Here is a 66,923-nt window from a genome sequence, read left to right as displayed (position 1 = left end):
ACGTCCTTAGTCCTTTTGGATAGCTGAGGCAGAAAGGGCTCTTGAACTCATCAATTTGAGACTGTCTTGGGCTATATATAGTGAGGCCCTGTCTCAAAATCTAAAGCACAACAATAAAGGTATTGCTTTATGGGGCTGGCGTGTAGCTCAGTAATAGGGACTTGCCTAGCAAGCACAAAGCATTGGGTGCCACACCCACTACCACAAGAAAAAGAAGAGGGAAAAAATAAAATCTGGCTGTGCGTGGTGGCTCACACCTTTAGTCCCAGCACTAGGGAGGAAGAGATAAGAGGATTGTCGTGAGTTCGAGGCCAGCCTGAGACTACAGTGTGTTCTAGGTAGCCTGAGCTTGAGTGAGACCCTATCTCCAAATACAAAAAACAAACAAAAACCTGGGAACTTGAAAGGCTCCTGTCCAACTTTATGGCTTTTGAAAGATTTAACAATTTGATGAGCTGAGTACTTCTGTCACAAAAGGAGAGCTGGCAGGGGGGCTGGTGAGATTGCTCACTAGTCAAGGGTGCATGTATGAAAAGCCTGCTAGCCTGAGTTCAATTCTCCAGCTACCCAGGTAAAACCTATGGATATTCGTTTGTAGCTGGCTGCTGGGGCGACAGACCCGCAGCAGCTGAGAGAGAGGTTGAGGAAGGGTAACCCAGTAAGCGCGCATGTGCGCGCGCGCACACACACGTGCATGCGTGCATGCATGCAAATAAATAGAAATTTTTAAAGCTGGCAGGCAATGTGAGGACAGTGGCAGGAAGTCAAATCTGAGACCCAGAAGCATGTATATTGGCCATTCCACCTGCAGCCCTAGTTCCCTAACTTCCTGTTTTCATCTGGGATTTCATTAGCATTATTTTCCTCAATCAGAAAACATGGAAGCCATGAAATTTTTTTTAGAGGGAAGGAGATGTTCTCAAAAGATATTTCTGGGCCAGGTGTGGTGGCACACACCTTTAATCCCAACATTCAGGAGGCAGAGGTAGGATTGCTGTGAGTTTGAGGCCACCCTGAGACTACAGAGTGAATTCCAGGTCAGTCTGGGCTAGAGTGAGACCTTACCTCGAAAAACAAAAAAACAAAAGATATTTTTGGACATGGTGGCACATGCCTTTAACCCCAGCACTTGGGAGGCAGAGGTAGGAGGAGTGCCGTGATGTAAGTTCAAGGTCAACGTGAGACTACATAGTAAATTCCAGGTTAGCTTGGGCTACAGTGAGACACTACTTTGGAGGGGAAAATAAAAGTGATGGATATTCCTGGACAAGAACTATCACCAGATGCTGTGTGCCAACTGGTGATCAGAGCTTCCGGCAGGCCCAGTCCCAACTTCCTCAGCCAGGCTTAGAAGCCAAAAGATTTGCCTCCTACACAGCAGTGATGAGGGATCCACCCCGGAGATGTAATTTCAGGGCTGGTCCAGGGAAGGGCCTGAGGCAGGGGACCTTAAATGAGATGGTTGTTAAGCTGTCTGAATGTGGAGTTCTGTCCCCCAGCAACACTCACATGGACACACTATGGTTTTCATCTCTCCCTAGAGTCTTGTGTACTGGGAAAACCCAGCTCCAGATAATTGAAAACAAAATGTTCCTGGGTTATTTATAAGTGAAACCGGGACCCTGTTGTATATGTCCACTTGATTTTGCCCAAGGAGTTCAGAGACTAGAAGAAGGGCTCTCCCTCCCTCCTAGCTCCTCCCTGCTTCCCTCTTTCCCTGATGAGGCTCAAGGGGCAAGGAATCAGTTTCCCGATTCCCTGTGTCCTGGATGACTTCCTTATCATGTAGTGCCCCAGATTGTGAAGCTGTCCCAATTTCCTTGGTGGTTTTTGAATGGGACATTTTCTGTGGTGGGAAAGTTTTGGAACCTGTAGAAGGAACCATTTCACTTTGGGTTTCTCTGCTGTTTCACTTTCTGCCAATCTTCTCGGTCCAGCGTGGAGGGACAGGATTTCAATAGTTTCCTTCTATCTCAGAAGCCATGCCCATCCCCCACTGCCAGTGAGATCAGGCACTGCCCTATGTTGCCTTGCTTCAAAGTGTTCTGTTCTGTCGCCTATTGGCCTAGGAGGGTATCTATAGTGTCCCTAAAGACAACTTAAAAAACAAAAGAAAAAAAGAAAAAGGGAGGTTTTTTTTTTTCTCCAAATATGGCAGAAGAACTGGGCTGGGAGTAGCCGGAAGCACTTAGGTCTCTCTGGGCCAAGCAGTTGTTCACTCTTCCACAGAAAAACTGCACACACGCACAAGCTTCGGTTCCCTCAGTCCTGAGCAGATTTGGCAGCAGATCAGTTCTGCCAAAACAAGGTCAACAACTAAGAGGTTCTGTTCCAATGCATGTTGGGGTCTCTAGAGCTGGCAGGGATCCTACTTGCTCTCAAATACCAAAGAGAAAAAGAATCTGAGGCCCCAGGGTGTCCAGTGACTTTCCTGAAGAAGCTCAGACTGAATAAGAAGGGGGCTTTTGGAATCTCAACACTGGCCTCTTTTCACACTGATCATCCCACCTGCAAGGTCAGGCAGGAGGCAGAGCAGAGAACAGATTCAGAGCCTTTTGGCAAGAAACAGGCTGGAGGAGACTCTGCCCTAAAGCTCACCAGCCGTCTGCACTCTGGGAGGCAGAGGTAGGAGGATCAAGGACAACCCGAGACTATGTAGTGAATGTCAGGTCAGCCTGGGCTAAAGCAAGACCCTATCAAAAAAGCAAGAACAAAAAATTGGGCTGGAGAGATGGTTTAGCAGTTAAGCACTTGCCTGTGAAGCCTAAGAACCCCAGTTCGATGCTCGATTCCCCAGTACCAATGTAAGCCAGATGCACAAGGTGGCACATGCATTTGGAGTACGTTTGCAGTGGCTGGAGGCCCTGATGGGCCCATTCTCTCTTCCTCTCTCTCTCTGCCTCTTTCTCTCTCTGTCACTCTCAAATAAATAAAAACTTTTAAAAAAATTAAAGAAAACCAGTTGTTCCCAGGCCCATCTTCCTGAAAGCACAAATGACGTGTAGGGATGTTTCTGTTGTGAGCATACTGCAAGGGAGCCCTGCTCATATCCTTGGGCAGGGAGGGGGCCATCTTGTGGATGCAAGAACAAGTCTCTGACCTGCTCCATCCACCTCTCCCCTACCGTGGCCTCTGTCCTGTCTCTCCCATGCCTGGGGACTACTCTAAGTCTCCTTGTGGGCCTCACATACTGAGGTCCAGAGAGTAATAGTGTCCCCATCTGCATGTCACAGAAAGCACCAGGGCTAAGAACCCAGCTCATCTTCACTAAGCACAGATCTTCCGACCGTGGCCCAGCCTCTCACACCCACACCTCCCAAGGGGCCAGACTTTGCATGCAAACTACCCTCCAAGCCTTCTACTGACCATCCGCATCTCCTTATAGGTGGTTGATGAGTGGGCCATGTGGCTGACTCAATCCTCCTGCTAGCTGACAGTCTCTCTCATTGCCCTGAAACCTTCCCCTGACTGCATCTTCTTTGTCCTACCCTAACAGTCTGGAAGCCAGAGCCTTGTACCGAGGCCATGAGTGCCAAGCTCTGTATGCAGTGGGACCCCTCCCAAAATTTGGGTCAGGCCTTTGTCACCTGTTTATCCACTTGCTTTCCTGCCCCTCAGTTCCAGAAACACCTCTCTTGACCTTTGGTCATTATGCCAGGTAGGGTCTTTTTCAAGGTAGGGTCTCGCTCTAAGCTAGGCTGACCTGGAATTCACTATGTAGTCTCTCAGGGTGGCCTCAAACTCATGGCGATCATCATCCTATCTTTGCTCAGCCCAGGCAGAATTGTAAGGTGTCCCTCCTGAGGCTCACACCTCACATAGCCCTGGGGCCAAGCATATGTGTTACATGTTGTCCCTGCCTGCAGGCTGATGTTGCCAAGCTTGCATAAAAACCTCTTCTCTTTGTTTTGAGACAAAGTCTCACTCTGTAGCTTTGGCTAACCTTGAACTCAAGATCTTCCTACCTCTGCCTCTGGAATACTAGGATTACCAGTGTGTGCCACCAAACCCAACTGTTTTTGTATTTATCTTGAATTTTGGTTTTCGAGAGAGGGTCTCTAGCCCAGGCTGACCTTGAACTAACTCTGCAGTCCCAGGCTGGCCTCTAATTCACTGTGATCCTCCTACTTGTGCCTCCTAGTGCTGGGATTAAAGGTGTGCACCACCACGTCTAGCTCTGCCTACTTTTTTATTTTTAATTTTTTGTGTGGAGGTGGTGTGTGTGTGTGTGTGGTTAGCATGTGTATGGACACATGAATGTGTGTGTATGTACATGTGAAGGCCAGAGGTTAACATCTGGCATCTTCCTCTATCACTCCCCATCCCATTTATTTTTAATTTTTTGCTTGTTTTTTCTTTGAGGGTTTCACTCTAGTTCAGACTGACCTGGAATTCACTGTTTTGTCTCAGGGTGGCCTCGAACTCACAGCGATCCTCCTACCTCTGCCTCCCGAGTGCTGGGATTAAAGACGTACGCCACCATGCCCAGCTTTCCCCATCCTACTTATTGAGACAGGGTCTCTCACTGGATCCAAAGCTAACCAGTTTTGGCTGGTCTAGCTGGCCACTGAACCCAGGGGTTCTGTCTGTCTCCAGCTCCGGAGCGCTGGTATTACAAACATGCACCATCATATGTGGCATTTATGGAGATCTGAGCTCAAGTTGCTGAGCTTTTACCCACTGGGCCATCGCCCCAGCTTCTTTTCTTTTCTTTTTTTTTCCTAGATAGGGTATCACTCCAGCCCAAGCTGACCTTGAGCTCACTTTGTTTGTAGCCTAGGATGGCCTTGAAGTCATGGCGATCCTCATACCACAGCCTCCAAAGTGCTGAGATTAAAAATGTGCACCACCACAGCCAGCCATTGTGGGCTTTTTCCTTTTCACTTTATAACAGGGTCTCACTAAATTGTCCAGGATAACCCTGAACTCACCCAGCCTGATCACCAGCCTGAGCCTATATAGTGAATTCCAGGTCAGCCTAGGCTACAGTGAGACCCTACCTTGAAAAACAGGACCCATGTTTTACTCTACAGATTCTACATAAGCCAGATGCACAAGGTTACACATTTGCACAAAGCACATGCATTGGTAGTTCAATTAAAGTGGCTGGAGGCCCTGGTGGACTAATTCTCTTTCTCTCCTCTCTCTTCTCACTCTCCTTTAAAAGACATAGAGAAAGAGCCAGGCGTGGTGGCGCACATCTTTAATCCCAACAAATTCAGGAGGCAAAGGTAGGAGGATCGCCATGAGTTTGAGGCCACCCTGAGACTACATAGTGAATCCAGGTCAGCCTGGACTACAGTGAGACCCTACCTGGCAAAAGAGAGAGAATGGTTCCAGATTAAATAATAGAAGAGACATGACAAAAGAATGTGAGCTTGGTTTCCAGGGACCAGGACAGCCAGTGACTTTTGGAAGTGGACAGCATTGCATCAGTGTGGCAGACCTAAATTTAGTAACTTTTGTGGTTGTGTAAGAGTATAATTTTTCTTAAGAGATACATGTTGAAATCTTTAAGGGTGAAGGGTCATGAACTACATGTTAGTCTCCAGTGGTTCAGAAAACACATATGAAGACTGATCAGTATGACAGGAAAAGAAAGTGGACTCCCAGCTGGGGGTGGTGGCTCACACCTTTAATCCCAGCACTTGGGAGGTAGGGGTAGGAGGATCGTTGTGAGTTCAAGGCCATGGTGAGACTACATAGTGAATTCCAGGTCAGCCTGGGCTAGAGTGAGACCCTACCTCAAAAAACTAAAAAAAAAAAAAAAAAAAAAAAAAAAAAAGGACTCCTCAGCACTAGCTAAGAGCACCTCTATCACATCCGCCTGAGCCCAGGGGACATTACAGAGGAATTGGCAGGTTAAGCATGAGTGCTTCTCTCAGAACCTCCTCAGGGAGAGGGTGGTAGATATTGAGGAGACACAAAACTCATCAAAGCAGAAAACAGGCTGTTGAGAGAGCCCAACACTCAAGGAGACTTATAACATGCCCTCCACTCAGAGAACATTGCACAAAAGGGGGCAGAAAATATATGAGCCACAAGGTGCCTTCTACAGAGACTGGTGTATTCATAATCCCACGGTGATTACCAGTAAGCCCTCTAAGGAGGGCCCTCAGTGGAATAGGGGCTAGAGAGAGGGGATGTAAGAGTATAACCTGATGGGAATATGACCAATATGCACTATGTTCATTGAAAAAAAGAAAGGAGCTGGGCATGGTGGCACTTGCCTTTAATCCCAGCACTCAGGAGGCAGAGGTAGGAGGACTGCCATGAGTTCAAGGCTACCCTGAGACTACATAGTGAATTCCAGGTCAGCCTGGGCTAGAATAAGACCCTACCTCGAAAAATCAAAGAAACAAACAAACAAAAAAAAGACAAAAAAAAAAGAAAAGAAAAGAAAAGAAAATCATGAGAGAGCAAGAGACAATGGAAACAAATGTCATGGCAAAAAAAAAGTACTGAAAAATCCAATTAAAGGGCTTGTTGGTGTTTACTGTACTTTTCTTGCAACATTACATAAGCTTTCACAATTGCCAAAAAGAAAAACAAAGTGGCCTGTACCCCCCTTCTGGCATCAGGTGGCTTGGTCTGATGTCTTACCTGCTAAGGTGGCTGGCTCGCAGAGCATCCAGGCATTACACAGCAGCACTCCTCATAACCCCAAAGGGGTGGCGAAAGCCCATTTATAGTAAAAAGGAAAATAAGTGTATTCATAAAATACATCAGCAGGGGGCTGGAGAGAGAACCATTAAAGTCACTCGTTTGCAAACTCTCATAGTCCAGGTTTGATTCCTGAGCACCCACATAGAGCCGAGGCAGAGAGAGGTCGCGGATCACTGTATGAGGCCAGCCTGGGTCTACAGAGTGAATTACAAGTTGGCCTGGGCTAGAGTGAGACCCTACCTTGAAAAACAAAACAAAAAACCTGTGCCTAACCTCAACAAAGTATACATGAATATGGTTTTGGGCTGTGTAGTTCTCTTTTCCTCCCTCTTTCCTTCCTTGATGTCCGTCCTCCTGCCTCAGCAGCCCAAGCGCTAAAATCACGAACATGCACCAACAATGGAAGGGTTTTCTTTTTCTTTCTAGATGCATAGCTGTTACACAAGAACTCAGCATATTAATTTACAGTGGTAAGCGTCCCCCTAGGTTTTGGGAGAGGAGAGACTCTTGGCCTATCACTACCACCAGCTGGTCTGCCTGAAGTGAGGCCAAGGGGGGGCCCTGGGAAGTTGCTGAGCTGGTCCTGGGAAGCAGCAGGGTCCCCGCCCCTCTCCAGGGGCTCTGGCTCCGAAAGTGAGGTTTAGGGCGCCGCCTGGTGGTAATTTGAGGGATGAAGGTTTGTAGAAGTTGTCTCCTTCAACCTGGTGCCGGGTTCACCTTCCTTCATCTTTGTGTTGCTGCAACACTTCTTCCCGTCTGTCAGGAGTCTGTCTTGGTCGGGGATGCCCAACTCTGACCCTTTCTTCCTCTACTGGCCCCTTTTGTGTGTGTGTGAGACCATGAGCATGAGCTATTCACAGTGCTCTTGTGAAGCCTTGTTAACACCATGGCTTCATGTGTTGGCAGCAACGGTAGGGAAAATGCCTGATGGCATCTACTGAGGGCCTCCTACCTCAAGCACTATGCCAGCCACTCCTCATGCCCATACCCATCCCTGAACATCTCCAGTCACACAAGTGGTCAGGCCTTAGGTGAGTGTTTTATTTATTTATTTATTTATTTATTTATTTATTTATTTATTCATTTATTTATTTATTTATTTGAGAAAGAGAGAGTGAGAATGGGCGTGCCAGGGCCCCCAGCCACTGCAAATGAACTCCAGACACATGCACTACCTTGAGCATCTGGCTTACATGGGTCCTGAGGAATCAAACCTGGGTCCTTTGGCTTTGCAGGCAAGCACCTTAACTGCTAAGTAGTCTCTCCAGCTCAGGTGAGCGTTTTTTATTAAGTACTCCAGTATGAGTCTCCAAGGTTACAACAAATAAAGCCAGTGGCTGCTCCTAGGAATCCACAGGCTGAAAAAGAAATAACCATATGCTGATAACGCAGCATAATGGAGTCACTAATAGGTTACATACCATAGGAGCCAGTGGATAGGACAGGCAGGGAAGTCTTCAGATGGCCAGATAGGTGTCCTGGAGTGAGTAACCTCTGGGAGATTTTGAGGGTATCCGAGGGGCTGGAGAGACCCAGAAAAGGCAAGATGAGCACAGGCCCAGGGCCTGCTGAGAGAAAACCACAGGACAGGGGATGTGAAGGGAGTAGGCCAGAGTGAATCAAGCCAGCTTCTCCTCTTCTCCTGAGTTGAGACATGGTTTCTTAGCTCCCCTGAGCCTTTTGTGAGCTCTGTAGAGGTAGATGGAGGAAACCCAGGCCCGGGACTGCCTGCCACCCCCATCTACCCTTAGGTAGATGCTTAGGGGAGTGGGGAGGGATAATCCCAAGAGGGTCAGAGTGCAGTTTTCCACTGTTGAGCCCAGGCTATATGCAACATCTACTATGCTGGTGGGTGGGGAACCTGGCCCGGGTAGACTTTGCTCACAGCCAAGGATAAAATAAGTGCCAGATAAGGATGGTAGGAGCTGGATCTGAAGGAAGGTATCTGATTTGAGCTTCAGCCAGGATGAATGGATCTGACGCAGGCAGTTCAGTGAGACCAACCCCACTCAGGCATGGAAGGGATGAGGGACAGTATTGGGACCAGAGAAGGGTGCCAAATGTTTGTTGCTTCATGGGAAGGTGTCCTCAGAGGGAAAAGGTCCAGTTTGCCGTGCAACATTGGTAAATGCTCACCTGCTGGGAGCCTGTGTGTTCATCTCCTAGACAGGCTCACCAGTTTCCTTGCCAGGCTGCCAGGGGGATTCTCAGTGATGTGTGAATGCCCGGTACACATGGAGGGCTCACGTGGTATTTATTCCTACATCTATGTTTTCAATAATAATTTTTTAAATATTAAAAAAAATTTAGGGCTGGAGAGATGGCTTAGTGGTTAAGCGCTTGCCTGTGAAGCCTAAGGACCCCGGTTCGAGGCTCGGTTCCCCAGGTCCCACGTTAGCCAGATGCACAAGGGGGCGCACGCATCTGGAGTTCGTTTGCAGAGGCTGGAAGCCCTGGCGCGCCCATTCTCTCTCTCCCTCTCTCTGTCTTTCTCTCTGTGTCTGTCTCTCTCAAATAAATAAATAAATAAAAATTAAAAAAAAATTTTTGTTCATTTTTATTTGAGAGCAACAGAGAAAGAGACAGATAGAAAGAATGGGTGCACCAGGACCTCCAGCCACTGCAAACAAACTCTAGACACGTGCACCCCCTTGTGCATCTGGCTAATGTGGGTCCTGGGGAACCGAGCCTCAAACCGGGGTCCTTAGGCTTCACAGGCAAGCGCTTAACCGCTAAGCCATCTCTCCAGCCCTAAATATTATTTTTATTTATGAGAGAGAGAATGGGCGCTCCGGGGCCTCCAGCCACTGCAAACAAACTCCAGACCCAAGTGCCAACTTGTGCCTTTGGCTTTGCAGACAAACACCTTAACTGCTAAGCCATCTCTCCAGCCCTCAATATTAATTTTTTTTTTTTTAAGCAGCAGAAACCCATATTTTAAACTGAAATTTCCTCAGAACTTCATTGTGTAAGAAAAGGTCCCAGTTGGGTCAGGAAGCCTGGGTGTCCAGGATGTTCTTCAGGGAGATGAGACTGGCAAGAGAGGAGCAAGTTGAGCCAAGTCAACGCACAGCCCTTGACCTTGGTGGCCCCTGCCCCGGCAGTGCGAGATGTAGGCTTGAGATGTGTTTGGCAAACACTCAACGCCACACACCTGGACTCATGGGCTGGGCACAAACTGGAAACGGGGTTTGGCCAGTGCAGTGCGCAGAGCTTACCCTTAGAGTTCAGAGCTTCAGGAAAGCTTTTCCTGCTGAGGCTGCAGCTCAGTAGCACAGCAAGTGCTTCCTGAGTATGCACAAAGCCCTGGGATCCATCCTCAGCACCTCAAAAAAGCAAGAAAGTTCTGGGCCTTTAATCCCAGCACTTGGGAGGCAGAGGTAGGAGGATCGCTGTGAGTTTGGGGCCACCCTGAGACTACATAGTGAATTCTGGGTCAGCCTGGGCTACAGTGAGGCCCTACCTCAGGAAAAAAAGAAAACAAAAACAAAAATAAAACTGGAGACAGAAAACGCTTGGGCAGAACTTGGAGTAGCAATAGTGGCCTAGCGCCAGGTGTGATGGACTAAGTCAGTAATCCACCCCAGCATTTGGAAGGCAGAGGCAAAAGGAGCAGCACAAGTCTGAGACCACCCTGGACTACATAGTAAGCTCCAGAACAGCAAGGATTACAAACGAGAACTTAGCTCATAAAAAGAAAAGCGATGGGCTGGAGAGATGTTTAAGTGCTTGCAAAGCTTGATGGCCCACATTCGATTTCCCCAGTACCCGTGTAAAGCCAGATGTAGAGTGGTGCATGCTTCTGGAGCTCGTTTGTAGTGGCAGGAGGCCCTGGCGCTTCCATACTTTCTCTGTCTCTCCCTCTCTGTAATAAAAAAAAATATTTTTGGGCCAGACGTGGTGGCGCACACCTTTAATCCCAGCACTTGGAAGGCAGAGGCAGGAGGATCACTGTGAGTTCAAGGCCACCCTGAAACTCCATAGTGAATTCCAGGTCAGCTTGTGCTAGAGTGAGACCCTACCTCAAAAAACTCATCCATATATATATATATATATATATATATATATATATATATGTTTAGCATATATATATATTTAGCATATATATGTTTAGCATATATATATATTTAGCATATATATGTTTAGCATATATATATATATATATATATATATATATATATTTTTTTTTTTTTTTTGGCCGGGCGTGGTGGCACACACCTTTAATCCCAGCACTTGGGAGGCAAAGGTAGGAAGACTGTCATAAGTTCAAGGCCAGCCTGAGACCACATGATGAATTCCAGGTCAGCCTGGGCTAGGGTGAGACCCTGCTTTAAGAAAAGAAAAAAGAAAGGTGAGCTTGGCAAGCTAGGAAGGGCATCAGCGTGCAGAGCGCAGCAGCACATCACAGAAGAGGAAGCAGGAAGGTGAGAATGGGGTAGAGGGTAGTTGAGGCCTTGACCTCCTCCAGACACTCCCACCCTGCTCTATTCCTTTAGGTCCTGGTGGCTGGCATTGAGGCGAACATACCTGTGACCTATGGAATTGGCAGCCAGAGGGGAGCAGAGAACACTGGCTGTCAATTCATAGGTCAGAGCCCTGTGCACTCGGTCTTGGCAGCCTGCGGACAATCCACCACCTTTTGCAGTCATGGACCTGGGGATCACGATGCTTGGATGTCTTCGTTGGTGTGCTGGCTGGTCACGGCCTCTCCTCCTCCGTGGGTACTGGCCCTCACCCCAGATAACAGCAGCCCCACTGGAACCAGTGGGCACTTCCACATGGAGTTGCTGTTACAGGGGGTAGGAGCCACCGGGAGGAAGGGACCCTGCATGCTACCATCGCCCTGGGGTAGTTCCAGGCCCACGGTCTTTTTTATTGAGGGTGCTTATCATCCAGGGCCCACACCTGGCGCCCCATGGCACACCAGCCCTCTTCCTGGGCGAAGTCCAGGCTCAACCCCAGAGTCGCCTCATCAAGCTGGGAGTGGCTCCGATTTACAACTCTCTGGCAGCCTTTGCCCACTGTGTCACCCCCCACACCCTCTGTCCCCAAGTTCCTTTGTTTCCTTATTTCTTTCCCGACTACAGCTAGTATAGTTACAAGTTTGCCCACTGCGGCATCTGTCCTCTGACCACCCTCCTCGCTAAAGTCATGGGCAGAGGAACAGTGGAGGGCATCTGGGCATGTTAATCTTCAGGAACCTCTAAATGCCACTTCCTGAGGACAGCTCTGTCCGAGAAGCTGGAAAAAGACAAGAGATGGGGACAGAGAAGGGTGAAAGAGGGAAGGTGAAGCAGGTTGTGAGGAAAAGGTGAGAGGACCAGGTAGACAGTCACTAGGCAAGGGGCAAGGCAGGGCAGGAGGACAGAGAAGTTGGGGGCAGGAGCTCAGAGGTGGCGCACCTGCCTAGGATGCCCGAGCCCTGGATTCAGTCTTCACACTGCAAAAAAAAAAAAAAAAAAAAAAAAAAAAGGTGGAGGGAAGGAAGAGAGGATGCTGGCACCCAACTAACCCTGGTAGTAAGTGCCAGGAACAGGGCAGCAGCCACTATCTGGAACACTGGGTACCTCGGCAGCCTGAGGCAGCAGGGGCCTGGGAGCTGGGTGACCCAGAGGAAGTGGCAAAAGCTCTCTGAAGTGCTGCTGAGTCTTCCCATGCAAGCCAGGGCTTTATGAGGCCATCTGGCCTGGCCCTGTGGGAGGCTCTGCTTCCCCTTTTACCTGGTCTCTCCCTGGGGCTCTGCAGAGGGGAAGGAGCTGCCAAGCTGAGCTGAGCTGGCCCAGGCCACCGTGCTCTCATCCCCTGCACAGACGCTGGCCCAAGAAGCTTTAGTGACAGGTGCCAGGGTCTGCCCTGCCGGAATCCAGCAAGCATTGCAGAAAGAAAAGGAAGCTTCTAAGGTTTGTGCCAAGCCCGCTTTTCTAGTGGTAGTAAAAGGCCACCAGGAGTGGTGCCACATGCCTTTAATCCCAGCACTCAGGAGGCCAAGGTAGGAGGATCGCTGTGAGTTCAAGGCCAGCCCGAGACTACATAATGAATTCCAGGTCAGCCTGGGTAGAGCGAGACCCTACCTCGAAAAACCTAACCAAACCAAACCAAGGCCCAGTGACATGGAAGCAGTTGCCTAAGGTTCCAGAGCAGGACCTTGGGATGCAGTTGAGGTCGGTTGGGAACCCCTGCACAGGAATCTCTTTGCCTGGGAGGGCAGGCCTGTGCCAAAGATGGTGACCAACCATCTCTTGGAGCCCAGTAGCCTTCCCAAAGACCTGGGCAAACCTAGCCTCCTGCTGTGTGGGGTCCTGGCCTAGCAGATGAAGCACTAGTCTGGCTCTATGCTGGGTAGCTCTGGAAGTAGACGTTGGGGTCGCTCACCCCCAGGAAGAAACTGAGGCCCAGAGTAGGAATGGGCTGGGTTGGCCTCCTTGCTTTTTGTTGCTCAGAGAGGCCGAAGGTCTGCAAAAGCAGGAAGCTAGGGCGCACAGGCCTATAAAAACAGCCCCGGAGACTCTTACCTGGTGCTTGGCTGGCCCTCAGGGCACAGGAAGTGGGACAGCCCTGGGTCCATCGCCTTTTGTGCTGATGGCCCAGCCCCTGGCCGTTAATGATTAGCCCACTGCCATCAATACAGATCACAAGCGCAGTTCGAAGGGCAGGAGACCTGGACTGTGCCCAGGCTGGTGGGGTGGGTCCAGGAAGCACCAGGCCAGCCCAGCTTCCTATAGCCCTGGCTTCCCTCAGGCCTCACCCCCTTGACCTCTTACTTGGTTTGTGGCCCCAGTAGACTACAAGCAGCCAGAATTAGAAAGCCCTTGGACAAATCTTTCCTGTTCCCACCAGTGCTCAGCTCTCGGAGGTCGCTGAAGACCTTTGTTAACTTGAGATCAGCAGTGGATCCCAGAAAAGTGAGGGATTTCTGACTGTCATCCCCAGCTTCAGTTTCCCCACAGGTCCACCACTTCCAGGCAGTGCTACTAGAGGGGAAGTGGAGGTGATCCAATGGGCAGCCTCCCTCTTTCTTGTTCACGTGAGACAATCTACATGGGCAGGGGTCACAGGTGTCTTCTGGACCTCATAAAACCTGAGAATCAGACCCCACAGCACCTCCAGGCCTGGGCACCACAGATGCCTTCCGCTAAAGATGGTGGGAAGTAGCCTCCAGAGAGCCCAGGGCTCAGCCTTTCAGAAGTCACAAGTGACAGTCCTGAGCCTGAGGCTCAGTGACCCACGCACAGTTTGGACCATGCATTAGGGCCTGAACTTGTCTGAAGTGATCCAGAGCCCTGTTTTGCTCTGACCCCAAGGTAAGACTGGGACCCCGGTGTTTTATAAGGGGAGTCAAGAACTGGCTTTGCCAGGCAGGTTCCTAGGGCCATTCCTCCCTCTCTGGGAGCCCAAGGCAGCTCCTCCTGACCTCACCCAACTCATGCCACTCAAAAGTAGGGCCAAGGAAAACGCCAGGCATGGTGGCACATGCCTTTAATCCCAACACTCGGGAGGCAGAGGTAGGAGGATCACTGAGTTCGAGGCCACCCTGAGACTACATAGTGAATTCCAGGACAGCCTGAGCCAGGGTGAGACCCTAGCTTGAAAAACAAAAACAAAACAAACAAACAAAAAAAAGTAGGGCCAAGGTCCCCTGGTTTCCCACCAGGAATAGATGTTAAGACCCTATTGCTGAAGACTCCACATACTTGGGCTGCAAGGCCACTGAGAAATCTTGATGGAAATGAGCTGATAACCTCCTGACAGAAAGCTGAAAGAAGCCATTTTGCATGCAACTCAATGGGAAAGAGAGAAATCACCAGTGAAGATTCTCAGCAGTGGACACTGCAAGCCTTATATTTTGCCAGCCAGGTCAAATGAGCCAACTGGTACAATAGTGGCAGGTCTGTCATGGTGGAAACCAACTGCCTTCTAATTGGACTGGAGGCCTGCTCCATGGGAGGGAATACATCCCTGATACTGAAAACCTACAACAGGGGTAGTCATGAGCCCTAGGGGTGCAACATCTGCTGCTGTCTGGTTAGATGTATATACTATGCTCACCGAACTGCCCAGTAAGCACTTCTCTTAATATTCATATCCACATAGTAATGTTACTCTCACTTTTGGTAGAGAAACTTCTCTTTTCAGATGGCAGTGACCCTAGGATGACTCAGAAGGCATCACGGTGCTGGAAAGAAGTGACAGGAGTGCTCAGCACTGCAATATCTCTATCACACCTTCCAAGGCTCAGGGTCCATTGCGAATGAGGTGGCAGAAAGAATATAAGGACCAAAGAAGGGTAGGACTCCTTACAACACACTCCTCCAGACACAAAATGGCCTGGATATCCATGACCTCACAGTGCCTGACACTACCTACACAAGACCATCATAATAGGAAAAAAGATCATGACATCAAAATAAAAGAGAGACTGATTGAGGGAGGGGATATGATGGAGCATGGAGTTTCATATGGGAAAGTGGGGGGGGGGGGCATCACCTTGAGATATTGTTTAAGAGTCATGGTACTTGTTAATAAAAAAATCAATCAAAAAAAAAGGAGGGCCAAGGTGACAGGAACCCAGGAGGATGGCCAGGTGGAGCCCAGAGTGGAGGTAAAGGTGGGTGTGAGCAGATGGCAGGGTGTGGCACCCCCTGGTGACAAGAGGAGGTGCTGCATGCAGAAGTGGGACCTGGTGGGAAGATGTGCAGAGATGGGCCTTACAGGGACACAGGACCTGGGAGAGGGGCTGTGAGTGGGCAAGTTTATTCCACTTCATGCAGACACTGACCCACACACTTGGGAAGCTTAAAAATAATACACTGACCCACAAGGCATCTGTCCCCCACCTCCCCATGAAACACGGAGAGTCACTTGGCTGAGTGGGGTCCGAGGGTCCAGAAGCCTCCATCCTCATCCTTGGACAAGGCAGCAGTAGGGGTCCAGGTGGTGGAGAAGGGCAGTGTCCTTTCTCCCCAGAGGAAAAGTGCACAGACAGGGCTGAGGCCCCAAGGCCGGGAGGCTCCACTCTCACGGCAGATTGGCAGCAGACATGCCAGGCCGGTGTCCTTCATAGTGCCATCCCCTGAAGGACCCGGTGGCCTGGCAATGGGTCGTAGATCTCAGGAAACAGGGGGGCAGGCAGCATCCACTGGGGCTAGCTGGCCACAGTGGGCAGACTGAGAGGGTGGTTGGGCAGCACCCCCTAGAGGGGTGCCCAGTTAGTCCTGGGCCTCCTCTGAGCGCCACTTGAGAGCATGGTCCTTATGGGCATCGGGTAGGATCTGGTTGCGCATGCCTCCAAGCACATTGGATGTGGCCTCTGAGGCGACGATTATGGGCTTCACCACTGTTGGGGGCAACTGTCGGATCACACCTCCGACGGCACCTGTCAGTCCCTTCTGCTCATGGCCCCGTGATGCCACATCACAGATGGTCTGAGCTGTGTCCAGGATGCCCTGTGGAGGCCAGACGTCAGTAAGGGAGCAGAGTGGGATGGCTGGAAGAAGGGCTAGGGTGCTCTCACCTCTCGAACAGCATCATAAGCTTTGGCCATGCCTTCCCGGAGGTCAGCTGGCTGCTGACCTCTGCGCAGCCTCCGAGAAGATCGCTTGTCTTGCAGTGAGCGGGAGATGGGAGCCGCCGGGGACAGAATGTCATACACTGTTTCAGCTGTGGCCTGAAGACACAGGATACTTGGGTGGTGACGGGTAGCCTGGCAGACATACTGACCCCTAGGCTTGCTGGACATCCTAGGGACGAACCCCTCAACCTCCTCATATCCAGCTTTCAGATGTGCTATCCCTGAGCCCCGTTTGGCTTCATCCTCCTCCTCCTCCCCAGGCTCAGGAAACATGCATGCCTACTCCCCCTTACCCCCTTCTTCCTGCTAAGCACATGCCCAGGCACGACCCCATGGTTGAGATTTGCGCAAGACTTATCTCCCTGGTTCCCTAACCACTCTTCACTCAGCCTCCCCACCTAGAGTGGCAGCCCCGTGAAGACCCCAAGGTTGAGCCCACTGCTGCGCTTGGCCTTCTCTCTACTCACCAGCTCCTCTGCACTCTGCCCGCCCACTCCCATCATGTCATCCTTCTTCCCCACCCAGCTGAACATTCCTGGGGCTCTCTGGTGCTGACCCTCCAAGCCTATCCTGAGATGCTTCCTTTCACATCCTGGGCCCTGAGCTCCCAGAATGCACAGTGCTCTCCTCAGGTCTGTAGGCCCCTCCCTACCCATTCAAGAACTTATCCTTTTGGGCTGGAAAGATGCAGCAGTTAAGGCTCCTGCCTGCAGAACCTAAGGACCCGAGTTCAATTCGCCAGCACCCATCTAACTCCAGATGTACAAGGTGGTGCATGCTTCTGGAGTTTGTTTGCAGTGGTTAAAGGAAGGCCCTGGTATGCCTAGTCTCTATCTGCAACTCTCAAATAAATAAATAACTTATCCATTCCCTCACATGGCTTCCCGGAGGACCTCTCAGGGACTAGATACAGCAGGGCTAGTCTCTGCACCTGTTTCTCTATGGACTTATTTCACTCCCCCTTCAGCCAGCCATGAGCATGGAGACACAGGGAGCCAAGGGTCTGGGAGGCACTCCCGCCCCTACCCACGGGAGCCATTGCGCCACCTGGCCTCTCCCCGTCTCAGCACTGACATTAGGCTGTGACAGCCAGCCTGTCAGCTCCCAACAGAGCTGTGAGGACAGAGCTGGTAGTCTGGGGTCTGAGGTTGTCCCCTCCTTGTCTCCCCACCTCCAACTCACCTGGATGGCCTGTACGACCCGGTTGCTCAGTTCCAGGGCAGCAGAGGCTGTGGACGAGCCGAAGGAGGCAGCCCCACGCTGCAGCCCCCGCATGAGGCGCCCATCCTTCCTATACTGCTCAATGGGCAGCCACAGCAGGTCCCGGAACCCTTGGACTGAGGAGACAGGGGTTATCAGAGATGCCTGAAGCTAGCTGGGTGTGGTGGTGCACACCTTTAATCCCAGCACTTGGGAGGCAGAGGTAGGAGGATCACTGTGAGTTCAAGGCCACCCTGAGACTAATTCCAGGTCAGCCTGGAATAGAGTGAAACCCTACCTCAGAAAAAAAAAAAAAAAAAAAAAAGGCTTGAAGCTGCCTCTACCCTCAAACAGGTCTCATGTAGCCCAAACTGGCCTTGAACTCACTGTATTGCTGAGGATGACCTTGAACTTCGGATCCTCCTCCTCTAAGTTGTAAGATGACAGGCTTGTGCCACCACACTCTGCTTTATTTGGTGCTGGGGATAGAACCCAGAGTTGTCATGCATGCTAAGCAAGCATTCTACCGACTGGGCTACATCTCCAGGTCCACACTTATTTCATTTCATTTATTTATTTATTTTTGGTTTTTCAAGGTAGGGTCTCACTCTAGCTCAGGCTGACCTGGAATTCACTATGGAGTCTCAGGGTGGCCTTGAACTCATGGAGATCCTCCTACCTCTGCCTCCTGAGTGCTGGGATTAAATGTGTGCACCACCATGCCCAGCCTCACATTTATTTATTTTTTTTAGAGGTTCTGGCTAAAAGCCCTGGCTAGCCTGGAACTTACTATATATACCAGGCTGGCCTTGAACTTGCAACAATCTTCCTGTCCTTACCTCCCAGTGTTAGGGCCACTATTTTTTTGTTTGTTTGTTTTTTCAAGGCAGGGTCTCACTCTAGCTCAGAGCTCACGATGGCCTTGAACTCACAGCAATCCTCCTACCTCTGTCTCCCAAGGGATGAGATTAAAGGCTTTTTTTTTTTTTGATGGTGTCGTGGGAGCTGCCAGGGACAGAATGTCATACATTTTATCACTCTAACCCAGGTTGACTTGGAACTCACTTGTAGCTCCAGGCTAGCCTGTATCTCTCAGCAATCCCACTACCTCCCAATCATAGTTTCTAGGCTACCCAGAAGGAAGGAGGTTTAAAGACTTCTTAGCATGATGGAGAAAGTATGGTGTCACATGCTCCTGAGGTGGAGGCAAGCTCAACCTGGGCTATATAAGACCTCGACTCAAGAAACAAACAAGGGGCCGGGCATGGTGGCACACGCCTTTAATCCCAGTACTCAAGAGGCAGAGGTAGGATTGCCATGAGTTTGAGGCCACCCTGGGACTACATAGTGAATTCCAGGTCAGCCTGAGCTACAGAGAGACCCTACCTCAAAAAACTAACCAACCAACCAACCAAACAAGCAAACAAACAAACAACAACAAAAACTAGGGGCTGGAGAGATGGCTTAGCGGGAAAGGCACTTGCCTGCAAAGCCAAGGGACCCAGGTTCGACTCCTCAGGACCCATGTAAGGCGCACACATCTGGAGTTCGTTTGCAGTGGCTGGAGGCCCTGGCATGCCCATTCGCTCTCTCTGCCTATTTCTGTATCTCTCTCTTTCTCAAATAAATAAATAGTTAAAAAAAAAAACAAAAAAAACAAGGGCTGGAAAAATGGCTCAGTGGTTAAGGCGCTCGCTTGCTAAGCCTAAGGATCTGAGTTCAATTTCCTAGTAGCCATGTAAAGCCAGATACATGGCGGCGCATGCATCTGGCATTTGTTTGCAGTAGCTAGAGGCCCTGGCATGCCCATTCTCTCCCTCTCTGATTGTTCTCTCTCAAATAAATAAATAAATAAAATATTAAAAAGTAGCTGGGCATGGTAGCACATGGCTTTAAAATGGGAGGTAGAAGCCAGGCGTGGTGGTGCATGACTTTAATCCCAGCACTTGAGAAGCAGAGGTAGGAGGATCACCATGAGTTCAAGGTCTCCCTGAGACTATCAAGTGAATTCCAGGTCAATCTGGGCAAGAGTGAGACCCTACATCAGAAAAACCAGCCAAACAAACAAAAAACCACCACCAACAACATAACCCCCCCAAAATATTCTTAAGAAAGCAAACAAACCAACAAGAAGAGAGGTCTAAAAGCCAGCCACTCACAGAGCTGGACAACTGAGTGCATGGGGCCCACGCCACCGAGCAGCCCAGGCAGCTGGTTCTTGCGGATATCTTGCAGCCACTCATTGAGGGCATAGCCCAGCACCTTGTCCACACCCAGGAGCCTGGAAGGGAGAGGAAGGAAAGGTAAAGTGGGCGAGAGCCACATATTGCTAGCCTAGGGGCCAAAATGACCAAGGACCTCTACCATAATTATTGCGGGCATCCCTTCCTCCCCAGAGTCCCACCCAGCCCTGTGGAGCAATAGTGACTGCTCACTTTACAGAGGATGAGCTGGGGCCTTGAGAGGGGTAACAACTTGGCCAAGGCCACACAGTGAAGAACTGAGCAAAGGGAAGATTTGGAGCCCTGGGGAGGGGTGAAGGGTTGAAGGCTCACCCATGCCGGCAGCAGAGCCGCTTGAGCTTCAGCTCGGAGCAGTTGAGCTGGGCCAGGCCGATGAAGAGGCCAGTGAATGTGCCCTGGTGGGGAGGAGGCGGCATGGAGAGAGGGTATCTGGCTATGCATTGAGAAGTGAGACTGGTGAAACTTGTCACGAGACTCTGTTGAGCAGAGCCGGGACCACGGTCCACACAACCTGCCTGATTCATGAAGCCACTTACCACTTGGTCCATGGTGACATGCTTGCCGTGGTAATCCAGACAGATGGGCACCTCTGATGTGAAGCGGAACTCCCTGGGAAGGAAGCAGAAGAGGAGGAACCTTTGGTCACTCTCCAGGTCTCCTGCAGCCTGACCCAGGAACCTTGTTCCCCAGCCTTACCTGAAGTAGATGGGCTGCTGGTCAGAGGAGCTGTGGCTGCCACCTGGGGCTTCCTGTAGACTGCTTGTTGTCTCTGTGCCTTCAGACTGCCCTTCTTGGGGGTTGCTGGGCTGGCCTTGCATCTCAGGGCAAGCTACGGGAAGACAGGTCACAGACTCAGGATGAGACTGGGGATGGCTGGGTAACTGGCTGTCCTGACAGGCAGGGTCTAGACCCTCCCCTCCCTGGCCCAGCCTCTCACCCTCAGTGGAGGCATCCCCTGAGATCATGGGGTTGATGCCAGCGGCCAGGCTGGTGAAAAAGTCCTTGAGAAAGAAGAGGGCATCCTACAAGAAGAGTTTGGGAAACAGATCAGATCCAGAGGTCTAGAGACAATAGGGTCACAATGGGCTCTGCCCTCACTGCCCACTTACCTGGTCCACGTTGAGCCGCAGAGGCATCAGCGAGACTCGAAGACAGCACTCAGGGCCACCCAGGCTGCTGGTGGGGGCCACATGCAGTGCCTTGATGGTGAGCTGAGGGTGGAGGAAAAGCTCTGGGTGGCTGCTAGGCCTTGGGGGTCCCTGTCCCCAACTGCCACCCAATCAACCCTACTTCTGCCCATGCTATTCCCTCTGCCAAGCCCTGGCTGGGCTCTGCTCTCCCCTTGGGGCACAGACTACCCAGGTGGGTCTGTGGATCCGTGACGCCTGTGCCCTAGCGCACCATGTTGGAATGCGTGCGCCGTGGCAGCCGCTCGCTCGTGTGCAGGTGCAGGAACTTGTTGATCTTGGAGGTGGCCAGGCGGTCACGGATCTCGAGCTCCTGGACGATGAGCACCTGGCGGGACAGAGGCCGCTCCTCCAGCTCCTGGCCAGGGGCCGTGCCCGTGGCTGGCTCTTCTGGGTAGACTTCATGCTGGAAGCTCACCTGCAGGGAAATAAGGCCTGAGCAGAGCCCAAAGGTCGCAGAGGGAATGGAATGGAAAGGTCTAGCTCAGGGCCCTTCCCTCTCCCTCAGCCCCACTCCAAGCAGTGAACATATCTCTGCCTGGCCACATGAAACCTGACCTGCCTAAATCCCTCCTTGCCATTTGTCTGATATAAGGGGCTCAGGCCACCCTGTCCCCAGATACTGTCAAAACCTCCTCTGTACCTCACAGCTGCCATCTAGTCTCAGAATACCTCCTTTTGACCACATCTTCTATCCATCCTCCACACCTGCAAGCACTCCATGCCCTGGCCTAGTGGGGATCTGCCCCCCTCTCCAGACCTGTCTCCACGTACAATCACTGTGCTGCTGACTAAACTGCACTTCAGGCCCAGGCATTCCCAGTCTCAGGCTTCTGCAGCGCCCTCCTGTCCTCTAGAAGCATCATACCACTGCTTGGATGTTGTCTCCTAGGGTTCCACCCCCAACACACACATGCCTCATAGCCTGCTGCTCCCAACAGCTTGCATGCTCTGCCATCTGCCTCCAACTTTCCTCACGAAGCCCAGGACAAGCTGGGCCACTCTCACGAAGTGGGACCTCCCTGTCTACCGAGGCTGAAACCATCTGGAAGACTCTACTTTGTCTCAAACATGATACGGGACTCTTCCTGATGTCCTGTGCTGGCTGATGTGGTCTCTCCTCCAAACTCCCAAGGGTTCCCGCCTTACTCCAGGAAGATCAAGACAGTTTCTGTGCTCCTCAGGACCCTGTACAAGCCGGCCCTATGGGTCCCTGGCCTCACCTCCTCCCACTCTCCCTCACTCAAACTTCAGCCTCTTCAGTGGCCTGGTGGTTCCTGGAGGATTCCAGCTGGGCTCCTGGCCATGCTCCTAGCTTACAGTGTTCACGCTGTTGCCTAGCTCTGCTCCTTTGTGCATTTACTCGTCTTCGTTCAGAAGCCTGTGTTTCAAGAAGGCTCTCTTGCCTTCCCATATCAGTCTTCCCCTTTCCCATCACTGGCCACATTAGGACTACCTCCTTCCGTTTTGCCTAGCTCTTACCACTACACAGGCAAGGTTTGGTCTGCTTTGCTCTTTTCTATGAGCAGCCTCAAAACAACTCCCTAGGCAGGCACTGACAAATGCCAGTGCATGCCACACCACTGTGCCCATGGCCTGTGCTCACCTTGCTGAGCTGGATCTCCATGAGGACATGGTGCTGTCGCCCACTGCCGCCCTGTGTGCGCCAGGAGTTCTGGGGCCTGTTGGGGCCAGAGCTGCGGGAAGGGGAGCTCCTGGGGCCTGTGAAGCCAGCTCTTGTCCTGGGAAGAGACAGAGGACAAGCTAGCTCAGAGGAAATGCCTACCCTCTCCGACCTCAGCATAGGCCTTTCTGCCTGGAGCAAGAGACCTCTGCTAGACTTGGGCCAAGGGAGGAAGGAAAAGTCGAAGCTAGTGAAGAGGGCATGGACTAGAGGCTGCCAGCTAACTAAGCCCTAGGTCCATCAGCTGCCACCCACACTCCCCTCACCTGTGGGAGGGGTGGGGGCCAAAGTCTCGGCCCCCATAGAGGTGCCATATGAGAGAGACTTCCCGCAGCACCACACGGCTGCTGGGCACTGGGAAGTGGGCGGGTGCCCTCAGGAGATCTGTGCTGCCCAGTGGCCGGGAGAAGTGTCCATCCTGTATGACGATGGGGCCTGGATGCAGCTGTGTCACCACGGGCTCCCCATCTCGGGGCTGCAGGAGGGGATAAGCAAAAATGTGTGGTACAGAGGTGGCTTCTGCTCAGCCCTCCAATTCCAATTCCTGTCGTTCTATCTCCCCCATATCTCCCTGCTCTATTTTTGACAAGAAGAAAATGGCCCTCTTAGGCCACCATCCCAAAGCCTATTTCTGATTGGTTTGTCCAGGAAGGGCTCATGCAGCCTTGTCAGCTTGGTGCTCAGTGAGCTTGGACATTCCTATTGACTCTTGCAAGTACACGACTCTTTCTCCATTCTTTTAGGTGTCCCAGTCTCTCTGTGCATGACAACAGGCCTCCTCTTCCTCTGGAAGGTTCCACTGCTTCTTTCAAGCCTGGAAGAGCCAAAGCTGCCACCTGCTGGCTTCTCTCACCAGAGAGTTCTAGAAGGGCTGAGCAACCACCAGAGCACCCAGAACTGCCCAAACAGCTACCTAGGGGGTGAGCAGGGACCAAGCCAGCCCTACCACCACACACCGGGATGCCCAGACCAGGGGCGTCAAGGATGCAGAATTCATCACTGTCCAGGGTGTCTCCATCCCTCTCTTCTTCCCTTTCATTTTCCTTTACTTCAGAGCGGCACCCTAAGTTGTCAGAAGGGGCCCCAGGAGGGGGGGCCGGGGCCTGGGCCCCACTCCGTTCACCTGGAAACAGGTAGACAGAGACAGGCGATGCCTGAGGGAGGAGACCACCTGTGGGAGAGAGGACAATGTCAGACGTCGCTGAGGGAGCTTGCTTAGGGCGGTCCCCAGAGGATACTCTCCCACCTGAGGACTGAGCCAGTTCCCACAGGCTGCGCTCGGTGTCCAGGAGGGCGTCCGTGAGGTCCCGCTGGTTGATGAGGGCTGTCTCCACTGGTGGGCACAAGGGCAGGGAGGCGGGGCTCTCAGAGAGCTGGGGCAAAGAGGGGAGAGAGCGGGAGTGAGTGTCAGGAAAGAGTGGTGGCCCCAACACTCCCCCAGATCCAAGCCCCGAGGGCTATACAAAGCGAGGGGCCTGGCCAAGCTCTGGCAGCCTGCATGGCCAGGCCTCACCTGTACCTTCTGGCCGGCGATCTCCGTGGGGCTGGGGGGCCGGGGTGGGGGGTGCAGATCACCCGCGCTGGTGACGTACTGGAGCAGGTTGGCCAGCAGAGCGCAGGAGTCAGCACAGCTGTGTACATGTACCACGTTGTTGGAGCAGCGCAGCTCAAACAGCGGCTGGCTCTGGGGACAAGCAGCCAGTGGCATCAGCGTAAGCCCCACTGCCCGTTGGGTTCCCACCCTGGGAAGGGCACTGAAGTCCATCTCTGCTATAAGAACAGATCTCTTGACTGGCCAGCCTGGGCAGTACCTCACTGTCTCCGATGGGCAAACAGCCCAGAGAAGTGCATCCACTCAGACCCTGAGAGATCTTGCCTGCCCCTGACCTCAGCCTAGTGATGCAGGACCCGTTATCTCACTGCATAAATGAGGAACGGAGAACTCGGCTGCTTCCCCAGCCCCCACTTCTGCCCTGCCTGCTCCACTGTATCCTCTCAGTGAGCAGAGAGGGACCCTCACGTGGGCTTGCCCCTTCCCAGTAAGGCACTACCCACAGACTACAAGGGCAGGCTCTATGAACCTAGGACGGCTCCCTGGACCCACGGTCATGGCCATACTCACCAGTTTGCCCTCAGTGCTCCCTTTCCAGGTTTTGATCACAAGCTCTAGGAGGTCAACATCCAGGACACAGATGTAGTCTGAAGCAGAAAGCGAAGGAAAGGTTCCTGTTGCTGTCTTTGACCCACCCGCTTCTGCCCACCAGCAGGACCAGGGAAAGAAGGCTGTGTGTGTGTGTGTGTGTGTGCGCGCGCGCACGCGCGCACTGAACAGGACAGCAGGTGGGTGACACCTAGCTGTGGCAGGGGCTTGTTCCCTCGGGAGTGCAGGCAGCCCAATCCAGACCCTGCCCACCTCGCCGCACATCCAGGGTCTCCGTCTCACACTTGTCGGACAGGTACAGGGCAGAGTCGTCAAGGATGAACCTGGTGGGGAACAGGGCTGAGAGGGGCCCGGGAGCCACTGCAGGTGGCAGCTCAGTGGCAGCTGAGCAAGAAGGGGACTCCTAGAGAGCAGGGGGGCCCGAGCTCCCCAGAAGCTGCTGTGATGAGGCCTCTTTGGCCTCAATGGTGAGCAGAGTGGGTCTGGGCTCCCTCGTGGCAGGGCAACGGACATTTACTCAGGGCCAGCACTTAAAGATACTCAAAAAACTTCCAACACTACCGCCTCATTTGGGGTTCATAATATGAGTGGCGTCATTCATCCCACACCATTTATTGTCTGTCTATCTATCTCTTCATCCATTTTTGTGGAACTGGAGAGTGTGTGATGCTAGGTATATAGACGCTGTAGTCCTAAGCCACAACCATTTTTTTTCTTTCTTCTTTCTTTCTTTTCTGTTATTTCCCCCCCTTGCCCAGGCTGGCCTTGAATTCATGGTGATCCTCCCACCTCTGCCTCCCAAGTGCCAATACACCCAGTCTAAATTTTTTTTTTTTTTCAATTTGAGAGAAAGAGACAGACCGAGAATGGGTGTGCCTTTGGCCGCTGCAAATGAATGCCAGACACATGCACCAGTTTGTGCATCTGGCTTACATGGGTCCCAGGGACTTGAAACAGTCCTTTGGCTTTGCAGGAAAGCACCTTAACCACTAAGCCATCTCTCCAGCCCTAAATTCTTTTGCTAACAGACTTTATTTATTTATTTTCAAGGAGAGAGAATGGGCACACCAGGGCCTCTAGCCACTGCAAACCACATGCATGCATGTACCACCTTGTACATTAGGCTTTATGTGGGTACTAGGGAATCGAACCTGGGATGGTAGGCTTTGCTGGCAAGCACCTTAACTACTTAGCCATCTCCCCAGCCCTTATTTTTATTTTTTTGAAGTAGATCTCATTCTAGTCCAGGCTGACCTAGAATTCACTATGTAGTCTCAGGCTGGCCTCAAACTCATGGTGATTCTCCTACCTCTGCCTCCTGAGTGCTGGGATTAAAGGCATGTGCCACCATGCCCAGCTCCCCCAGCCTGTTTTTTTTTGTTTTTTTTTTTTTTCTGTTTTTCAAGGTAGGGTCTCACTCTAGCCCAGGCTGACCTGGAATTCACTATGTAGTCTCAGGCTGGCCTCAAACTCACAGCAATCATCCTACCTCTGTCTCCAAAGTGCTGGGATTAAAGGCATGTGTCACCACATCCAGCTCATTATTTTTTCAAATCTTGAGTTGCCCAAGCTGACTTTGAATGTTAACCTCTGACCTCAGCCCTTGCAAGGAACTGGGATTACAGGTGTGTACTACTATGCCCAGTTCATTTTTTGTTTGTTTTGTTTTAAATATGTAGGGCTGAAGATTGGTATGCTATTTGCCTACCATGTATTGAAGCCCTAACACAGCACAATTTTTTAAAAAACATCCTTTTTTTCCCAACCGAGATAGTGTGTCACCCTAGTTCAGGCTGATCTAGACTTCACTATGTAGTCTCTTCAAGGCCACCCTAAGATGACAGAGTTAATTCCAGGTCAGCCTGAATCAGAGTGAGACCCTACCTCAAAAAAAAACAAAAAAAAACAAAAAAAAAACTATGTAGTCTCAGGGTGGCCTTGAACTAATGGTGATCCTCCTACCTCTGCTACCCGCATGCTGGGATTAAAGGCGTGCGCCACCACACTGGCTTTTAACGTACTTTTTTTAAAGTACTGAGGACTGAACTCAGGGTCTTCCACATGCTCTGCCACTGAGCTACATCTCTAGCAGTATGTACTTTGTCAATTCAATTTTTCTCAGTAACAGTTGTACCATGGCTCTTTCCTTCCCTTCTGGTTTGGGGTCAAACCCAGGGCCCCGTACATGCTAGGCATGTACTCTATCATTGAGCCGCACCCCAGCCCAGCTATATTACAGAGGTGCTGTATTCTGTCTTGCTCATCTTTGTATACTTGAGGAACCCCAGAAGGGAGATTACAAAATCAAGAGCACTCACGCTCTTAAGGCTGACTGGGGGTAGTTCCACTCCCACACTCACATTCCTAAGGATGTGAGAACACCATCACCCCAAATGCAGACAGGCTCGGAGAGGCCCTGGGCAGACACACAGTAGGTGGACAGTAGCAGTCGAGCTAGGAGTGGACGGACGGGATGTGAGGGCAGCCAGCATACCTGAGCACGAAGGTAGATGTGTCCATGACAATGTTGCTGGAGAGGGTGAAGGTCTCGGCGGTGACAAGGACACGCACAGGGAGGTAGAGGGGCCTGAAAAGCAGACTGGGGCTGGGACAGGCTCCTCATACTTGAGGCCTGCCCCAATCCCTGCGTCCCCTCAGCCACTCAGCCTCGGTACCTGTAGTCCACAGCGCAGGAGAAGAGGTGTGTGTGCAGAACGGTGATGACTGTTGGGGGCAGGTAGCCAAGCACGGGGTCATCCAGCACATCCAAGAAGTCCAACAGCTTTGGAGACCAGGGTGGGAGGAGCAGTGAGGATAAGGTGGCTTCCTCTAGCACCTTCCTGTCCTGTCCCCACCTGCTGCCATCAGCTGTCCACCACACCCCTTGCTGGGCGCTCCAGCCAAGGTCAGCGCCAGTCCAGCCCACGCTCTTCACACTAACTGGTTTGGTCCATGTTTGCCATGCCTGCCCTAACCCGAAGTCCAGAGTCACTGCACCATGTGACTTCCCAGCCACCTTTGCTCACCTGGGAATGCCAGCTCTGTTCAGGCAAGGCCATGTAGTGGCGTAGAGTGGCTTTGTGGAGCCGTATTGTCACCAAGAACTCCTGGGGGAGGGGGTGCAGTCAGGATTGTAGGGGGCCTAGCCTGGTGTACACCAGGGAGACAATCACCTAGCCAACTGGGTGGGTGGCCTGCAGAGGAAGCCCTACCTTGACATTCTTGTGGGGGTCTAGGTGGATGCGCACCGCCGCAGACAGCATGGGAGGTCCCGGGCCCTGGCCCTTGCGGGCAGAGGCTCGTTCAGCCACCCCTTCCTCTGATGGGTAGATGGTTGGGGCCAGCTGGGCCGGGGGAGAAGAGCTGGGCAGATCCAGGTGAGTGGGCAGGAGGTAGTCATCCATGGCAGCTGGAGAGGGATCTTATGAGTCCCATACTGAGGTAGCTGCCCACTCTGCTCACAGCCCACGACCCTCCTGAAAGCCCGACACTGGCCCTGGAAAGGCAGCAGTGCCCAGCTCTGATACCTCGGTGGTAGAGCGTCGCCTTTTCGGCTTCCAGGCAGAAGTAGCCAAGCCCCGGCTGACCACGGTACTGGGAGACACTAAAGATGGTACCCTGCTCCACGTCCAGCACCAGCTCCCCATGTGCAAACTCCAACCTCCTACTAGATTCGTCCTGCAGATTGACACATCTGGTTTGACTGCAAGGGTCTTTAGAGGCTTTATACAGAGTGGCAGCTCCAGTTCCACCAGACACTGCTGGATGCCTGCGGCATTGCCTCTTGCTAAAGGGAAGAATCCCTACTCCACTAGCCTCCTGGGGACCAAACAGTGCATACTTTGCCCCTGGCACTGTCCAGTGCAATGGAGAAGGGAGTGAGCTGATATGGGTAGGGGCCACAGGATGGCATTGGGTGCTATTGGGCCCCTGCAACTTCAAATCTTTATGTTCTTGACTTGGAGCTGGTAGACTTGTTTAGCTCTTATAACAAGGGGGTTCTGAAGGGAGTTAGGGCTTACCTGCCAAGGGCCGCCTCACCTTGGCCTCACAGAGTGCTGTGATCCGACCCTTTAGCACTGTCACCAGTGTAGAGAAGGTACTCTGGGAATGACGGCCTGAGGGCACGGGGGCGGGGGGCCGGGGAGCACCCGATGCCCCCACGGAGAAGAACTGAGCGTCTTCATCATCCGAGTCAGAGTCTAAGGCGGAACAAGTCGGCTGGGCTGGAGGGAGATATGCAAGGCTAGCCCAGCCCTGCCCACACGTGGAGTCCTCCTTGCCACCTAGCTGATGCTCCCCTTGTACCTATCTTGAAGGCCGACTTGCACATCTTGAACCCCGTTGAGCCCGGGAGACCAGGGGGTTGAGGCGCAGCAGCGGGCGTGGGAAGCAGGTCTGCAGGCTCCCACATGAGCAGGTCATTGTTGATCCTGACATGGGAGCACGGAGGACAGTAGAGGTGAGGGAGGACAGGCCCCGGGGCCTTGCCCAGCCCAGCCTGCCCTGTGTCTCCACCTGTTGTAGATGCTTTCGTAGACTTCCTTGCTGGGCAGAAAGATGTGGGCACTGGGCAGGGTCACATCTAGGCTGCAGCGGGACAGCGCCAGGGTCCGGCTCTGGAATGTCCTCATCTCCTCAGGGTCTCCGGGGATGACCATCTGGATGGGGTGGGTGAGAAGAAAATTGGGTGGGGAACGTCAGCGAAGGCGTGTGGGGCCTGCTTCTGGCTCCCAAAATAAGACCCCAGTTGGCCAGAGTCTTGACATTTACTGTCCATCACAGCCCTTCTCTGCTGGGGGTGTGTGATACTCATTTGGGATATAATGCCAACATCATGCTACTCCTTGCCCTAGGGATTTCCTGAGAGTGAACTCTTTTTTTTATTTTATTTATTATTTTTTTTTTTTAATTTATTTGAGAGTGACAGAGACAGAGAGAAAGACAGATAGAGGGAGAGAGAGAATGGGCGCACCAGGGCTTCCAGCCTCTGCAAACGAACTCCAGACGTGTGCGCCCCCTTGTGCATCTGGCTAACGTGGGACCTGGGGAACCGAGCCTCGAACCGGGGTCCTTAGGCTTCACAGGCAAGCGTTTAACCGCTAAGCCATCTCTCCAGGCCCCTGAGAGTGAACTCTTTTAATCTTCAAATGGCTTATGAGATAGAAGTCCTCATGTTTATTCCCCAGAGGAAGAAATACATTTCCAGGCAACTCCCACAGTCACCAAGTGGGAGAGCCTACATTCCCCAGAAGGGTTTGCCCCCCTCCCCCCCCCCCCCCCCCCGCCCCGCAAACTGGTTCCCTAGCTGCCTTTCATGCAGCCCTCCTCAGATTTAGAAATGAGGATTTTTGTTTCCTTTTTGAGTTAGGGTTGTTCTCTGGCCCAGGCTGACCTGGAATTCACTATGGAGTCTCATGGTAGCCTCGAACTCACAGCAATTCTCCTACCTCTGCCTCCCCAGTGCTGGGATTAAGGGTGGGTGCCACCACATTCAGTTCAGAAATGAGGATTTTGAGGCCCAAGTGTACCACCAATGTTTGGCAGCTGAAGTGGCCAAGGCCATGTTCTTGGTGACTAAATGGCCTGCCCTCACCAGTGTGCTTTGCTCCCTGCCTGAGCAGGGATGTTGGGGAGATGGCTCAGGGGGTAAAGCACTTGCCATCCAAATGTGCAGATCTAAGTTCAGAACCCCAGAGCCCAGTCATGGCAGGTGTGGTGGGGCAAGCACAATCCCAGCCCTGGGTGGGTGCTGACAGCTGGGTTCCTAGGGCAAGCTGGATAGCTAGACTAGCCTAACTGGGGAGCTCCAGATTCAGTGATTCTATCTCAATAAGGTGGAGAGTAACTGAGGAAGATGCCTGGTGATGTTGACTTTTGACCTCTACACACACAGATGCACCCAGACATACACATACACAAGGAAAAATAGAGGCCGGCATGGTGGTGCACGCCTTTAATCCCAGCACTCGGGAGGCAGAGGTAGGAGGATTGCCATGAGTTCGAGGCCACCGTGAGAATAGAGTGAATTCCAGGTCAGCCTGAACTACAGCAAGATCCTACCCTGAAAAAACCAAAAGCAAATAAATAAAATAAAAATAATTAATATTTTGGGGCTGAAAAGATGGCTTAGCGGTTAAGGCGCTTGCCTGTAAAGCCAAAGGATCCTGGTTGGATTCTCCAGGACCCACGTAAGCCAGATGCACTAGGGGAGCACATGCATCTGGAGTTCGTTTGCAGTGGCTGGAGGCCCTGGTGTGCCCATTCTCTCTCTCTACTTCTTTTTCTGTCAAATAACTAAATAAATAAAAAAACAATTTAAAAAAATAATTAAAAATTTAAAAATCCTCTCTCCAGTACTGGGTTATATTGTGATCAACACAGGCAGTCCTGCCCTGGCCCACACGCACACAGCAGAGGGTAGGTGAGGGGGAGGATGGGGAAGAGGTGGTGTCAGGCCTCACCTCCTCCGTCTCGTACATAGTCCTCTTGGAGGAGAAGGGCGAGGGCTCAGGTTCCCGCAGCTCACATGGACTCTCAGTCGATAGCTCAAGATCTTCGCCCTTCTCTGGGGTAGTCTCCCACTGTGCACTCCTGGACTTGGGGTTCAAGGTGACCACTACCCTGCCAGGACACAGGCCTGTTTTTCTTCTGACACCTAGGCCCAAGCTGGCCTCTTGCCACTGCCAGCAGCAGAGGCCTCCTTTCCAGCTATCCCTTTCAGCACCCCACTTACTGAGGCAGAAAATACTTGCGACCCGTGCTTTTGGGGTCCAGAGCTTTGGAAACACGTAGGCAGGGGACAGGCGGCTTCTCCCCATCTTCATAGATTCCTGAAGAGTACAGAAGGCCAGAGTGTCACTACTATCACTTTCCCTCCCCCCACTTTTTTTTTTTTATTGTCCCCCTACTGCTGGGTCAACACCCATGGTCTGCTGGGTCCCAAGGAAAGGGTCCACTCTGCCTGTGTCCCCAAAGAAATAGGTCTTTGCCAGGATCTGCTCCATGACCTAATCCTCTCTGTAGTGCCAAGCCCACATCTCCCAAGGCTTGTGTCTGTGTGCCAGGTGTCAACCAGGGGGCTCTTACCATGCAGGTCGGAGCAAGTGAGTTCCAAGCGGGTAGGGGTTGGAGGACCAGGCCCACTGCTAAGCTCTGAGCGGAACTGAGGCTCACTCAGTTCCAGCCGTAGCTGCTCGGCCCGCACAGCCCTGCCGGCCCAGGGGTCCCGCTCAGGCCGTAGGTCTGCGATGGGAAAGCGCAGCCTCAATGTGGCCCGAGGCGCTGAGAGCTGAAACACTGTCTGTTGCTCAGTGGCCACAGGGGGTTCTGTCTGTGAAAGGGTAGGGGATCAGAGCCACCACCAGGACCTCTGCTCAAGTGCCAGAGGTTCTGTGCCCTGCTCCCCACCTCGGCCCAGGAGCACATCTTACTAGCAGGCCAGTGGGTGGCTCAGGGGGTAGGGTAGCCTGGTGCAGGAGGGCAGTAAGGCGGTCCAGGGACCCCAGCTCCACGTCTGCTTGGAAGTCTGCCAGGTCCAGGGATAGTTCTGAGTGGCAATAGCAGGTGACAGAGCGCCGGGGCCGGCTCTAGGTGGAGGTAGGGTGATCAGGTGAGAGAGAGCTGTGGGGTGGGTGAAAGCAGGACAGAAAGGGGCTTCCTCAAGCAAAAAATGAAATCCCAGCCAGGCATGGTGGCGCACGCCTTTAATCCCAGCACTCGGGAGGCAGAGGTAGGTGGATTGCTGTGAGTTTGAGGTCAACCTGAGACTACATAGTGAATTCCAGGCCAGCCTGGGCTAGAGTGAGACCCTAACTTGAAAAAACAAAAACAAAACAAAAATCCTGAGTTCTCCTGATAGTGCGAGAAGAGCTGGGACAGGGAACCCATGAGCAAACTACTGAACAGGGGACTGAACTGAAGGTCTGGCACATGTTAGGCAAGTGCTCTAACAGAAAGTTATAACCTGTTACTTTTTTTTTTTTTGAGGTAGAATCTTACATTAGCCTGAAACTCACTCTGTAGTCCCAGGCCAGCCTTGAACTCACAGTAATTCTCTTACCTCTGCCTCCTAAGTGCTGGAATCAAAGACTTGCACCACTATATTCAGTTTACTCTTTTTTTTTTTTAATATATTTTATTTATTTATTTGATAAAGAGGCAGAGAGAGAGAGAAAGATAGAGCAGGAGAGAATGGACATGCCAGGGCCTTCAGCCATCATAAATGAACTCCAAACGCATGTGTCCCCTTGTGCATCTGGCTTATGTGGGTCCTGGAGAATCGAACCAGGATCCTTTGGCTTTGCAGGCCAGTGCCTCAACCATTAAGCCATCCCTCCAGCCCCAGCTTACTCTACTTCTTTTTTTTTTTTTAATATTTTTTGTTCATTTTTTAATTATTTATTTGAGAGTGACAGACACAGAGCGAAAGACAGATAGAGGGAGACGCGTGCGCCCCCTTGTGCATCTGGCTAACGTGGGACCTGGGGAATTGAGCCTCGAACTGGGGTCCTTAGGCTTCACAGGCAAGCTCTTAACCACTAAGCCATCTCTCCAGCCCACTCTTTACTTCTTGAGACCGGGTCTCACTAAGTTGCCCAAACTGGCCTTGAGTCATACTTTAACTCAGGCAGGCCTTGAACTTGTGATCTTCCTGCCTTAACCTCTCAAGCAGCTAGAATTACAAGCCTGTACCACCAGGCCCAGCTCATGCTGGCTTATAAAACAACAGCCATCCAACACTTGCCCCTACAAGCATCATAGGCCCCAGCCTGTGCTGCTGCCATGTAGATACACGGAAAGACAGCGAGGCTGCGAGATGGTATACTCAACAGGAGTGGATCCGCCTTGCCTACGAAGGCCAAGTGTGGTTGGGCTGGAGCCTGAGGCAGGGAGAGTCAACGTAGGGAGCAATGGGGATGCTGGCAGAGGCCAGAGTGGGGCCAACACACCATGGGAAGCAGCCAACAGTCTCTTGGCCTGGAGTCGGGCAGGGGCAGTTAGTTACCTTGGGTACCCGACGCTGAGTCTGTGTGTGACGCAAGTGGGCACAGGGCCGAGCCGAGGCTTGGGAGCCCAGGTTGCTGGGAAAACTCAGAATCTGGGAGAGGAAATGGGAGACAAACATCAGGCTCCCCCCGGCGCCCCCCCCCCCCCCCGCACCCACCTGAAACCCTAGACCCCACCTCTGCCCTCACCTCTGTGTACTCAGGCTCCGAGGCACTTCTGGGCCACAGACACTCCAGCACCTCCAGCTGCCCGAAATGCACCTCTGTGCTGCTGGTCCGCTGGCCGCGCCTGCCTGTCCGCAACTCCCAGGACAGTTGCACAGAGGTACCCGTGAGCCTGCAGGGGCACAGCATGTGAGTCAGGAGGTGGGCTTGAGAGCTGGAGGGTGGGGTTCCCCATGGGTCTCTGCTTCAGGCTGTGGCTTGTACCGGACGTGGCTGTGAGGACAGGCCCTCTTGAAGCGTGGCCGGAGCTGATGGAAGTCCCGCGAGGCAAAGGGCCCTTCTTTGGTGGCATCAAACTCGGCAAAAAACTGGGTGGTGAGGTCAGGTACTCCGGAAGACGGGGCAGCTGTCTGAAGCAAGGTCAGGGTCACACCTCCCAAGGTCATCTTCAGCAGGGAGTCAGGGCGCATGGTGTCTGGAAGGGGAGTGGGGGCCATTTTGCCTGAGGGGAAAGTAGGGTGATAGCTAGTCACTGAGCTTAGGGCTAGAAAAGCCCTGACTCAGCTGACTATTGGAGGCCAAATCCATTCTACTACATGGCTCTGGAAGGGAACTTGGTTACTGAGTGGTTTCACCAAATACCTCTTGTATGCCAGGCCCTGTCTGTCCAGGCTCATTTTGAACCCTCTGTGGGCACTAGAAGGATCAGTTGGTATGATAAAGCACCCCAGACTAATATCTGACTCACATCCTCAAATGATGAACCAAAACATACAGCCTGGTCTTATTTCACCCTTTCTGTAGAAGGGGAAATTGAGTTCCCAAGAGTTCAAGTGCTTGGCCAAACACACTGACGTGGGAACCTAAGCCATGTCCATTCATCAGCAGCTTCTACCAAGTTAGGACCCCAGAAAACCAAGTCACCAGTGGGTGCATCTCCAAGCACTGGGGTCCCCCCTCAGTGCATCTAAGTCCCAAGTCTGGAGGCCTCTTCTAGCCCTCCTTGCCCCTGGAATAGTGCCCAAGGTGCCTAACTTACCAACCGGGTGGGCTGGGGTGGAGAGCCGGTGGGAGGCCATGTTACTGTGCGCAGAGGAAGCCAGGTCTATGCCAGACAGGGAAAGCTCAGAGACTGCAGAGGTCGCACTGCTTGTGAGGCCAGCCATGGAGAAGAAGAGGTCTAGGGCAAGGTGAGAGGTGTCAGGGACAGATGGGGCGGGCTTCCGGTCTCTTCTACTCACACAGACTGCCCCTCCAACTTGCATTGGTCCTATACCCACCAGTGCTGTCCAAGTTGAGGAGGGGATTGGTGATGGGGTCCGGGCTGAGGGGCTCAGCCACGGCACCCGCCTGCAGCTGCTGATTTAAATCCTGTTCAATCAGCCACAGGTCTTCGGCGCCTAGTGGGCGGCTCTTGTTCAGCTTATCAGCCAGGCCTTCTGAGTCTGTACAGAGGACGTGTTGGTTCAGTCTGGCTGGCTATCTCCAGCACCCATCCTCCCCGCAAAGTGCCCAGCACCTCACCTGCAAGGCTGACAGCGCTGAACAGTTCTTGAAGTTGCTGGAGCTGCTGTGGGGTCAGGAGCAGGTGCAGCGAGCCCAGTTGTCCTGCTACCTCCAACTGGGAGCCAAGGGAACAGCCATGGAGCCCATGCCTAGCACCTAGGCCCTGAGAGCTGCAGCCTACCTGCCCTCCCACTGGAGATACAGGGCACAGGTTGTTAAGCTTAGCTCTATTACCAGCTAACCTTATGAATAAGCCTGGCCACAACTTCATCCTTTGGAGCCCTAGTGACCTATTTTATTTATTTATTTATTTATTTATTTATTTTATTTATTTATTTAGTTTTGGTTTTTTGAGGTAGGGTCTCACTCTAGCCCAGGCTGACCTGGAATTCACTATGGAGTCTCAGGGTGGCCTTGAACTCACAGCAATCCTCCTACCTCTGCCTCCCGAGTGCTGGGATTAAAGGCGTGTGCCACCACGCCCAGCTATCCTTCATTTTATTTTTATTATTATTTATTTATTTATGTTTTGGTTTTTTAAGGTAGGGTCTCATTCTAGCCCAGGCTGACCTTGAATTCACTAGGTAATCTCAGGGTGGCCTCAAGCTCATGGTGATCCTCCTACCTGGCGTGTACCACCACGCCCAGCCCCTTCAGTTTATTTTGAGATAGTCTCACGTGGCCCAGGATGCTGCTGACGACCTTGACCTTGTGGTTCTCCTGCCTCCACCTACTGAGTGCTGAGAGTACAGGGGTGTGCTACCACACCCCGTCTACGCTCTGCTGGGGATCAAAGCCAGGGTTTCGTGTATGCTGGCCATGCACTGCGCTGGACTCAAGCTCAAGGTGGTCCTCCCACCACAGCTTCCCAAATTCTGGGATTACAGGTATAAACCACACTAGGCTTATCCCAGTCTGGCCTGGGGCCAACTGGAGGGTGGGTGTGAGCAGGTGCACCTTCCCCTCACCTTGGGGCCTGGGAAGGCCTCGTTCTGCTTCAGCTTCACCACCAGCTCCATGGACCCTGAGCAGCTGCCAATCTGCAAGGGGGGCTTTGGCGAGTCCACCTGGGAGGGAATCAGTTGAGAAGGGAAAGGCTGCAGGTGCTCTGAGGGATGGAAGGGGGCCAGGTGCTCACAGTGGCAGGAGTCAGTCAGCTTACCTGTGGGGGTAGCTCCTCAAACTGAAGGCGGACCCCTGCCAGCTGCAGCAGCTTGTGCAGGAAGGCAGGCGGCTGATGCACATCCACCGGGGGTGCCTGGCTTGGGTCTCTCACGGCTTCGTCACAGTACTCCAGTCTGGGGAGCAGAGAGTTGTTGTCTCAATCACCCAGGCCTAGGGCCCCCTCTGGAGGCTATATAGATACATATCCAAGGCTTAGAGGCTCAATCAACCCTTAACCTGGGCTAACCTGGACCTTGGATTCCCCAGGTACTCTGGGCCCTGCACTACCTGACCTTGGGCACCAGTGCCTACCTAACACAACCCGTTTCCTTTCCCCAACCCCATCATTTCCCAACCCACTGTGACCTGCCCTACCATTTCCCAGGAGCCTGGTGGGGAGTGGAGGGCAGAAACAGAGCCATTTGGTTTCTCTCCCCGCCTCCCCCCATACTCTAGCCCAGCCCTACCTCTGCACGTGGACCTCCACAGCCAAGCCATGCTCCCCATCGCCCGGCGTGTGCTCCACCCTCACAACAGTGTCCAGGAAGGTCACCTTGATCCTCCGCAGCACTGTGGGGGAGTGTCTTGAGTCAGATGGAGCAGCAAGAAGGAAGACAATGTCCCATCTGGGTAGCAAGATAGCCATGCTGCTATCTGGGGGCCCTGTCCTATGATTCACCCCAGGAACAGGATGGCCAGAAGGTGCCTACTCACCTGTCTCTATGGTTTGAGCGAACATTTCCAGCCCCTCCAGGGGCTGCGGTGGCTCTGAGGGCTCAGGCAGTCCATCACGCAGACACTCTTGGGCCAGCTGCAAGCTTGTAGTCATGCATGAGGCCCAGTTCTGAGAGTCAGCAGCCCCTGGCCCTGTGGGGAGGAAGGACTCCGGGTAGGCAAGCTCAGTCAACTCTTGGGGTACAGGCCCACGCCCAGCACTTGCCCTGCCTCACCTGGGCCCTGGCGGGGCTGCAGGGTGAGCTGAAGGCCTGTCACGTGCACAGTGCAGTGGTCAGTAAGCAGCGCAGCCCAGGGCACGGCCACCTCAATGGAGCTCACGAAGCCTTCCACCAATTCCAGTGGCGATTCCACTGACCTCAGAACCTCGTTCACAGACTGGGAACAGGCAAGGGACAAAATAAGTCAGCTCACCGCCACGCCAAATATGGCTGCCTAGCACAGCCTTGTAAAGCCACTCTGTGTAGGAGAGCACCCTGGCCTTGGCTGTCCCTCCATATACTATCTACAAGGCCCTACCTCAGTTCGTATTGTTCCCTTCTTCTGGCCTGCACCTTTACAATCCAAAGGTATTCACCCTTCAGACCAGCTCAAATGTTCCCTCACTGTTGAGTTCCAAAAAGCACTTACTATTGGGCATGGAGGCAAACATATAATCCCAACACTCAGTAGGCAGAGGAGGATCACCTCAAATTCAAGGTCAGCCTTGAATCTACAGAGTGAGTTCCAGGCTAGCTTTTTTGGGGGAGGGCTTGCTGGGGAGATGATTCAATGGTTAAAGGTGCTTGCTTGCAAAGCCTGCTCCAAGCGTTTGATTCTCCAGTACCCACATAAAGCCAGATGCACAAAGTGGCATATGTCCAGAGTTTGTTTGTAGCAGCAAGACGCACACATAAACACACATCCACCCTCTCTCTCAAATAAATAAACATTTAAAAAAAAAAACAACAACTTTGTCTGGGTGTGGTGTTACACGCCTTTAATCCCTGCACTCCAGAGGCACAGGAGCGAGGATTGCTATGAGCTTGAGGACACCCTAAGACTACATGATGAATTCCAGGTCAGCCTGGGCAAGACCCTACCTTGAAAAAACAGAAACAAAAAGCAAAGACAGCCAGGCATGGGGGTGGCGCATGCCTTTAATTCCAGCATCCAGGAGGCAGAGGAAGGAGGATCACTGTGAACTTGCGGCCACCGTGAGACTACACAGTGACTTCTGGTCCTGGGCTAAAGTGAGACCCTACCTCGAAAAAACAAAAATAAATAAATAAAAAATAAAAAGGGGGGTGGGCTGGAAGTGATGCCTTAGTTGTTAAGGAGCCTGCCTAAGACGCCTAAAGACCCAAGTTTGATTTGTCAAGACCCACATAAAACAGATGCACAAGGTGGCTTCTGGAATTTGCAGTGGCTGGAGGCCCTGGCATGCCCATTCATTCTCTCATTCTCCCATCCAAGTACTAACCAGGCACCGACCCTGCTTAGCTTCTGGGATCAGACAAGATCAGGTGCGTTCAAGGTGGTATGGCCATAGACTCATTCTCTCTGCCTCTTTCTCTCTAGTCCCCCTCTCCCCCTGAGGTAGGGTTTCACTCTAGCTCAGGCTGATCTGGAATTCACTATGTAGTCTCAGGGTGGCCTCAAACTCATGGTGATCCTACTACCTCTGCCTCCCAAATGCTGGGATTCAAGGCATGTGCCACCATACCCGGCAAATAATTATTTTTTTAAATAAATTTTACTCGTTTATTTGAGAGAAAGATAGAGAGGATGGGCAAGTCAGGGCTCCAACCACTGCACACAAACTTCGGATGCATGTGCCACCTTGTGCATCTGGCTTACCTGTGTCCTGGGGAACAGAATCTGGGTCCTTTGGCTTTGCAGGCAAGCACTTTAACTGTTAAGCCACCCCTCCAGCCCTAACACACACACACACACACACTTTTTCTTTTTTGTTTTTTTTCGAGGTAGGCTCTCACTCTAGCCCAGACTGACTTGAAATTCACTATGTCACCTCAAGGTGGCCTCAAACTCACGGTGATCCTCCTACCTCTGCCTCCTTTAATCCCGACACTGGGGAGGCAGAGGTAGGAGGATCACCGTGAGTTCGAGGCTACCCTGAGACTACAGATGAATTCCAGGTCAGCGTGAGCTAGAGTGAGACCCTACTTCAAAAAAACCAAAAAATAGCCGGGTGTGGTGGCGCACACCTTTAATCCCAGCACTCGGGAGGCAGAGGTAGGCGGATTGTCGAGTTCGAGGCCACCCTGAGACTCCATAGTGAATTCCAGGACAGCCTGGGCTAGAGTGAGACCCTATCTTGAAAAAAAAAAAAAAAACAAAAAATAAAAAATTTTTAAAAATTAGCCAGGTGTGGTGGCACCCGCCTTTAATACCAGCCCATGGGAGGCAGAGATAGATGGATTGCTGTGAGTTCGTTTGAGGTCACCCTGAGACTATGTAGCTTCATCCTGAGCTAGAGTGAGACCCTACCTTGAGAAAAAAAAAGTTTGGGGGCTGAGGAGATGGCTCAGCATTTAAGGTACTTGCTTACAAAGCCTGAAGCCCAGGTGTGATTCTCCAGTACCCCATAAAGCCAGCCATATGCTCAAAATGGCCTATGTGTCTGGAGTGCAGTTGCAATGGCAAGAGACCCTGGCTTGCCTGCTCTCTTTCACTCTGCTTGCAAATAAGTATATTATAATTATTATTTGGTTTTTCAAGGTAGGGTCTTCCTTTAGTCCAGGCTAACCTGGAATTCACTATGTAGCATCACAATGACCTCGAACTCACTGCAATTCACCTACCTCTGCCTCCGGAGTGCTGGCATGTGCCACCATGCCTGGGTTTATTATTTTTCCTATAACCAGGGACCCAGTGTGCCAGGATGAAATACAGAGGTGAGCAGCCACCAGCGTGGGAGTGGGGAAAGCCTGCACCTAACCTAGCTGGGCACTCCAGGAAGTAACCAGGAGGAGATGGATGGTGGCCTGTTTCAATTGTGGGACCAACACATGCAGTGGACTGGCAGAGGGGGCAGAAGCAGCTCATGCTTATCCAAGATAAGCATGCAGTTCAAGGATGGAGTATCCAGGAGGTCAGATGGGGCCTGGGAGCCCCAGATACCTGGTATAGCTGTACTTGTCTCACAGGACTGAACCCTGGGTAGAATGCCTGTGCTGGGGTTGTAACCTCACCAGCCTGACAGCTAGCTCCTGAGGGCTTGAGTCACTTGCTTTCTTTCTCCCTATCACCCCAGGTGCTCTGAGTGACATCACCAAAGAGGACCTCAGTAAACACCTGCTAGGCCAGTATATAAACAAGCATATACAGACAGAAGCCCCATAGAGATTGAGTCACCTAGAGGCACATGGATTGGGAAACTGAGGCCTAGACAGAAGAAACTAGTTGTTCCAGATTACTACTATGAGGACTGAGGCCGGATCCAGACCTCTCTCCCAACCTCACCTGATTCTCTAGGCCTGCAGCCTCTTTGGAGGCCTTCAAGTGGAGGCCACAGGGTGAGCACCTGTGAGGACAGGTAGGTGATCAAGGAGCCAGTATTTTGCCGGGAGGGGGAGGGAGGGGGGGAGGCCAGCTCTATTGATCCCCCAAGAAGACAGCAGGGCATGTGAGCTGGGGAATGTTTTTGGGGGACAGGGCTGGAAGTGCAAAGGGGCAGCCCAGATGTATGAACCTTTCAGGCCACCCTAAAGAGGCTGAAGTCAGAGAAAACTCCCTACACTGGACCTCACAGACAAGTAACCAGGACTCCCAACCTACATTTGTCCCAAGCAAGGCCCATCCTGAGCAGCGCCTGCCTGGAGCTGCAGACCCTCGAAGCCAGCCAGAAAAAGTGAAGGCTCTACCACCATGTCCACTCTGCTTGCTTTGGAGCTACAAGGATGACCCAGTGCCAGCCCTAAACTGGAGCCTCTAATTGGTTGCTTGACTACTCCCCAGGTCAGCTGGCCTGTGAGTCAGGGCCCCTCACCCGCCACCCCCAGCCTCAGGCCTCTGGCCTCACTAGCATCATGTCAGACAGCCTCAATCCCTTCCTTGCCTAAGGCCAGATCTCCACACCTGACCAGAAGGCAAAGGTAAGGATTCTCTAAATTTAGTCCTTCCCTAAACCCCAGCTTAGTCCGTCCCACTGTCCCAAAAGCAGGAAGTTAACAGCAGAAGTCCCACGAGGTGTTGATCAACACAGGCAGGCTCTGGACGCTGTTGTTGACATCCACATCCGGAGGCGATTCCCACCCACTCGGCCCAGGATCTCAGGGTCAGGTCAGGGAGCTTTTTCTACAGGTGCCCCTGCCAGGGCTCTGGACCCCCAGTTGCCTTCCAGGACCAACTGCCCTAGTTCCAACTCTGGCTGTCTCGGGGCTCCGCTCCCCCAGTCCCAGTCCTGTTTCTCAGCTTCCTCCTCTCCCTCCCAACCTTAGCTCTTTGTACATCACCCTTCACCACTGTACCCCAAACTCCATGTGATATGGTATTCTCTAGACAGGTGACACCCCAGTCCTCAGCTTTGTTTCTCTGCCTGAGAAGCAGGGATGGAACCCCTAAGCCTCCCAACTCCGGGCTCTGGTAAGGAGGAGACTAGCAGGGATACCCGGCGGCGCCTTCACTCCCGTGGCCCTTTCACATCCAGAGCCTGGTCTTGCAGACCGACCCTTTTCTCCGGAGCCTCGGGTCGCCCCGCTTCCGCCCTCCGCACCTTCCCGGGATTGGGCATGCCTCCTCACCCAGGTCTCCAGGTGGATATCTCGCAGAGCAACGCTGCCCTTGTACAGATCGAGGCTGAGCTGGTCCAGGCTGAGGTGTTCCTGAAAGAAGTGACCCAAGTAATGGTGTAGCAAGTAGCGGCAGACACGCTCTTTCACACAATTCGACCATGGCCAAAGCCATCGTGACATCTCGGAGACCGATGGGCCCCGGGCAGTTTTCGCTTGCCGCCCGCCGGGGATCTCCGCCCGGCTGCGTTGTTCACTAGAGTCCCCGGCTCGCCCCGCCGCTTCTCTAGGCGCCAGGCCGCGCCTCCGGATGCCCAGCCACACCCCCTACGCTCATTGCCATTGGCCAGTGCAAAGGGAGAGGCCCGCTGATTGGCTGTAGGGGGCGGAGCCTTCGGGAGCGAGAAAGGGACTGGGCTCTCAGCGTGAAACAGTGCTCTCAATCACGCTCTACGCCTGCGTATAGGGACTAGGTGGGAGGACCTTTAACCTCCTTGCTACAGGCTACGGGAAGGCTGTTGTGGTGGTGGTGGTGGTGGTGGTTGGGGGGTGGGGGTATCCTGGTGAGGAATGCGCATGTGCGCACTCGTCTGCCTCCTTTAGGTAGAGAAAGTTTTAAAGGGACAGTGTACCACGAAACTTTGTAGATGGCTTTCCAGAGGAATAGTCAGTGTACATCTGCATCTCGAAAATAAATGACTTCACATCTGTATTTTATAAAACGTTTCGTTATTTTTTTCGTTCAGACTTCTTATTTATTTATTTATTTACAAGCACAGAGAAAGAGACAGACAGAATGGGTGCTCCAGAGCCTCTAGCCGATGCAAATGAATTCCAGATGCGTGTGCTACTTTGTGTATCTGGCTTTAAGCTACTACTGGGGAATCGAACTAGAGTTGTTAGGCTTTGCAGGCAACCGCCTTAGCCGCTGAGCCTTCTCTCAGCCCTCATTCAGACTTCCATTATTTTAATTATTTATTTGAGAAAGAGGTAGACAAAGTGTGGACATGCCACTGCAAACGAGCTCAGTTAGTTCATCTGGCTTTTAAAAAAATTATTGATTTGAGAACGACAGAGAGAGAGAGAATGGGCGCACCAGGGCCCTCCAGCCACTGCAAACAAACTCCAGATGCACGCACCACCTTGTGCATCTGGCTTATGTGGGTACTGGGGAATCTAGCCTCTAACGGGGTCCTTTGGCTTCACAAGCAAGTGCTTAACCACTAAGCCATCTCTCCAGCCCTCATGTGGCTTTTACTTTTTTTTTCTTTTTTCCAGGAAGGGTCCCACTCTGGTCCAGGTTGACCTGGAATTCACTATGTAGTCTCAGGGTGGCCTCAAACTCACAGTGATCCTCCTATGCCTGTTGGGTTTAAAGGTATTTAGACTTCTTAAAATCAGGTTTCTAAATGTTGTCTAGCCCATAACCAGGAAGGTCTTTTTTCTCCTACACCTCCTCAGCTAGGAGTGCTCAGCAGGAGATTAGTGGGCCCTCCCTTCTTTATTCAGTTGGTCAGGCCTTGGGGCCTTCTCTTGAATAATAATAGCTTTTCATATCTATAATCCTAAAATCAATAAAGAACAATTTAACCTCCTTTGAGCTGGCATCTACAGTATGTGTACAGTCTAAAGCTAAAAACCTGCTTTGATGGCTGATCTGAAACTCACTATCTAGACTAGCCTAGCCATGAATTTGTGGTAATCCTCCTCAAAACAAAACAAATTTTAAGCACTCGCCTTTAATCCCAGCTCTTGGAAGGAAGGATCGCTGAGAGTTTGAGGCTACCCTAAAACCCTACCTTGAAAAAACAAACAAAATTAATCTACTACTAATAATAAAGCAGGTATGGTGGACTGAGGCAACCGGATTGCTGTGAGTTTGAGGCCAGCATAGGCTACAGAATAACTGCTTAGATTTAAATAAACAAACAAACATGTCTGGAGATGTAGCTAAACTAATGAGTGCTGACCTAGCATGCACAAACCTCTGGGTTCCATTCCCAGCACCACATGAACCTGTAATCCCAGCATTTAAGATCAGAAGTTCGGGCTGGAGAGATGGCTTAGTGGTTAAGTGCTTGCCTGTGAAGCATAAGGACCCCAGTTTGAGGCTCGATTCCCTAAATACACAAGGGGGCACATACATCTGGAGTTCCTTTGCAGTAGCTGGAGGCCCTGGTGTGCCCATTCTCTACCTATCTGCCTTTCTGTCTGTTGCTCTCAAATACTACTACTACTACTAATAATAATAATAATAATAATAAATCAAAAGTTCAATGTCTCACTTGGCCACATATAGAATTTCAGGCTAGCCTGGGCTATATGAGATCTTAAAACTCAAAAAATAGTGCTGGACATGGTGGCAAATGCCTTTAATCCCAGCACTCAGGAAGTAGAGGTAGAAGACTCCCTGCAAATTCGAGGCCAACCTGAGAATACGTAGTAAATTCTAGGTCAGCCTCGGATAGAGCAAGAACCTACCACAAAATGCTGGAAATCAAAGGATGAAGTGACTTCTTATCTCTTGCCTAAAGGAGTTCTCTAGATCTGTTTTGCCACAAACCTGAGCCCCTCATGGAATTTAAATCTAATCCTGACTTTGTGGTTAGTCAAATTCGGCCCCCAGCATTTGGTGTCCTGGCAGGCCTCTTCCTGAGCCGCTAGCCCAGACCAATCAGCTGTTTCTTAGCTGAAGCCCACCACAATAAGGTTATAAGATGTATGACAGGGGATAAATTCTTTTGGCTGACTCCTAAATTTCCATGTTCTAGTCAGCCTTCCTCGTGTCAGCCTGGGAGAGGGGAGACCCCATCCTTACTCCCACACTGGCTCTCTACTCTCTCCTGCCCTCCACATGGCAGGAATCCTCTGAATTTTCTTCTCTTTCCTTCTCTTAATCTAGGGCTGGAGATGGCTTAGTGGTTAAGTGCTTGCCTGCGAAGCCAAAGGATCTCGGTTCAAGGCTTGACTCCCCAGGACACATGTAAACCAGATACACAAGGTGGCACATACATCTGGAGTTCGTTTTCAGTGGCTGGAGGCCCTGGTGCACCCATTCTCTCTGTCCTCAAATAAGTAAATAATTTTTAAAAATCTAATGAAGTCTCTAAACCTTACAGTCTGGTCTATGGCTTTTAATTCTTTAAATTGATAAAACTAGAATTCCGGTACCCTAAATTTATTGTTTTATTGGAAAAGAACTCAAAAGTTTCCATTTTGGAAAAAAAGCAAAAAAGTATGTGTATATATGTAAATAAAAAATAAAAAGACACCATGAAGCCGGGCGTGGTGGCGCACGCCTTTAATCCCAGCACTCGGAGGCAGAGGTAGAAGGATCACCTTGGGTTTGAGGCCACCCTGAGACTCCATAGTGAATTCCAGGTCAGCCTAGGCTACAGTGAGACCCTACCTCAAAAAACAACAACAACAACAAAAAAGACATCATGAAAAGAGGGGTGTGGTGGCACACACCTTGAATCCCAGCACTCAGGAGGCAGAGGTAGGAGGATCCCTGTGAGTTTGAGGCTGCCCTGAGACTACATAGTGAATTCCAGGTCAGCCTGGCCTGGGCTTGTCACGTTACTTGCATTATCTCTTGCTGAGTAAGTTCCTAAAGGAGCTGCTCACTTTATGGGGATACTGAGACTAAGAACCCAAGCTAATGGGCAAATGAGTGGGTGAAAGGGTATATTTCCCAAGACTAGGAAACTGGGGGTATCCATTAGCTGTGTGACTACTGTGGTGTGCCATGTGCAAAGTGAACCAAGGATACAAGATAATTCCCTGCATGTCCTCCAGAGTGCCCACCTTTCTCTTAAGGGTTGATGCCTGCAAGTCCACTCCTCAGCCTGATTTGCAGTGCAGTGTATGTCACAACATTAGACAAGCCTGAGAGGTATGGTATGAAGGTTCTTTTGCCACCTTATCTGGATGGTTTATCACAAACCCCACTAAAAACCAACTTCAAAGCATAGTCCCCAACCAAACTCAGGCCTTAGAGTAGGCACTTAAAAAAAAAAAAAAAAAAGAGGTTACAAATTACCTGCAGAACTATGCCAGATGTGCTGGTGCATGCCTTTAATCCCAGTGAATTCCAGGTTAGCCTGGGGTAAAGCAAGACCCTACCTCCAAAAATCAACCCACACATAAGATCTGCAAAATCAAAGAGACAATCATCCTTTGGGAGGGACTGTAGTATTGGAGGTCATTTCTGGAGTGGCATCTCTAGGCCTTGCTTCACATTCAACAGTCCTAACAAATATGCTAACCCTGGCACCACACCAGAGGACTTCACTGGAGGAGGGGTAAAATTCAGGGCTCTGGGAGGAACTGGCCAGGGCTCAAGGTGTACACTTTACATTAGAGAAAATGGATCAGGCAAACAGTGCATTTGAGGCTTCAGGGGCCTAAGGAGTTTCTCTATTCATTGTGCAGTTTTAAGTGGGGCATCAAATTCACAGAGATCCTTCTACCTATGCCTCCTGAGTGCTGGGATCAAAGGCATGCGCCACCATGCCTAGTTTTCTTTCTTTTTTAATATATTTAAAATATATTTAATTTATTTATTTTAGAGAGAGAAAGAGGTAGAGAGAGAATGGGCTCCTCAGGGTCTCTAGCCACTGCAAATGAACCCCGGATGCATGTGCCTCCTTGTTCATCTGGCTTACATGGTTCCTGGGACTTCGAATGGGGGTCCTTTAGCTTTGCAGGCAAACACCTTAACTGCTAAACCATCTGCTCCAGCCCTCTTTTAAAATATTTTGTTTCTATTTATTTATTTGAGAAAGGGGGGGGGGAGAATAAGAGAATGGACACACCAGGGCCTCACACCACTGCAAACGAACTCCAGACACATATGCCACCTTATGCATCTGTCTTATGTGGATCCTGGGGAATCGAATCTGGGTCCTTTGGCTTTGCAGGCAGGTGCCTTAACCGCTAAACCATCTCTCCAGATTCTCCCCCCACACACACCATTTTTTTTTTCCAAGGTAGGGTCTCACTCTAGATCAGGCTGACCTGGATTCTGGAATTCACTCTGTAGTCTCAGGGTGGCCTTGAACTCACAGCAAGCCTCTTACCTCTGCCTCCCTAGTGCTGGGATTAAAAGCGTGCACAACCACATCTGGTTCAGACCCCTTTTTTCATTTACTTCTGCAAATGAACTCCAGATGCATGCTTCACCTTGTGTGTCTGGTTTATGTGAGTCCTGAGGAATCGAACCTGGGTTCTTTGGCTTTGCAGGCAAGTACCTTAACAACTAAATCATCTCTCCCGCCCCTACTTTTTTTTTTTTTAGGTAGGGTTTTACGCTAGTCCAGGCTGACCTGGAATTCACTATGTAATCTCAGGCTGGCCTCGAACTCACAACGATCCTCCTACCTCCCAAGAGCTGGGATTAAAGGCATGAACTACCACACCGGGCTAGGACACTTGTTTTACCTGTAGCTTTCTTTTGCAGCACTTAGTCATCACCAGGACCCAAGGCAGGGTGGGGCAACTCTGAAAAGAGCATCAGCCACCTCCGTGACCTCTCTGTCCGGGCTCACTCCTCGCGCTGCTGCTCAGGTAAAACTTCAACATGAATAATTCGTAGAAGTTCTGGGGAATAAATGGTGTTGTGTTGAAGCCCAAAGTTCTAGGAGGGAGTTCAGGACCACGACTGGGAACTTTTGGCCAGAATGCCAAACTTCCTGGAATACCAGATGATCCTTGGAATAGCCAGCAGCGGGGTTTTTATCAAGAGCTCATCACTCCTCCATACCACCTCTTGGGGCCAGAAGGAATAGGAAGTTCAGCTGCCTGGGGCTGGGGGCAGCTCCAAGGGAGCACGTTCTGCCCTTATGTTTTGCCACTCTAGGGCTGGCCCTTTAAACCACAGACCATGATGTCACCATAGACAGCAAGGGACGGGAGGGGGACTGCAGGCTTGAGGATGGACTACATTTCCCAGCAGCCTCTAATGAACCACACCCCTCCCAGCAGGCACTGACTCATCGTGCACTATTAACCAGTCCCATGCCGGTTGCGAAGGAGTTTTGGTCCAGCCACTCTAGGGTGCAGGTGAGATCCCTCTGGTGATGGTTCGAGGTATAGATGGCGCAGACCAAATCTATGGGTCTGAGACAGCATGCTAGGCATCTCTCCTGCCAGTAAACTGGCATCAGCAAGTTCCTGGGACAGAATTGGCGTTTCTCTCTTTTCCTACGTAGTGTCCCTTTCAGAATCTAGGAGTCCAGCCCCAGGTTGGAGTCTATTCCACCTTGCTTTCAACGGCCGAAGAGTCTGGAATGGGCCCTCCGAGGTTACCTCTTAAGGTCGGGTTGCTCCCTTTAAGCAGGAAGAGGACTACATTTCCCAGCATCCTCGAGCTCTTCCTGACGCAGTCCCCGCCTCCCCCCAGCGCCGCGGGGAGGTGCGGGTTGGGCGGGAGTGTGTGTGGTGGTGGTGTATGTGTGTGGGGGGAGGTGACTTGATGTCATCCTGAGCTGCTGGGCGGCGGGTGCCGGTGCGCACCGAGCCGGGGCTGCTGCTGTGCTGCGCCGCGCTGGTGGGAGTCCCGGGACGTCTGCAGAGGGCCGCTTGCTGTCAGGGCCAGCCTAGAGCCCGCCGTGCGCCCGGCCGGTCTCCGGGTTGAGCTGGGGGCATGCTCCAGCCCCCACCAGAGCCCAGGAGAGAACCCAGGAGCGCCGCCGCCCAGCCCCAGCGCCCCGAGCGGCTGAACCGCTGCCTTCTCTTCTCAGGCATCCCGAAGGGTTGGCGACCAAAGTCTGGGTTTCTGAGAAGTGAGTGTTGCCCCCCTCCCACCGACACCTGCTGCCCTCCACCCCCCGCGTGAGGTTTGGTGACCAGGTAGAAGAGGTTAGGGGTTGTTGGGGTTTAAAAGGGAGTGCACGCTGACAGGACCCTACACTTGGGTGAGTGCACCGTGCCCATCATTGGAGCAGGAGGGCCCCATTGCTGTAAGAGGCCAGGGGTGAGAAACAGGCCCTATCCTGAGTAGGGACGGGCTTGAGCCATGAGCTGTATTTAGGAAGAATTAATTTAGAACCTGAGGCTTTAGAGGCGTGGGGAAAAGGAGGGATATGCCTGCACTCCTGGTTTGGAGGTCTAGCAAGGGTAAAAGGGAAAAGACGACAGACATCCAACTGCAGCACCCAAGCTGTGTCTCTGGAAAGACCTGACCTGCTCCCTCGGTCTCTCTTGCTGACCTTTCTGCTTTGACTTCTCAACAGAGCCAGTGTGGGAACCTTGACTGCACTCTTCTGGACCTACGGGAAGGAGCTGAGCCATCATCACTTTTCCACTTTGCCTACCCCCCAGGACTGGGCAGTTGCTGGAGGCCCTGGGGGGGGGGCTAGGACTGTGGTTGTGCCCCCCCCCACCCGGCAGGATGGGTCCAACTTAGTGTATATCGTCTTACCCAGCCTTCTCCAGGCCCACAGGGGGATTCAGAGGCTCTGAAAACTTGACCTGCTGTCCACTCACCCACCATGGAGACCAAGCTGCCTCCTGCAAGCACCCCCACAAGCCCATCCTCTCCAGGGCTGTCGCCTGTGCCACCACCAGACAAGGTGGATGGCTTTTCCCGGAGATCCCTCCGAAGGGCCCGGCCTAGGCGCTCCCACAGTTCCTCTCAATTCCGCTATCAGAGCAACCAGCAAGAGCTTACACCACTGCCCCTGCTCAAAGGTGAGGTGCTGCTGGCTGCCAAGGTACCTGAACCTGGAGGGGAACAGTGGGGGGTGTGTGTGTGCAGAGGGAGGAGCAGCTGGTAGCTGCCATCAGAGGGAATCTAGATGCACTTCTAGGCTAGGGATCCCATCCAAACTGACCCCCAGCCCTCTGCTGACGCATGGCCTGACTGGCCTGTCATCTCTGGAGGGTGGGGCATGTGGAGGTGGAACCACCCAAGGGGGCAGGCCAAGGGTGGGGCCCTCAGCCTGGGTTCCAAGAGGCCAGTAGTAGCCCTGACAGCTGCCTGTGTCCTAGGGTAGGTGCCCAGCATGAGTCCCTGTAATCATCACATAGCCCCCCATCACTCTAACCCCTCTTGGCTCATAGAAGGAGGCAGTGGATGTTTTGGGAAGGCCTGCACATCCAGAGTTTGTGACCTTGCTTTAGAATCACAAGGCCTCTGAGCCTGGATTAAGAGAAAGAGCCCCCAAACACATTTTGCAGGAATGAAGTTGTTTGCTGTATCTATTCAAGCACTAGGTGTGGGGCGACCAAGGCTACCTGAAAAGCCAGACTGAGGGATGATGAGGTGTACCTCTGCCCAAAGCTCTGGCAACTGTGGCCTGGGCTCAGCCCTCCTGTCCTTCCCCAGATGTACCAGCCTCTGAGCTACATGAGCTGCTGAGTCGGAAACTGGCCCAATGTGGGGTGATGTTTGACTTCTTGGACTGTGTGGCTGACCTGAAGGGAAAGGAGGTGAAACGGGCTGCCCTCAATGAACTGGTGGAATGTGTGGGGAGCACCCGGGGTGTCCTCATCGAGCCTGTCTACCCAGATATCATCCGCATGGTGAGCACTGTGCCCTGCCTCAGAGGACTGCTTGGGGGGTACACAAGCCCTACCAACCTGGCTGCAGGACCCCGGTGGGAAGAATAAACCCTACACTCTTCAGCTTGGCCTCAAGGGCTGTGCCTTCTGTCTCCATTGAGCCCCATTGATGTCCAGAACCTGCACAGGACTCCTTCTCCCTGCTTCTCCTGTACCTGTGTGAATGGAGGCTTGGGATGCCCTTCAGCCACGGCCACTTACCTTTCATGGCCTGGCTCAAGTACTGCCTCTTCTATGAAGCTGCTGTCAGTGCTCAAGCCAAAAATTCTTTTCTTGCCCTCAGTGCCTCTGGACCTCACTGCCTTCAGCCTTAAAATTACTGCTGGATTGCACCTCCCTATGGATGTGTCCAGTCTACCCGAGGTTCCAGCTTTGGGTTGGGGCTTAGACACAGTAGGGGTTTGGGTGATGGTTGCCCAAGGAGGGAATTGTATGCTGGAATAAGTACTTAGGTCAAACCATTAGAACTGGATGAGAAGGCTGGTGATAGAACTTAGTGACACACTAGTTCCACAAATAAAAGTGTCATTTAAAAATGCAGGGCCAGCCGGGCGTGGTGGCGCACACCTTTAATCCCAGCACTCGGGAGGCAGAGGTAGGAGGATTGCCATGAGTTCAAGGCCACCCTGAGATGACAGAGTTAATTCCAGGTCAGCCTGGACCAGAGTGAGACCCTACCTCGAAAAACCAAAAAAAATAAATAAAAATAAAAATGCAGGGCCAGGGCTGGAGAGAGGGCTTAGGGGTTAAGCGCTTGCCTTTGAAGCCTAAGGACCCTGGTTCAAGGATCCATTCCCCACCTTAGCCAGATGCACAAGGGGGCGCATGCGTCTGTTTGCAGTGGCTGAAGGCCCTGGTGCGCCCATTCTCTCTCGCTATCTGCCTCTTTCTCTGTCTGTCACTCTCAGATAAATAAATAAAAATGATAAACAAATTAAAAAAAAATGCAGGGCCAGGTGGTGCATACCTGTAATCCCAGTTGGCTGAGGCAGGAGGATCCAAAATTCATTGCCTGCCTGGGCCACAGTGGATGATTAGATGAAAGATCTCCCAGCTTCTGCCTCTAAGGTCCCATCTTTAAAGAACCCTGGTTCCCCCACACTCCCACAGATTTCGGTGAATATCTTCCGGACTCTGCCCCCCAGTGAAAACCCTGAATTTGACCCTGAAGAGGATGAGCCCAACCTTGAACCTTCCTGGCCACATCTGCAGGTATGAAGGGCTGGGGCAGCACTTCAGGGGCAACCTGAGGGATGTATGAGTGTCTGTTTCACCCTTAAACTGCTGGATGAGGGCCACAGGGTGGGGTGAGTGGGTAAGACTGTGTTTGAACTCGCCTTTTATGTCTGTCCTCTGCCCCTAGTTGGTATATGAATTTTTCCTGCGTTTCTTGGAGAGCCCAGACTTTCAGCCCTCTGTGGCCAAGAGATACGTGGATCAAAAGTTTGTCCTGATGGTGATGTGGGGAATCTGGGCTGGGTGGGGTTACCATAGGGTAGGGGCATGAGGTAGGGTAACCTAGAGTTGAATTCTGGCCTTATCCCTGACCCTTGGTCCCACAGCTTCTGGAGCTATTTGATAGTGAGGACCCCCGGGAACGTGAGTACCTCAAGACCATCTTGCATCGGGTTTATGGCAAGTTCCTGGGTCTCCGGGCCTACATCCGTAAACAGTGCAACCACATTTTCCTCCGGTACGTGGCTGCTGCCTGCCCAGCAGAGACCTGGGAGGGAGAGAGGAGACCAAGGCCCAGGCTCAGGGCTTTAGGGGCTGTGTGTTTACCCAAGTTCTTTCTGTCTAATGTAATATTGAGCATACAAAACCTGTGAAAGCAGCAGAGAATGGGTATTCATTTCCATTGTATAGATGAGAAAAATAGAGGCCAAGAGAGAACAAAAATAGGAAAACAGACCAATAAAGTAGTCTGTAGGGACTAGAGAAGTCCAGGGGAACCTGGGACCTGAATCTTTTTATCCTCATGCTGTTCTGTGAAGACCCCAAAAGATTCCTTCCTACAAATGTGTATTGAACATGACACCCACTGGGCATTGAGAGCCTCTGTGACCTTGTAGTTGAGGCCATGGGTGTTGGGTTAGACAGCCTGCATTTGAGTTTGGTTCAAGTATGGGTAGATTTTGGGGACATCACAAAAGCGGCTGGGCGTGGTGGCACACGCCTTTAATTCCAGCACCCAGGAAGCAGAGGTAGGAGGATCGCTGTGAGTTCCTGGCCACCCTGAGACTACATAGTGAATTTCATGTCAGCCTGGACTAGAGTGAAACCGTACCTTGAAAAACAAACAAAACCAAAACCAAACTCGCAAAAGCTCTCACTTTGTTTAGTTTTGAAATGTGAATGCTGCCTGAGCTAACCTGCGTACCTTCTCCAAACGAAGTGAGGCAGTGCTGGGTGTAGCTCCTGTCTGGGGGTGGGGCATCTGAGACATTAGCTCTTGTAACAGTGAAGTAGGAAAGACCTGACCAGTGTCCTTCAGAAGCTCAGCGCTCATTAGCTTCCCCATTTATTAACTTTGGGGCAAGTGTCTTGGCTTCCTCATCTATATAGTGGCTTTAACGCACCTTGCTTCCTAGAAGTCTGAGGATTACAGGGTACAGAGTAGATGCTGTTAAGTGTTTGCTCTTGCTTTGGATGACTGCAAAAAGAGTGGAGATCACAAGCTGGGTGCTTTCTGACTATCTGAGCACCAGGTTAGGAGTGCCAGAGTCTAGGGGGAAAAGATAAGCTGGAATGTCACACAGAAGAGAGGCCGAGCTGAGGCCGAGCTGGGACGGAGCAGCAGAGGTGGCTGGGTTCTGGAGGGTGGACTCAGTGGGATCTGGAGCATGGCCTGTCTGCTGGGGGAGAGTTGGATGGCCTTGTATGTTCTCTTGCAGGTTCATCTATGAGCTGGAGCACTTCAACGGTGTGGCTGAGCTGCTGGAGATCTTAGGAAGGTGATTCTCCTTGAGTCTCATCTGGAGCTCAGGGTTCTGGGAGGAGGGATGTGGGGGAGACTGATTGGCTGAGACGTGCTCCTCCCTTCTGCCCACTCCAAAGCATCATCAATGGTTTCGCGCTGCCCCTGAAGACAGAGCACAAGCAGTTCCTGGTTCGAGTCCTCATCCCCTTGCACTCTGTCAAGTCACTATCTGTCTTTCATGCCCAGGTGAGAGTCTCAGGCCTGGCTCTGCAGCAGCAGGCTCTCCTAACATTAGGGTCTCACGCAGAGCCAGGAAGTCAGACTTAACACTCCCCGGATGCCATGTCACTGACACATCCTTATTAATTCTGTTCTAGCTGACCTCAGACATCAGCTCTATGGCATTCTCCCCAGTCCCTTTTCATCTCTACTTCCCTAGAAACAATGAGACTTCTTCTGTCATACCAAAGATTGTGATGAAGAAATCTAACACAGAACCTTTTGCAAAATGGTTAAGGATTAGTTTGCCACTTCCCTGTGAGGTCACCCTCGTATTGCCAGCACCTTGAGCATGGTGCTTTTAAGTCCCAGGCAGTCATAAGTGCTAGGTGAACAAGAGTGTGAGGGACAGTGAGCAGATGCCTGGCATGCTGTCCTTCCTAACCCTGTCTTCCTTCTCTCTGCCCTGGCCCCTACAGCTGGCATACTGTGTGGTACAGTTCCTGGAGAAGGATGCCACTTTGACAGAGCATGTAAGTACCTCAGGGGGGAAGAAGGGCACCTCATTCTGCAGGTCTGACTTGATCTCATTCCCACAGGTGATCCGGGGGCTGCTCAAATACTGGCCCAAAACCTGCACCCAGAAAGAGGTATGAAATGGGGCTTTAACACCCTTGAGGGTGGGTATAGGGCTCATCTTCCAGAAGGTAAGGAGGGTATATGGTTTGGGGGAGGGTGTAAGCTGCTGTCCCTGTCTCTCCCCAGGTGATGTTCCTGGGGGAGATGGAAGAGATTCTTGATGTCATTGAGCCCTCCCAGTTTGTGAAGATCCAGGAACCCCTCTTCAAGCAGGTGGCTCGTTGTGTTTCCAGCCCCCACTTCCAGGTATGGGACAAGAAAAAGTAGGGGTGGGAGCAGGAGCATAGACTGGCAAGATTGCCCAGTTGACCTAATAAAGCGCCCTCACTATCAGCTTCTCCAGTCCTGGGTCTGTTAATGGGGATATGTGGGTTTACAGTCAGGAGGCTTGAATCAAACGTATATTCTGCTGGCTGAGGGGCGTTGGACAAATCATTTTACCACTTGGAGTCCAGTTAGGTTTGTTCCTCCCTCTCTTCCTTCCTTCCATTTTTAAAAAATATTTTGAGAGAGAAAGAGAAAGAGAGAGTGTGCGAATGAGTATATGGGCACTCCAGGGCTTCCTTCCACTGCAAATGAACTCCACAAATGCAGCACTTTGTATATCTGGCACACGTGTGCATATGGAGGTCAGAGGATAACTTCAGTATGTCAATTTTCAGGAACACTGTCTACTTTTTGTATTTTATTTAAAAAATATTTTACTTAAGCCGGGAGTGGTGGAGCACGCCTTTAATCCCAGCACTTGGGAGGCACAGGTAGGAGGATTGCCGTAAGTTCGAGGCCACCCTGAGACTACACAGTGAATTCCAGGTCAGCCTGGGCTAGAGTGAGACCCTACCTCAAAAATAAACAACAACAAAAAAACCCAAAACAAAAAATATATTTATTTATTTATGAGGGGAGAGAGAGAGGGAGAGAACGGGCACTGCCATGGTTTCCAGTTCCTGCAAATGAACTCCAAATGCATGTACCACTTTGTGCATCTGGCTTACATGGATACCAGGGTATTAAACCTGGGTCCTTAGGCTTCACAGGCAAATGTCTTTACTGGGAAGCCATCTCTCCAGCCCCACTGTCTGCTTTAAAAATACATATTTTTATAAACTGGGCATGGTGGCACATGCCTTTAATCCCAGCACTTGGGAGGCTGAGGTAGGATTGCTGTGAGCTCAAGGCCACCCTGAGACTCCATGGTGAATTCCAGGTCAGCCTGGGCTAGAGTGAGACCCCACCTTGAAAAGCCAAAAAAAAAAAAAAAAAAAAGGTATTGAGGAATTGAACCTATAGTGGAAGATTTTGCAAGCAAGTGCTTTAACCATTGAACCATCTCTCCAGCCAATTACCTTTTTTATTTTTAATATTTGAGCTGGGCATGGTGATGCATGCCTTTAATCCCAGAGCTCGGGAGGCAGAGGTAGGAAGGATTGCTGTGAGTTCGGGGCTACCCTGAAACTACATAGTGAATTCCAGGTGAGGGCTAGTGTGAAACCAGACCAATAAAAAAAAAAATTGAGAAAGAGGCACATACACAGAGAAAGTAAGTACATCAGGGCCTCTAGTACAAATGAACAAACAATGTATTGCCATTTTGTGCACTTGATTTTATTTGGGTACTAGGAAATTGAACCCAGGCTTTTTTTTTTTTTTTTTTTTTTTTTGGTTTTTCGAGGTAGGGTCTCACTCTAGCCCAGGCTCACCTGGAATTCACTATGTAGTCTCAGGGTGGCCTTGAACTCACGGTGATCCTCCTACCTCTGCCTCCCAAGTGCTGGGATTAAAGGCGTGCGCCACCACGCCCGGCTCTGTTTTTTTATTTTTTATTATTTTTTTATTTATTTGAGAGTGACAGACAGAGAGAGAGAGAGAGAATGGGTGCGCCAGGGCCTCCAGCCACAAACTCCAGACGCATGCGCTCCCTTGTGCATCTGGCTAACGTGGGTCTTGGGGAATTGAGCCTTGAACCAGGGTCTTTAGGCTTCATAGGCAAGCGCTTAACCACTAAGCCATTTCACCAGCCCTGAACCCACCCAGGCTTTGTAAGCAAGTGCCTTTAACCACTGAGCCATCTCTCCAGCTCCCTCCCCGCTTATTTAATTTCATGCAGAGAGCTAATATGAGAATGAGTGCATTAGGGCCTCTTGCCACCACTGCACATAAACTCCAGATGCATGTGCCACTTTGTGTTTCTGGATCACATGGGTACTTGGGAATTGAACCTATAATGGCAGGTTTTGCAAGCAAATGCCTTTAACTGCTAAACCGTCTCATGAGACCCCTTTAGATTTTTTTAAAAATGTATTTGCATGTGTGTGTTTGGGAATAATACCAGAGTCTCTTGCTGCTGCAAATGAATGTATGTCTGGCTTTATGTGGGTGGCTGAGGAATTGAACCCTGGCCAGCAGGCTTTAGAAGCAAGTGCCATTGACCACTGAGCTAGCTTCCCCAGTCCCTAGTTCAGTTTCTTTATATGTAAACTGGATCAGTAACAGTCTCTTCCCAGGGTAATAATACAGATTGAGGAGCTCATGACTGTAACATGCTTGGTAAACTGAACTGGAATGAAGGAGTATTAGCCTTGCTTTTCTTAGTGGCCTTAGATTTCATTAATCCCTTTACAACCCAGCCAGGCTTCCCCACGCCATCTTGTGTGTGTGCTGACTCACTTCCATTCGTATGAACTGCAACTCAGTAGAAGTCACTTCTTCACAGGGGCTCTAGCATTTCACTCTTAAAATGAGTAGTAGCTTGTTTCACTGTGGCATTGGCCTGGTGGAGGGGGGTATTACTGGCCCCATTTCACCCACCAGACACCTAAGGCTGAGGAGCAATCTGAACACAGTGGAGGCTATACTAGAGTTAGGGTTGCCTGGTATTGGACTGTAAAGCCAGGGCCCCTTTTTTGAGCAGTGGGTTAAATAAGCCTTCCAGATGGGTTTAGGGAGGTCAGGGGCTTGGTCTTTAGGGTAGGGATATATATACTGGATCTTGCACAACCAGAAGCCACTGCTGGGCCCATTCTGCCATCTCACCTGCCCCAGGTTGCAGAGCGGGCTCTGTATTTCTGGAACAATGAGTATATCCTGAGCCTCATTGAGGACAACTGCCACACTGTGCTGCCTGCTGTGTTTGGGACCCTCTACCAAGTGTCCAAGGAGCACTGGAATCAGTGAGTGCCCAGGCTTTGCCCTAACCCTCATAAACAGCCCCCTGGGGCTGTTCTTAGATGGAGAGGATTAGGGCAAGTTAGGATGCTGAGGGAGGTTAAAAGGAAGGGAGTAGGAAGTGCTGTAGTGTTGAGGGAACAGGGACAGGTAGAGTGGGGCTACACTGACAGTATTTTATTGATCTCCTCACTCCTTGCCTTGACTGTGCCAAGAACCATCGTATCACTGATCTACAATGTGCTCAAGACCTTCATGGAGATGAATGGAAAGCTGTTTGATGAGCTCACTGCCTCCTACAAGCTGGAGAAGCAGCAGTGAGTTCTGGGGTTTGGGGGCTGGGTGTACAGGAAGGAAGTGAAAGCCAGAAGGAATCAGACCCTTGGCTGGACAGAATGCAGATGACCCAACCACCCTGGACATCTATACGGTCACTTGTTCCAGCAGGTGCTGGAGGCTGTTCTGTGCACGACTGCCCACTGTAGCACCCAGCCGTTCTTCCCAGTAACCCCCCCGAGCTGACCTGCTCTAATTCCTTGAGCTGTCTCCCTGCAGTCTGGGCACCTCTTCCCTCAGTGAGGGGTTCCTATGGAGTACCAATCACTTGACACTGGGATGGTATTAAGGGAGGTTGGACTGTGAGGGGCTGGGAGAAGAAGCTGCCTTACCATCTCTCTCCAGGGAGCAGCAGAAAGCCCAGGAGCGTCAGAAGCTATGGAAAGGCTTGGAGGAGCTACGGCTACGCCGGCTACAGGGGACTCAGGGGGCCAGGGAGGCCCCCCTCCCACGACCTACACCCCAGGTGGCTGCCAGTGGGGGTCAGAGCTAGACAGCTCCAGAAGGGGAGAAGTTAAACCCAGAGCTATCAGCCCCTCCATTCCTTCTGCCCAGAGGCCCAGTGAGGCCCATGCCTCCCTGTGGCCTTGTCAGAATGGCTCTGAGGACTCCCTGCCAGCCCCATGGGGGCAGCTTTTAACTGGGGGAGACACGACGGCAAGATGGTGGTCTTGGCAGCAGAACTATTGGGCCCTGTGGCAAGACTAGACCAGGGCAAGACCCAGAAGCTGCCATCAGGGATCCTCCCCTTCCTGGCATAACTGGGCTGCAGGCAGGCTCCTACTATTGCCCCTGGCCTGGGGCAAGGGCACTGAGTGCCTGCCCTGCCCATCTCAGCTGGGACAGGGCCTTCCTTGCCCTATCATGGGGTGCACGATCTATTTATTCTGCCCAGCTCACCTTCAATAAGACATTGTCCTGGTCCTGGGGCACCTTCCTTCCCTCCTCTCCCTTGCCCTGTACTTCCCTGTCCCCTTTTTATTTATTGGGCAGGGGGAGGGGTGAGGGCACAGGCAAGAAGAGATTCACAGTGTCCTGGGGCAGGGGGGTGGTCACAGTAATCATGATCTGTCCCCTTCCCCTGGCTGGGGGCCAGACTCAATAAAGAAAGAAACTCCAACACTGCTTGCTTTATTTAGGGTAGGAATGAAGGAGGAAGTGCAGCAGGGAGAAGGGAGAGGCATGAACCTTCTCTTCACAAGTGACCATCACAGACTCCTAAGAGGTCTGAGCTGTAGCGACCCCCTCATTTAAAAGATCCCACAGCAAGTCACAGGCAGAACTGGAACTCCTCTTAGAGACTAGTAGCGTGAGAGGCGACACATATCACACTGGCAAGCCTTGGCCGTGAATATCTCAAGTTCCCCTCGCCGGTCCCCCACACAGTGCAGCCACACCTTCACCTGTAGGAGAGGAGACCCACATTCCTGTCCTACTCCTAGCCACTTTAGATTTCATTTCCTCAGGCTTCACACCCTAGCACCCCAAAGGCACTCACCTTCTTTAGGCCACTGATAGTGCAGCACTGAGAGACAGAGGTGATGTTGTGTCTATAGCTGCTGGCCACCAGCACAGAGTACCGGGAAGGGAAGGCACTAGACTCACAGTGGCCCACGCAGGCCTGTGCCACATGGGAGCCCTGGCAAGTGCCATGACGGTCACTTCGCACTGTCACATTGAAGGCTAGAAGGACGCAGGCAAGTGGTCTATGAAGGCTGAAGCTGCTTGCGCCTCCATGTAGGTTCACGCAGGGGACTGCCTCCTGCAGCAGTGTCTGCTCTGCTCCCACCCCAAACCCATCTTCCTACCCTCTAGCCCCAGAGTTACTCACGGTGCAAGTGGCAGCCTGGGATGGCTGTCTCCTGACCATAACCGTCAGTGATGGCCAGGACCAGCAGGCAGAGGAGCAAAGCTGAGGCAGGCGCCATGGGCCTCTGAAACAGAGTGGGTATGCAGACAGGAGAGGGCGTTCTTAAAAACCTTGTGTCTCAGCTAGGAGTGGTGTCGCACACCTTTAATTCCAGAACTCAGGAGGCAAAGGTAGGAGAATCCCGGTGAGTTCAAGGCCAGTCTGGGACTGCAGAGTGAGGACCAGGTCAGCCTGGGATAGAGTGAAACCCTACCTTGAAAAATAACAGCAAAAAAAAAAAAACCCACGTGTCTCCCCAAGAGTGGGCCAGGGTGATTAATCTTTTTGACAGGTGAGATATGCTGAGTGGTGCTGTCTTCGTGTGTGTGTGTGTGTGTGTGTGTGTGTGTGTGTGTGTGTGTCGGGGGTGGGGGGGAAACACGTTGCTCTGCCTGGGTGAGTTGCCATCTCTGGATAGGACTTGTGTGTCAGCCCTTTACAGATATTCCCCTGCAGTGTCCCTCACCATCTGGAGCACAAACACCTTGCTCCAGCATACATAGCCTGCAGGTCCTGGCCCACATACTGGCCCTCCCCAGCTCCACCTACTCTCCTCAGCTAGCTCACCAGTCCAGTGAGGAACCAAAGGCTTCCAGGATCCCAGTGCCTCGGATTGGTCTCGGATTGGTCTGGAGACTGATGCTGGTTCTCCATGCTTTTATTTGCGGATGTTTGGGAGCCACGCCTTAGAGATCAGCTTTCAGGCGCCTTCTAGCCAGGAACTTTGGAGCCATCCCACCTGGGAATCCTGCTCTGAGGTGTTCTCCTCAGAGGGCCATCTGCTGTTTCCCTCTTCCAGGAGGCTGCCTGGTAGAGGACTGGAGTAAGTGGGATAAGCCCAGGAGTGGCCCAGAGTGTGACATGTGTGGGGTTGGAAACTCTTGGCTGAGTTGTATTCTGCTTGGCTTATTTTTCTGCCTGTGACACTGGGTAGGACACTGCCTTAGCCACTCACAGTCTAAAAACTACTTAACTCGGCACAGAGCCATGGCTTACTTCTATAATCCTAGCACACAGGAAGATGAAGTAGGATTGCCAGGAGTTCGAGGCCAGCTCCAATGTGGCTTAGAGTGAGTTCCAGGTCACTGGGCTACAGTGAGACAGTCTCAAAAGCCAAAAGAAATGAAATTTTAAAAATTAATACAGACTGCTGAGGAAAGGAATTTGAGCATGATTTTATTTATTTGTATAATATATATACTTGTTGTTGTTTTTTTGAGGTAGAGCCTCACTCTAGCCCAGGCTGACTTGGAATTCACTCTGTAGACTCAGGGTGGTCTCCAGCTCATAGCAATACTACCTCTGCCTCCCGAGTGCTAGGATTAAAGGCATGCACCACTATGCCCAGCTATGACTTTATTTTTTGGGACAGGGTCTCATGTAGCCCAGCCTGGCCTTAAACTCACTATGTAGCTAAGCACAACCTCGAACTTGTGATCCTCCTGTTTCTGCTTTCCAAGTGCTGGGACTACAGGCATGTACCACCATGCTGGGTTTATGTAGTCCTGGGGATTGAGTGGTAAGCAAGCATTCTACCATCTGAGCCACATCCTCAGGCTGAGAATCGACAAGCAGCATCCTGCAGTGGGGACTCCTGAGCTGTGTGCTTGGTGGCAGGCCAGGAATAATCCATTTCAGAGCCTCCCTTCCAGTGTCTAGTGGAAGTCTTCTCATGGTGTAGTGGGCTGCAGAGTAGAGCTCTGAGTTAAAGGGTCCTCCTCATCCCTGAAATAACAGACCTGACTTCTTTATTTTTCTTTCTTTCTTTCTTTCTTTCTTTCTTTCTTTCTTTCTTTCTTTCTTTCTTTCTTTTTTTTTTTAGACCTGACTTCTTAAAGAGCTTGAAGTTGGAAGCTATTGACCTCACAAATCTGATTTAGTTCAGCTCTGGTTTTACAGAGAAGGAAAGTTACTAAGTTAACTACTTAACTACTAGTTAAGTCCCAGCTGATGTAGAACTCAATCACTTGCTATTTATCTATGGTGTTAAATCATACTTGAGGCAAGAATGTGACAAGCTGAGGGCTGTGGATGTGGCTCAGTGGTACAGCACTTGCCTAGCAGTCGTGGGTTTCCATCCTTACCACCACAAAATAGCAAATAACAACAAAAACCCTAGTCAGCAGTAGCTGGAGCTTGGAGTAGGGCCCAGAGCAGAAGGAAGCCTGTGGTGTTCTAGGCAGCCACTACTTAGGCCTTTGCTGCACTGACCTGGCTCTGAGGAACAGAGCCAGTTCCATAGCCTGCCAGAACTAGACATCTCCTCAGCTAATCAAACCCTTCCCCTCATTTTCCCAGATGAGAAAGTTAGAGCTGCAGAGGATCTCTGGGTAGCCAGTTCAAGTCAGCATGGCTCAGATCTCCAGGTTTTGGAGGTGTGTTCTTCAACAGCAGTTTGGGATAGTAGGACACAGGCAATCAACAGGACATGGGAGGATCTAGTGTGCCCATGTTGCTGATTCTCCAGTCCCCACCCCTGTGGCTTTTCCATTGGTGCCTTCCTGCTTAGGTCCTTGGTCCTCTCTTGCCTCCCTCAGCAACCTACCTCTTCTCATCTGCCTGCCAACCAAAGGTACAGGCAGCCAAGCAAGGAGACAGAGATACCTCAGCCCCCACTTTCCCATAAGGAACCCTCTGGCATGTAACAAATAACTAGCTGTTTAAAGCTTTTAGGTAACAAGAGCTCATTACCTTACAAGGTAGCCCATTCTAACATTGGACTTAATAGTTAAAAAACAGCTGGGCATGGTGGTGCACACATTAATCCCAGCACTTGTGAGGCAGAGGTAGGAGGATCACTGTGAGTTCGAGGCTATCCTGAGACTACATAATGAATTCCAGGTCAGCCAGGGCTAGAGTGAGGCCCTACCTCGAAAAAAAAAGTTAAAAAACAATTAAAGGTGGTGCATGCCTTTAATTCCAACACTCAGGAGGCAGAGGTAAGAGGATCACTGTGAGTTTGAGGCCAACTTGAAATTACATAGTGAAAATTCCAGCTCAGCCTGGGCTAGAGTGAGACCTACGAAAAAAAAAGTAATTCCTAGGCTGGAGAGATGGCTTAGTGGTTAAGGTGTAGGCTGGCAAAGCCAAAGAACCAGGTTCAATTTCCCAGTACCCATGCAAAGCAAGATGCACAAGGTGGTGCATGTGTCTGGAGTTTGTTTGCAGTGGGTAGGAAGCCCTGGTGCGTCTATTCTCTATGTGCATCTTTCTCTCTCTCTCAAATAAATAAAATAAATATTTTTTTTAAAGTGATCCCTGGGGCTGAGAAGATGGCTCAGTGTTTAAAGGCATTCTGAGAAGCCTGTCAGCCCAGGTTCAATTCCCCAGCCATCCATGGAAAGTCAGATGCAAAAAGTAATGCAAGCATGTGGAATTTGTTTACAGTAGCAAGAAATTCTGGTACACCCATGCACATACTCAATTTTTTTTTTTTTTTTTTTTTTTCGAGGTAGGGTCTTGCTCTAGCTCAGGCTGACCTGGAATTCGCTATGTAGTCTCAGAGTAGCCTGGAACCATTGGCAATCCTACCTCTGCCTCCTGAGTGCTGGGATTAAAGGTGTGTGTCACCACACCCGGCCAAATAAGTAATTTTTTAAAAATGTGATTCACAGCTGGGCATGGACGTTTATGCCTTTAATCCCAGCATTAGGAGGCTGAGGTAGGAGGATTGCCATGAGTTTGAGATCAGCCTGAGCTACATAGTGAATTCCAGGTCAGCCTGGGCTAGAGTGAGGCCCTACCTCAAAAAACCAACAACAAAATGATTCCTTTGCTCTGAGCTAAAATGAGTTTCCCTAAATTCCCATCAATTACTTGGTTTTCTGAGGTCATTAAACTGCATGCCTAAACTGGGCATGATGGCGCACTCCTTTAACCCAAGCACTTGGGAGGCAGAGGTAGGTGGATCACCATGAGTTTGAGGTCACCCTGAGACTACACAGTTAATTTCAGGTCAGCTTGGGCTAGAGTGAGACCCTACCTCAAAAAACTAACCAACCAAAAACAAAACAAGAACAACAAAAAACCCTGCATGTCTAGATAAAACTAAAGGTGAACACAGATCTTGGGTGCCCTGGCCTTCTGCAGGGTCCCTAACTTCCACTGGCTTCCAGTTAATTGTAGGAACTAGTTTGTGTTCCTGCCAGAGAACTAGGAGGAATCACAGGTAGGGAGCATTTTATCTATAAGAGACTATCCTTTGGGGCCAAACCAAACTGGGAAAAGGGGAATTCAGTATAGAGACTTATATGATCCTTTCTCACCCCTTATGGAGAAGCTTAACATTTGAGGTCAGGTACAGACTTGTCAATCCCACGTGGTTCTATAAGCATCAACCAGGTGATTCAAGGAAGTGCCACGCATGCTCCTCTGTTCTCTCTTCCGCTGTACTTCAATCAATAGTGTTTCATAAGGCTTTAGCCCCTCCTGCCTTTTTATGGACAGGAGTTTTTTTTATACTATTTCCTCTTTCCTTTCCATAATCTAATAAAGTCTTCTCTAAACCTAAAAAAATAGTGCTTCGGGCTGGAGAGATGGCTTAGCGGTTAAGCGCTTGCCTGAGAAGCCTAAGGACCCCGGTTCAAGGCTCAATTCCCCAGGACCCACGTTAGTCAGATGCACAAGGGGGCACAAATGTCTGGAATTCGTTTGCAGTGGCTGGAGGCCCTGGTGCGCCCATTCTCTGTCACTCTCTATCTTCCTCTTTCTCTCTCTGTCTGTCACTCTCAAATAAATAAATAAAAATATTAAAAAAAATAGTGCTTCATAAGCAGTTTATTGGCATTAGGATCCTAAGTACTAGAGACAAAAGACAAACTCTGTCAGGTCAATAGAATTCTTAGAACATTTTAGGACATCCTATTCTTTTCTCAGTGTTTTAACTAGGGGGAAAAAGGCAAAGAACAGAACAAACCCATAGGAGGACAGTCTGGAACCCCTATCCTCATGACTGAGGAGTTCCAGGGAAAGGGCAGAAGCTGAATGTGGTGTACAACTGTAATCCTAGCACTCAGGAGGCTAAGGCAGGAGGATGGGGAGCTCAAGGCTACATATAGCATACCCTATCTCAAAAAGCAATGCAAAACAGAACAACAACAATTAAGAACTAAGAAAACACTGGAGCCGGGATGGTTGGGGACTAGTCACTGCAAGAGAAGATCCTCTTTCTGCTGCTGTGTGGTGCTGTGTACGCCATGCCTGGGAGGCTCACTGGCTGCTCTTGCTGTAGAAATACCGGAACGGGAAGAGTATGCTGCAAGAATGAGAGCAGAGTAGACTGAGATCACCTCCCTTCTCTGGTTCCCATTAACACCTGATTAGCCAGGACTTTTGCTCTGGGGAATCACTGAATGGAAATTCAAGTCCTAAAACAGCATTTGGGAAGGTCCTCAAATTAGATTATACTGGGAAGGAGATGATAAAGGAAACAGAATTGCATCCTGATGGCTGAGCTCTAGAGATTTGTTAGCTGTCCTCTGCAAAAAGGATTCTGAAGATGCCTAGATTCCGAGAGAATGGAAGCATTTTGATAACCAACCTAAGAAAAACAGAAAGTTCTGTCCAAGCAACACGTAGGGAACAGGCTTCATGCAGGCTCATCAGGGTGGGAGTAAACTGTATGAAAATGAGAAGAATGGACCAGGCATGGTGGTGCACACCTTTGATCCTAGCACTCAGGAGGCAGAGGATCATGAGTTTGAGGCCACCCTGAGACTACATAGTGAATTCCAGGTCAGCCTGAGGTACAGTGAAACCCTCCCTGGAAAAGCAAAAACCAAACAAACAAAACAAGAAGAGTTGGGCACAGAGGTGCACACCTTTAATCCCAGCACTCAGGAGGCAGAGGTAGGAGGACTGCTCTGAGTTTGAGGCCAGCCTGGGACTACAAAGTGAGTGCCAGGTCAGCTTGGGCTACAGTGAGATCCTACCTTGAGAACAACAAAAAAGAATAAGAAGAAAAAAAAGAGTTTGGTGGCTCACACTTATAATCTCAGCTCTTGGGAGGCAGATGACCATGAATTTAAGACCAGCCTGCTCTACAAAGTGAGTTCAGGACAGCCTGGACTATAGAATGAGCCCTTTCTCAAAACAACATAACAACAACAACAACAAAAGGGCTAGGGAGATGAGTCTGCAATTAAAGACACATGCTTGTAAAGCCTGCCAGCCCAGGGCTGACTCTCCAGTACCTGCATAAAACCAGATGCACCATGTGGTGAGTTTGGTTGCAGTGGCAAGAGGACCTGACACACCCATTTTCCTTACTCTCTCAAATAAATAGATAAAAATGCTTTTAGAAAGCTGGGCATGGTAGTACAGGCCTTTAATTCCAGCACTCAGAAGGTAGAGGTAGGAGGACCACCATGAGTTCAAGGCCACCCTGAGACTACATAGAGAATTCCAGGTCGGCCTGAGCTAGAGTGAGACCCTACCTTAGTAGCTAAAAGTGCTTGCTTGCAAAGCCTAATGGCCCAGGTTCAATTCTCCAGTACCCACGTAAAGCCAGATGTACAAAGTGACACATGTGTCTGGAGTTCATTTTCACCAGCAATAGGCCCTGGAATGCCTATACTCTCTCTCAAGTAAAATATATTAAAGAAAAGGCCCAATAGAGCTAGTTCTTTCCTTAAAAAGAAAGAGAGAGAGAACAAAAAAAAAAAAAAAAAAAAAAAAAAAAAAGGAGACAGGTGTATGACACACATCTATAATTTTAGCATTCTGGAGCCAGTTTGGTTTACATAGCAAATTCTAGGCCAGCCAGGGTTATACATCTAGATCCTGTCTCAAAACAGAGGGAGGGAATGTGGAGATGGCTCAGAAGGCTCTTGTTTACAAAGCCTGCTAGTTGGGGTTCTATTCCCTAGTACCCCCGTAAAGATACACAAAGTTTTTGCTCTGGTGTTTGGTAGCAGTGATAAGAGGCCCTGTCACACCCATGCTCTCTTCTTACATACATATATTTACAAAAGCGAGAAAGAGGGAAGGAGGAAAAGGAGAGGGAGAAGATGGGGGAGATAGTTTTTTTTTTAAATTAGGGTCCTTCAAGTTCGATTCCCAAGGACCCACATAAGTCAGATGCACAAGGGTGCACATGTGTCTGGAGTTTGTTTGCAGTGGCTGAAAGCCCTGGCATGTCCATTCTCTATCT

General features: G+C 51.1%; 3 protein-coding genes across 6 annotated transcripts; 1 reads left to right on the top strand and 2 right to left on the bottom strand.

Moving 5' to 3' along the window:
• Positions 1–15,401: 15,401 nt before the first annotated feature.
• Atg2a (autophagy related 2A) lies at positions 15,402–42,306 on the bottom strand. 3 transcript variants are annotated; one of them, XM_004656641.2, is made up of 41 exons: positions 42,033–42,306; positions 37,503–37,665; positions 37,267–37,419; positions 37,020–37,122; positions 36,551–36,686; positions 36,357–36,455; positions 35,407–35,503; positions 35,163–35,327; positions 34,922–35,062; positions 34,147–34,384; positions 33,907–34,054; positions 33,717–33,809; positions 32,143–32,298; positions 31,799–32,042; positions 31,446–31,542; positions 31,174–31,333; positions 29,228–29,370; positions 29,018–29,142; positions 28,751–28,935; positions 28,237–28,387; positions 27,922–28,118; positions 27,736–27,816; positions 27,385–27,491; positions 27,204–27,296; positions 24,962–25,032; positions 24,671–24,747; positions 24,068–24,232; positions 23,795–23,921; positions 23,505–23,719; positions 22,815–23,023; positions 22,471–22,606; positions 21,079–21,282; positions 20,787–20,888; positions 20,615–20,699; positions 20,374–20,506; positions 20,214–20,286; positions 19,990–20,072; positions 19,594–19,715; positions 17,417–17,571; positions 16,178–16,330; positions 15,402–16,109 (listed from the first exon to the last, which is right to left on the bottom strand). In XM_004656641.2, the coding sequence occupies exons 1-41, from the start codon at positions 42,201–42,203 to the stop codon at positions 15,873–15,875; spliced, it is 5,793 nt and encodes a 1,930-aa protein (XP_004656698.2). In that variant the 5' UTR covers positions 42,204–42,306; the 3' UTR covers positions 15,402–15,872. The 3 variants fall into 3 exon arrangements, with proteins under 3 accessions (XP_004656698.2, XP_004656699.2, XP_045008669.1); XM_004656642.2 differs by having other exon boundaries at positions 28,751–28,911; XM_045152734.1 differs by having other exon boundaries at positions 34,147–34,357.
• Positions 42,307–48,236: 5,930 nt separating this feature from the next.
• On the top strand, positions 48,237–58,984 carry Ppp2r5b (protein phosphatase 2 regulatory subunit B'beta). 2 transcript variants are annotated; one of them, XM_045134162.1, is made up of 15 exons: positions 48,237–48,337; positions 48,764–48,805; positions 49,256–49,712; positions 50,350–50,546; positions 51,696–51,797; positions 51,949–52,041; positions 52,148–52,278; positions 53,480–53,539; positions 53,643–53,751; positions 54,204–54,257; positions 54,324–54,374; positions 54,490–54,609; positions 57,406–57,533; positions 57,744–57,845; positions 58,210–58,984. In XM_045134162.1, the coding sequence occupies exons 3-15, from the start codon at positions 49,514–49,516 to the stop codon at positions 58,355–58,357; spliced, it is 1,494 nt and encodes a 497-aa protein (XP_044990097.1). In that variant the 5' UTR covers positions 48,237–48,337; positions 48,764–48,805; positions 49,256–49,513; the 3' UTR covers positions 58,358–58,984. The 2 variants fall into 2 exon arrangements, with proteins under 2 accessions (XP_044990097.1, XP_004656701.1); XM_004656644.2 differs by lacking the exon at positions 48,237–48,337 and having other exon boundaries at positions 48,524–48,805.
• Positions 58,985–59,165: 181 nt separating this feature from the next.
• Gpha2 (glycoprotein hormone subunit alpha 2) lies at positions 59,166–59,792 on the bottom strand. The gene is made up of 3 exons (XM_012948411.1): positions 59,696–59,792; positions 59,363–59,547; positions 59,166–59,267 (listed from the first exon to the last, which is right to left on the bottom strand). The coding sequence occupies exons 1-3, from the start codon at positions 59,790–59,792 to the stop codon at positions 59,166–59,168; spliced, it is 384 nt and encodes a 127-aa protein (XP_012803865.1).
• Positions 59,793–66,923: the final 7,131 nt, after the last annotated feature.

This window comes from Jaculus jaculus, chromosome 1, assembly GCF_020740685.1.
Source record: "Jaculus jaculus isolate mJacJac1 chromosome 1, mJacJac1.mat.Y.cur, whole genome shotgun sequence".
Classification (NCBI taxonomy): Eukaryota; Metazoa; Chordata; class Mammalia; order Rodentia; family Dipodidae; genus Jaculus; species Jaculus jaculus.
The sequence above is the reverse complement of the archived record's forward strand: the minus strand, read 5'-3'. Positions and strand labels throughout refer to the sequence as shown.

What these genes read in the sequence shown, in the direction of transcription:
- Atg2a (XM_004656641.2), bottom strand. Translation starts at nt 42,203, where the DNA reads ATGTCACGATGGCTTTGGCCATGGTCGAATTGTGTGAAAGAGCGTGTC. An exon ending in CAAGTCGGCCTTCAAGATAG is followed by an intron (nt 28,936 to 29,017) that starts GTACAAGGGGAG and finishes ATCTCCCTCCAG; the next exon opens with CCCAGCCGACTTGTTCCGCC. An exon ending in CGGAGATCGCCGGCCAGAAG is followed by an intron (nt 23,922 to 24,067) that starts GTACAGGTGAGG and finishes TCTTTGCCCCAG; the next exon opens with CTCTCTGAGAGCCCCGCCTC.
- Ppp2r5b (XM_045134162.1), top strand. Translation starts at nt 49,514, where the DNA reads ATGGAGACCAAGCTGCCTCCTGCAAGCACCCCCACAAGCCCATCCTCT. An exon ending in ACCCAGATATCATCCGCATG is followed by an intron (nt 50,547 to 51,695) that starts GTGAGCACTGTG and finishes ACACTCCCACAG; the next exon opens with ATTTCGGTGAATATCTTCCG. An exon ending in TCCAAGGAGCACTGGAATCA is followed by an intron (nt 57,534 to 57,743) that starts GTGAGTGCCCAG and finishes GACTGTGCCAAG; the next exon opens with AACCATCGTATCACTGATCT.
- Gpha2 (XM_012948411.1), bottom strand. Translation starts at nt 59,792, where the DNA reads ATGGCGCCTGCCTCAGCTTTGCTCCTCTGCCTGCTGGTCCTGGCCATC. An exon ending in CCCAGGCTGCCACTTGCACC is followed by an intron (nt 59,548 to 59,695) that starts GTGAGTAACTCT and finishes GCGTCCTTCTAG; the next exon opens with CCTTCAATGTGACAGTGCGA. An exon ending in CTATCAGTGGCCTAAAGAAG is followed by an intron (nt 59,268 to 59,362) that starts GTGAGTGCCTTT and finishes CCTCTCCTACAG; the next exon opens with GTGAAGGTGTGGCTGCACTG.